Source organism: Watersipora subatra, chromosome 11 (assembly GCF_963576615.1).
Source record: "Watersipora subatra chromosome 11, tzWatSuba1.1, whole genome shotgun sequence".
In the NCBI taxonomy this organism is placed as follows: Eukaryota; Metazoa; Bryozoa; class Gymnolaemata; order Cheilostomatida; family Watersiporidae; genus Watersipora; species Watersipora subatra.
The window spans coordinates 40,635,509-40,707,597 of NC_088718.1; the positions used below are offsets into that span (position 1 = coordinate 40,635,509).

The 72,089-nt window shown below is 35.3% G+C and overlaps 2 protein-coding genes across 2 annotated transcripts; one reads left to right on the plus strand and one right to left on the minus strand.

The window, feature by feature from the left end:
* The first annotated feature begins 205 nt into the window (after positions 1-205).
* Positions 206-15,533, plus strand: LOC137408831 (putative uncharacterized protein DDB_G0282499). The gene is made up of 8 exons (XM_068095410.1): positions 206-270; positions 4,295-4,431; positions 4,864-4,959; positions 8,224-8,325; positions 9,732-9,821; positions 11,155-11,226; positions 13,356-13,496; positions 15,073-15,533. The coding sequence occupies exons 1-8, from the start codon at positions 245-247 to the stop codon at positions 15,303-15,305; spliced, it is 897 nt and encodes a 298-aa protein (XP_067951511.1). The 5' UTR covers positions 206-244; the 3' UTR covers positions 15,306-15,533.
* Positions 15,534-15,764: 231 nt separating this feature from the next.
* On the minus strand, positions 15,765-45,749 carry LOC137408830 (SWI/SNF-related matrix-associated actin-dependent regulator of chromatin subfamily A member 5-like). Its single transcript, XM_068095409.1, has 20 exons — positions 45,608-45,749; positions 43,965-44,048; positions 42,093-42,219; positions 41,902-41,975; positions 38,555-38,734; positions 36,322-36,501; positions 33,939-34,132; positions 31,916-32,111; positions 31,730-31,806; positions 28,071-28,249; positions 27,068-27,237; positions 25,713-25,847; positions 23,910-24,060; positions 22,662-22,799; positions 22,018-22,262; positions 20,794-20,907; positions 19,913-20,187; positions 18,667-18,769; positions 17,481-17,693; positions 15,765-16,114 (listed from the first exon to the last, which is right to left on the minus strand). The coding sequence occupies exons 1-20, from the start codon at positions 45,662-45,664 to the stop codon at positions 15,896-15,898; spliced, it is 3,111 nt and encodes a 1,036-aa protein (XP_067951510.1). The 5' UTR covers positions 45,665-45,749; the 3' UTR covers positions 15,765-15,895.
* Between the last annotated feature and the right edge of the window lie 26,340 nt (positions 45,750-72,089).

Here is a 72,089-nt window from a genome sequence, read left to right on the forward strand (position 1 = left end):
ACAATTTATCTACGGTTATCCGGTTGGAAGTCGACAGTATGAAATATTTTAGCTTATCAATTTGTAGATTTATTGATGAGCCAGATAGCTGCCAATCAAAACAGAATATGGGCTCCTAAGTTCTGATGATCAAACGGAAGATATGATTATTGCTTGGCTTTAGTATAAAAGAAGGGGGTATGGCGATATCAACTCACACTAGTTGAAAGAACTTCTGGGAACCTGAGGTAAATACTTGTTCAAGATGAAAGGAGCAATACTGGTTGTTTTGTAAGTCATTAATTTTAATACAAAGTTATAATAAACATCATTTCTTATATAAATGTATTATATTTGTTGATGTTTTCATACCTGTTATGTCAATGCATTGCTGTTTAACATGTACCTACAGTTATGAGCTAAAATAGTTAATAACATGTAAACTATTTCATTAACTATTGTTATACAGATAAAGATAAAAGGTGTAGTTCTAGCACTTGAAACCTTGAACCTGAGATAATTGGAGGAAAGGTTCTGAACACCCGAGTAAACTTAACTTTGTGTTTTTTTATGTACTATTGATTTATGTAAAACTACAAGATATTGGTCTCTTTGTGTGGTATACATTGTTTATATAATTTAATAATAATAATATAACTTATAATAATATAATTTCCATATATGTCTTCCGCATAATTTAAAAGTTTTAAGTAGATTGGACTATTGGTTTTTGAAATATTGGCAAAATACCGAGGGCACTTCTAACCGACCAAAAAATGAGAAATAGTTGCAGACAGAACATTAGTTTCTAAATACATACTAATTGCATTTCTTAGTAATTAGATCAAAAATAGACAAAGCTAAAAAGTTTTTCCTCAGAAACAAGAGTTTTACACTAAAACTATATGTTTTTCTATTCGTAACAAATATATATACTCCATCAGACTCAGTGTACTGCAGTCATTATGTTTCTTCAGTTGCCTCTAAATCATCACTTCTTTGAAAGAATGTGAAATAAAATTCTTTACTGTATTTGATTTCTGTTTTTTTATTGAGTTCTACAAGTTTAGAGCTTTAAAATGATATTTAGTTCAATAGGAATTGTGCTATTTTAAGTACTTTCATAGTGCTTTCAAAATTTTTAAGGGAAACCAATACTACTATTAATATTATTATGGGTGGTCTGCTATGCTAACCCATTGTTCAGGTAAACACTACTAAGGAATTTAAGGCTATAGCATGTCTAATAATATCAACTATACTATACCAATACTTCAATAGTGGGAGTGTAAACAAATCAATTTTTGTTTTAATTTTTGGTTTCCTTTATCAAACTTTTTATATATATTATATATTTATGGTTACCTAAGATATTAAACCAGCTTCTTTTTTGCAACTTCCCCATATATGTTTCTAGATGTATATAAAGCATTGCGCAGACAGCAATAGAAATACATAAATGGCAGAAGTTGAATGCATAAAACGTAGGTCAAAGGTTACCAAATTAAATTGGCTTTTGCATCAATAGAAATGTAAAAATATTTATTGTAAAAGATTGGTAAAATTGTCATGCCACCTTTTAATGAATTAGAAAGGATGACGTGCAGCTTTATCAATGGAATGTTATGTAAATGAATAACAAATTCTTTATATTGATTCTTGTAGAAGTTTTTGAAAAAGACCAGCACTAAACTCAATAGCTGCATTAAAATTATAATATGTTACATCAAGCAACGGCTTGAGCTGTGGATGTAGAGGCATTAAGTTTTTGGAGACATAAAAGTACATCGTTTGTTTTATTTGTGTGATTTAAACCATGCCAACTTTGTGTATATATATGTTATTATATACATATTGTTTATCATTTTATAGTATAATATAATCAGATTAGTTACATGTTTTCCATTAATATACAGATGTTAATAGTTGCTAGTTTTTTGTGCAATCAATATTTTTACAGAGTTGGGACAAAAATTTACTTCCTTTTAAATATTTAGATGGATGTTTTTTTAATATCTGCAGTTTGGATTTTTATCATTATATAAACAAGACATTCTTTCTGCATTTAGATTCTCTATGTCTCGTTGGACGATGTTAATGGAACTAAGAACACTACACAACATAATTTGTTTAAAGTAGTTGTTAAAAAATCCAAAATAAAATATATATATTGCTCACTGTAACTATACATGCAAGCTAATTGTTCATAGCTGTAAGATTTTGAAAGCAATACATGCAGCATGATATGGGCAAAAGATCACTGCAAGTAATTTCTGTTTTTAACGAAAATACAAAGAATCTAATAAAATTTTACAAGAAATAAGATTACGGTTGCATGATCAAAAGAAATACTTTTGAGAAGTCTCCTGTAGCACAATATTTCTATTTGCTAACCAGTTTTTTCAAAAACTAATTATAATTTCAATTTTTTCACCTGCAAAGCTTAAAACGCGGAAATCTTTAAAGATAAAACACAGAAAACGCATTAATATTTTATAGTAATTCACACTATTGAGATGCTGACCTTCTTGTTAAAAAATTTGTTAGCAACCTGAAATGAAGCTAATTTAAATTGTGAAAACAAAGCATTTAAAAAAATCTAATTTTGTCACACCAGATTGATTTTTCAGCATCTAATAAGTACAACACCCCAAATCTGTCAAATAAAAGTAGCTGACAAAGATAAGTTTATTATTCTGTAAACATATCAACACCAGCGCAAGCCACGTCGATGATAATTACATAGTCTTCTTTTACATGAATTAATCTAATAGTACAATAATTATACTATTTTCATTTAAAATACCTTGTCCTATACCTATAATAATAATAATATTTTTTGTCAAAATAACTTTTTGACAGCATTCTCTATTTTGTAAGAATAAAGTTTTTTATTTACATAAAGTTTAATCCAAAAGTTTTATTGGCTAGATAAACCATGGAATTTTAAAATTGTGACATAAATCAAAAACTAGCCCCATAAACTCAGAACACATTTCGACCATATCTTTATGTTTATGAATATCTATTATCTGCCTTTATATGACGAATATCAAAGATAAGCAGAAGCAAGTCTGATTCAAGTTAGGTGATCCTGCTATCTTGATTTGATTTTTGCGGATGTAAGAAACAATTATATTTTAAGTACTTATTTAGCCTGGACCTAGATTTGAAATAAATAATCTTAAATAGCTTCATAACTGTTATCAACCATTTTAACTGGAAAATCTAGATTTCATTAATCATCATACATCTTACCGTCTGTACACCTTTTACTGCTCTGATCTCAAACTGTCTATCATAATTATGTGTCTATGATGTCTGTGTCAAATTCTGCTACATTTTATTTGAGATAGTAGTTATTTTCCCTTGTGTTAAAAATAAAACTAATTATTCATGAATTTTAATAATTCATGAATTTGACTGTCTGCGAACTCGCGAATTATTAAATCCATCGAATATTTTCATCCATCCTGTAGGGTATATGCCTCTGGTGCAGAAGTTCTCTATTGCTAAGGACGATTGTTACTATATTATCCTCGGCCATAATCTATCGTTAGCACTAATGCCTAACATTAGTGCGTACATGTAACAGCTATCTATGGAATGCATGAGCTGTGGCTGTCCATAGTAGTTAAACATATCTACATGTATGTTGTCTGTTATTATATGTCTATGCATCTATGTACATAAGTATCTATGTATGTAGCTGCTTTGGTTGACTATGGTAAATGTCTATGATTGGTGGTATATGAGAGGTGACAGTCAGCCATGTGAATGTTAGACAAAACTACTTCCCACAGAAAACAGAGAAAAGTTGCTTTCTTCCACATCTATTTATATGTGTTTTTATAATAAACTAACTAGACTCAGGAGAAAATGCCTTGGCACCTTGGACAATGACTTAAAAGTGTTCTAATCGGTTGAATTTGTTAAATTGCTTCCATAAAGCTTGTTGGATGTGTAACTATGACAACCTTGCTGCTAATGTTCATCATCTACTGGGCTGTGATAAGATCTAATGTTTTTCGTTGGTGCTGGTTGGCCTATCAAGGCTGCCTAATAGTTGTCAGAAACTGATGTCATTCAGCATTCTTCAAAGAAATACAATTGCAATAACTAACAAGAATGTCAGTAAACCTCTGTAAGACTCCGACCTGAAGTATGCATGTGACCTTGACCTTTATTACGACTCTAGTAGGTGTATGCGCATTAATATTTCCTTTTTTTAAAAGCCAGTCGTGTGTTTTGTAATGGCTTTTGAGCATAAACTTTTAAAATTTAAGCCAGATTTTTTATAGTTTTTGTCTTGTAGGTTGATTGCCATGTTGAGGGGTGTGGAAGGAGAGGCTGTGCCTTTTAAGTACGCACAGAAAGAATATCTAAGGAACAGAGCTAAAAATCAGCCATTGTACAAACTGTTTTACTCCAATGATGTGCCACATACACTGGGTAAGGAGGCAGGAGCTAGCCATTTCAAATAGATTGTTGACAGCTCATTTTCTGGGAGTGACCTAGAGATGACCTTCAATTGAAATTAATAATATAATTGTTATAACTAATAAGCTAATTACAATTGCACTTGTATAGTATTAATATTTGTGACAGTTGGGCTTCATGACGAAACTTTGTAATTTCTATTTTTTATTTTTTCGAGTGGGTGGTAGCGATGTTTCAAAAGTTCACAACAGCAGGCAAGCGAGTACGAACCAAAAAGTGGTATGCCATTTTGGTCATGACCTTAGCATGACCTTCAGTGGTAGTATCTCATAGACTATTTAAAAGGCATCAACATTAAAATTTGTTTCACAGGTTTTATACATATCGTATATGATAATGTGTGTGCAATAAAAAATTATTTTGTGGTATATTTTTCATTGCTAGGCTTGGAAGGAAATGGCAATGGTAATGGCAACTGTAAAGGCAATTGCCATGACAACAATAACGGAAATGATAATGGCAACGATAATGCTGGAACTGGTAAGTGCAGACATTAGCATTTCATAAATTGCAACGAAAAGGCAACATTTAGGTAATTTTTTTAATGTCTCAAGATAGCTAGGTAAAATAAATTGATAGATAAGATAGATAGGTAAAATAAATAGATAAATAGATAAGATAGATAGGTAAAATAAATAGATAGATAGATAGGTAAAATAAATACACACATATCAGTGTTTAGTCATTTCCTTTCTTTTAAGCTATTCTCGATATATTTTGCAAACCTACTAGACTAGCTGTAATTCTGAAGTCATTTTTAACCACTGATGTCACGATGCACTCTGCTACTTGGTGGACCTCAACACTTTGAATTTCCTATATTGCCAATTGAGCCTGGCGTTACTTGGAGTGGGCTCGACTTCTATTAAATAAACCGCAGATGGGTGGAGCTCTGGCAATCTGCTCTTGTAACTCTTCCCTCCCCATAGAAATTTTTAGTGCCATGTAACGCCATTCTAATTATAGTAATACCTGAAGGATTAGCGCAGGTGTCGGTCTACTAAGCTGAGCGTCAGGAGTTCAAGACCTGAAAGTAGCAATATTTTATGAAGCTCATTAATTATCACAAGATTTATATCTCTGTGAGATCTGCACAGATATAAGTAATTTTTTTCTTTTTTAATGATAGCCGTCATGAATATAAAACACTGACAAAAGGTTGAAAATTAATTTTTCCTTGCAGCAGTCTCTGCTTGCTGCCATTCTGATGAATGTTTAAAACTGCTTTTACTCTAAAGTTGAATACAACATATATTTCTGGTAAATTCCATTTGGTTAAAGGTTGACTTGCAACAAAATTCACATTACAGTTATTTGGTATCAAAAAGTTCACCATGTCTTACTCTGCTGTGCTATAGGTGCATAATATGTGGAAATGTGATAACAAGCTCTTAAAAGCTCAAAAACGAACAGTTAATCGAAGCCATCACGAAAACGTTGTAGATTGGAATCCCTTTCCAAAACGGCTCAAATGGGGTGTAGTTGAACACGATGGCTTTTGTTTACACATTCATGCAACCTCATTCGTCAAAAACATTTCACAAATACATTTCATTTAAAACCATGTAAATTGTCCTTACGCGTCTATTTTATCATCATTGTAATGCTGTTACTTTGAGCACTGATATCTCAAAACCTACCGTAAAATTGGTTTAATTTTTTAACCTTAGCTTGAAGGAGTACATATCATCCTCTGGTCAACAAGAGGAGCCTGTTGGTCACCTGGGATAGTCGAAAAATGCTGCAGAAATTGTTCGCACCATTTGGTAGGAAGTATGGGTCACATGATCAGATTACGACTAGATGATTAGACCAAGCTGAAACGAAACTGTAAAGTAGTGAGCATCTATATCTGATACGGGCTTTCCGGTAGAACCCAAAGTGTTTGTCATAAACTAGTGCTATGAGATGTTTTATATTGAGCCTTTTCTTGGCTTTGAATTTCACGTGATAACATCACATGTCAAAACAATAACCACAATATTTGAGTACGTTAATGAGAGAAAGAGATTCCAAACAACGACGTTTTCGTGATGGCTGCGATTAACTGTTCGTTTTTTAGCTTTTAAGAGCTTGTTACCCCATTTCCACATATTTTGCACCTATAACACAGCAGAGTAAGACACGGTGAACTTTTTGATACCAAATAACTGTAATGTGAATTTTGTTGCAAGTCAACCTTTAATATTAAGCCTTCAGCTAAAATTTAATTGACAATGATTCAAGCAATTTTACCTTTTATTTGAAGAGATGGAACTTCCTGATGAATTAGCCTCGGAGCTACCTTCAAACTCATGCCTATCTTTGGCTGCAGATTCAATAAAGCTTTGAAAACAGTTCAATGTTTCATATTTTGGCGTGTTCGTGTTATATTGGTTTGTAAACACAGTTTTTGCTTCAACAAGAAACATCTTTATTTACTTTTAATTATCATTAACAATCATACTTTGATTTGGCGTATGTATGGCTGACGACACTTACTTCCGGTATAGTTGAGGGTACTTACCTCTCAGCAGATTTAGATTCAGTTCATGAAGGTTTCACAAACACTTGCTCTTTTCAAAAGCGTATAGCTTATAAATGCATGGCAATGGAAATGCCATGCCTTTTTCCAATACTACTACAGTGGAACTTCAGTTCTCGAACGCTTCGGTTCTCAACCAACACGGTTTTCGACCAAAGATTTTGAGATTTGTTTGTCTCGGATCAAACCGGACCATGCGCTTTGGAATTGGAACAGCTTCGGAAACAGCATCAAAACATTCGTTAACAAACGGAGAAGCAATCGATGCTTCATAAATTCTTTACAAAAAGGGAGGAACCATCTGGGACGATGTCTCCTCTACCGAAGAGATTTTCTAGGAAGATAACCCCTCCAGTCGAGTTACCCTAAATTGTTTTGGAGAAGGGTTCTCCTTCAAAGATGTGAAGAAAACGTGCCACTGCTGTTTATACATTTTTTCCTACGATTTTTGATGTAACTGATCTGTTGCATTTTTTGCTGTTTCATTATCAATTTCTGCAATTTTTGTCATTGTATCTTAACCTTTAATGTTTTTGATGTTTTAAGAGCAAAACATTCAAAATGTTTACTTTTGTTTTCTTTTTCTATCATCATAAATAGAACACCTCTTATTAAAATTAAACACGATGTATATCTACCCGTTTTGATTTATAGTATGCAATATACAGTACAGTTTATGGTGTAAAATGTTGAAAAAATATTTTACCGAAGTTGTTTTCTTACCTTGGAATGAATTAAAATTTACGTACATTAATTCTAAAGGGAAAATTTTTTTGGATTTCGAACAGCTCGGTTTTTGAACACCCTTCTGGAACGGATTATGTTCGAGAACTGAGGGTCCACTACTTTTTTTCTAAGTAGTATAAATAAAATCAACACATTTTCTGATCTTTTTACAGTGAATTTAGTCTAACTTAAATATTTCGTTATAAAAATGTTAATTGACTAGACACTATATTAAAATAATCTGGGTTCTAGGTAGTGTTTGGTGTGTCGCTTGGAAAAATTGCAACACAACATTTGTGTGATCTTTGGCACCCACATACATAACTATTTATTCAGTCTCCAAAACAATTACGGTGATTCAGTTTCCATGAAAGCGTTAGACAATATCGATTATCGACAATACTCTGAAAACGCTGAAACACAAAAACTTGAATTGTTTTTACAAAGTCATGCTTCCTCAATCCGCAGAAAGAACACTAACGCATCTGTTGTAGGGCATGGCAACAGAAATGGCAACTGTCACGGAAATTGTGTTGGAAACGAAAATGGTAATTACAATGGAAATAAGAATGGACAGACAACTCTAAAAAGCAAATGTGAGTAGACATACAAATCAAGCGACTAAAGGTATTTGTAAAAGAGACCCAAAAAGAGTATTTCAGCTAAAAAGTTTGCATATTTCGGTAATAGGTATGGGCAGACAACTTTACTTTATTTAAGAGTACATAATTTCTATGCGAAATAATTTATAATTTGGCATGAGTGATACCATGGGTTGAACAAATTCTTGATGTCTCGTTGTTATAAGTATGTAATTGGCTATCTTCTTCGTTAAATAAGAGATTTTAAAATCGAAACAAACATTTTATGTTTCTAGAGGTTTTTGAAAAACTGTTAAAGTTAGCCTAATATTTGTCACAAAAACAAACCTTTTTACTGATAATTATAACCATGGCTGCGTTGTTCTAATGCGTAATGTTAAGGCATTCAAGTTTATGTTGTGCTGTTTTTTATCAACAGGGGCAGCAGTATTTCGCCATTACAGTAGCTCAAAAATCAGTAGTCACATTTGTTTTTTGTTTGTATCAAACTTGTTTGAACATTACGCAGCAGCACAAGTAAAATATCCCGTTTCAACTAGACTATAAATATGAGAATGGGCCAATTTTTTATCATATGCAAATATGTATTAAATTTTAAATATGAATATATTATTACTGTATAAAGTAATTAAGACTAGTACAGACTGGCAGTCCCGTGCGCCTTGAAATAGCGCCATACGTAATAGCTATGTACACAATTATTTTAAGATTTGTAAAGGTGGTTGAGTGTCGTAGACGCTGGTGTGCTTGGTTGGGAATCTGAATATTTTTTTGAACGCTCAGCATAGCTTTGGACAGATGTATGAACACATCTCTTTTTGTAGTAAAGATTCTCAAGTCACACCTTCTTAAACAGATGCTATGTAAGCGTGCTCACCTTACTCGTACTAAAATCAAGACAATGCTGTTGATATACATGAAAGATTTCTGTTTTAAAACGCGGACATTTTTACTAATATGTAAGCAAAGGCTTTTAGTTATATGTTACCAGTTCTCATTCTGCTACCTCGTAATAACATCGTAACTTGACAGAACATTACTTTTTTTCTCTACCGGAAACGTCTGCCCAAATCTAATTCTGAAACTGGATTTCCTGCTGGCTACATTTTTAGAAGAATGATTCACTGTGTTTTAGCTAGAATTTACTGTATTTTAGTTAGGATACTTGAAGGACGAGACATGAAACATTTGTGACATAGTGTGAGTTTAGCATATTGTTTTAGATTAGAACAGCGATAACTGTAAAAATACTTTGGCCTTTTTGGTGTCTAAAATGCATGTCATTGTCAGATTGTCATTTAGTAATCACAGCTTCATTAATGAAAATATCATCATGCTTTTGTTCTGCTTCAATTCTGTGTAAGTTATGTTGATGTTAGAGAATCTTTCATTTGTTGTAGTTACTGGAAACAACAATGGAAACTGTTTTGGCAATTGCTATCACAACAAGATGGGCAACTATAATGGCAACATGAATAAATTCACCCATGGTATGATTTTTTAGCTTGAAGTTATCAGCCAATCATTAGCCCTTGCTTGTATTATTGGCCAATCAGCTATCTTTTAGCTTGAGGCTATTAGCCAATCACTAACCCTTGATTGTTTTATTGGCCGATCAGTTATCTTAGCTTGACCCTATCAGCCAATGGCCAGTCCTAGCTTGTGTTATTGGTCAATCGAGTATATTAGCTTGAAGCTATTAGCCAATCACTATCCCTATCTTGTGCTAGTGGCCAATTAGTTATCTTAGTGTAAAGTGATCAGCCAATCAAAAACCTTGGTTTGCCACTATCAGCCAATCAATGATTTTAGTTTGTTGCTATCAGCCAAATAACAGTCATAGTAGCTATTGACCACTAGATGAATGTTTAGTCTCTCCTACAATGTATTATCATCGGCCATTGTTCATCTAACTGCTTGCTTTTTGTGAAGAAGAATCTTTATTCTTTCATTGGTTCTATTCTTGATTGTCGGAAGGTAGCCGAGTACCTCAGTTAATTAAGGAGTCAATTTAATAAGGCGATTGTCACGTGTTCAAGTCCCATCTTAACCATTATTATTATTAATTATATTATTATTAATTTTATGATTGTGCGGAAGTTGGCACATTTTAAACACTGTTATTGTAACAAGAAAGTTTTTCAAATGCATACTGCACTTTCTATTTATGTTCATTTATTGTACCATCTATTCACATTTGTTCACCATTTGTGTTCATTCAGTAGTCACTTTTTATTACCAACCAATCTATGAGACCTATTAAACAAATCTAAAATAAAACTAACACCAAGTAGGAGGAATTACAAAAGACGTCCAATGAAGACCACCATTTCAGCAATTGAAATATACATTAATTATTTCTCATTCATCGTTTATGATAGCTTATGAATGGAAAGAGCAGGAGCTATCATTTAAAATGAAAAAAAAATAACTCGGACAATTATTTCTGTTTTACTGTTAATTACAAACAACTAGATTGATAGCCATCATTTGGCTTGTCAGTTGTTGACATCAGCATGGGTTCATATCCCACAAAAGTCTATCATAGCACAGATGATCTGATAAAATGGCTTGCCTATAACAATCCATGTTTGCTGTTAGATTGAATAGATAACTAACTCTAATATACTATTGCTATCTCTAGTATAATCATTGCCACAATTGTTATCTCCTTAAGAAGTATAGCCTAGCAGCTTATTAAAGAGATCAATGTTAAACAATCTGTCAGCCAGCCATTTTTATTTTTAAGATTTTTTGCTTTTAAGATTTGCAACTCAAAAATAGCTGACTGACACGAATATCTTTGTTGTTATATTCAAACAGGAAATGGAAACAACAATGGCAACTGCAAAGGCAACTGTTTTCACTACAAGCAGGGAAATCACTTTGGAAACAGTAAGCTTTGTATCTACATTTTCAGTTTGTTGTTTGTTGGCTCAAAACGATTATTAATTGCAACTTTTTAAACTTCTAACAAGGAATTACAACCGCAAGTAGCAGTAAAAAAGTATCGTGTATATGAGAAAGTAATTTTTGATTAACCCACATATGATTCATATTGCTGAGTTCATCGGATGTGGATTGCATAATAACTTTATCATAAGATAGACGCTATAAATAACTGCAGGTGGTCTCAGTAAAGGTGAGAGAAAGAAAAAACAACTACTAATGAAAGCCTTTTAACTTAAACTTTCTAAAGCCTTAAAAGGTGGCTAAACACATTGAAGAAGTGTGTTGTTTATCTGGAGATGGGCAAGCAAAACCTTTGAGGCCTTTACCTTGTGTTGGAAGTTGTTTTCTGTTAGAATAATCAACAATCTACAACAATACAGTTTTGTTGTATGGGGAAATTGAAACCTCGCTACTCCAAGATAAAACATACTTTGGCTCAAAACGGACATAGTGAGCTGAAATTTTGCTCACTAAAAATGTTACATTAGTTTGATGGAGAAAAGCTGGTGCCTTTTTGATTGGTTGAAAGCGTTGATTAACTATTGGCATAATCTTGATTGTGTCCTATTGGTTTTAACAGCAAACTGATTTTATTTAAATTTTACTTGAGAACAGTTATGAGAAGGTTAAAATAATCAACCATTTATACACAGACATAAATATTTCATTTATTTTGTACATGTGAAAGCTCTTTGTACCATACGGAACTCATGAAACAATTCAGGATTATGTTTCAGCTGATAAAATCTATTGAAAAACAAAGTTTTGTCTGTAGATTAATTTTTTACGAGAATAAAAACCGTTTTGTAACTAAGTGGTTTTCATCATTACTATGTAGATTTTTTATAAAAACTAACTATTCCCATCAAAAATTGCTGATAATAATAACAATAACTGAAAATCTATCAAAGACGCAGCCCCTTTCTCTCAACCAAAACCGATTCGTATTGAATAATCTATTTGTTGCTGCAACGTGTCATTTAATCGGTGTATGTAGCCACAGCAGGTATCTACGCTATGTTTTGTCTTCTGGCTACACATTTTAACAGGGTCGGTAGCCGGGTGCTAAGTTGTGCACTCATCCGCTAGAGATCGATGATGGAGATAGACATAGTTATCAATCTACACTATGTAACGAATTACAAAAATGTTGAATCTGAGAGAAAGGACTCAGAAAATCGTGTACTTTATGGTTACGTATCATCGATTGCTTGCTAATAGGATGGACGGAGTAATGAAAAAGGAAATCATAGACATACTAGAAATTGAAGACGCAATTATTATTTAGTTGAATAAATTGTTATTTTAATGAAATGTCCACAACTTAGTTTGCTCTATTGAGGTAGCTCTATGTGAACCCAGCACAAGTTGGAGGATTAAAGACAGTGTGACATGTGATTTTTACGTACTTTATACAGAAATACCTTTATCATACTTTGATTTCTGTCAAAACCAATTTTAGATTTGTTTCTTCTAGCTTGTAACGTAAATCAAGTGGATTTTGGCTACCTTTACGATATTTCATCAAAAAAATAAACCTGAGCTGGTTTTAAAGTTCTGTTGTAGCTAAAAATTGAGATTCATCTTTTTTCTAAAATTGTACAAGTTTTCACATGATCTCATTTGACCTTGCAGGTATTGATCAGCAAAAATAAAATTAATTTTTAACTGCATAAATTCAACATTGAAGTAAGATTTTAACCTTGCTGACTTTCGGACTAATGGAGATATTTGTCTCTATTTGTAATAGAGATATATTGCTTATATAGAGGCACATGATGGGCCTAAATTTTTTAACAATGGGCGTCTCCAAGATTTGGAGCGATAACAGCTCAACTAAATTACACCGATAGTAAATGCAGCTGGGCTATCTTACACAAAGCTCAACAAAATAAAATTTTGACTAAAAACATCTTTTTGATAAAATGATGCTGTAATAATATAATGCTTATAACATTAATTTTTTTCAGATATTCGAGTAGATAATCTTCTACATAATTATACTACTAGCAATTGCTATATATCATATTCATGTGCTACCCTGGAATTAATCATCTTTGCCTATGTTCCAGGAGATAAGCAAGACAAACCTTTGAGGCCTTCATCTTGTGTTGGGAATTGTTTTCCCTTAGAACAACCAAAGGCCTATGACATCACACTCCTGTCCTATGAGGAAATTGCCTCATCACCATTGACTTGTCAATCAAAAGATGGTGAGTGCAGAACTTAGCAGACATAATCATCGACGTTCTTGTGATTATTTTCTGGAAACTGAAAACTTGTTTTATTAGTCGACCAGTTTCGGTTTGAAATTTACCCAAAAATAATGTCATGAAAAATATGTCATTGGAAGTTATGCAAAAAAATGATTACCACTGCAATATTTACTGAAACTAGCAGTAAATATACTGATACAGAACTGATTCAATGCTTGTTACTGTCCCAACTAGAATGTTGATGAACTGAGTAAATATCATAAAGTTGACTTATTAAATTTTATTACTCTCCAGCTCATTTAGTAAATCAAGCGAAAAACCACTAAATGCAAAGTTCACTACTCGTGAATAAAATTGTTGGCCGACAACTCCTTTTAAATTTAAAAACTTGTTTATTATGCAAAGCTGCTAGGATAATGTGACATGCCATATATCCTTCAAAAAGCTAAAAATATTGACAATATTGTTCACAAGTGAAAAACCTTAGGAAAATAGTTGTAGTCATGTCTCTGGGGCTTGCAAGAAACAGGTCCAGCGTTTTCACATATTTGAAACTGAGAGTTTAGGCTCACAATCAAAGCTTTTTTGTATGTCAAAGCAGCCATAGGTTCATGCGAATGTTACAATGCGACTAAATTGTGTTTTGTTTTATCTGTTAAACAATCTGAAAATGTAGTGTGGCAAATATAGTAATAAATACTTCATATAACATTAAAACCAATACATTATATAATTCTATCTAAAAACTAAATGTAGAAACTTTATTATATATAAGACTAAATTGTTAAATAAAGGCTGTTATTGCCGCTTGGTTACTAGTGAACTCTGAACAGTAGACTTGAAAATACAGGAGGCAGATAGCAATATGGTGTCACCTAGCTTTAACTTATCATAGTTTGCATTTTTAGTTTAATGTATCAATACTTTTTACATTTTCATTTTGTCTTTTACTCTTTTCAAGCTTCCATTTTGTGACATAACTTTCTCTCGATAACTACTAGACAACGCATAAGCTTTTCAAATAATTGATACAAAGATGTTTGCTAACATTTTTCTGTAATTTTTAGCTGAAAATTAAAAAAATACAGTCTTTCAACTTCTTTCACCATTACCACCACTTCCACTACTCTTCATGAGACCAGTTACTCCATAACTAAATATAGATGATACTAGGTGATGTGCAATATTATTTGAACATAGAACCGGACTGCGTGAAGGAAAACAACTATTAACTTACCAAGCCACAATGTTCTGAGAAACTTCCAATGTTATGCGCTGGATACTACCTTAGCGTAGATTTGTTCCTATTTCACACCTTATGTTGAACAACTTGTTTTTGTTCAGACTACACATTTTTCCAAACTTATTGGTCTGTTCATCTTCTCTAGTAACCAAAGTGTGAACACTAATTTAACTGGGAAGTACCAAGTAAATTTGTTTTACTACAAAATATTTCTTCAGTTGTGATAAGCCTGCTTGCTTTCAGTTCAGCTGTAAGTTTGCACTCAGTTGTTGAGATCCGATGTTTTGAAACGGTATATGCATCGATATGACATGTTCTTGCTTTTTGCAGGTTATACCTACTATGTAAGACCAAGGAGTTACTGCCTCACCATCCATAGACAGAGAAAAATACATAAGTCAAGGCCTACGAGGCTGCAATGCAATGATGGTGAAGCCTTCGATCTTGATATCTGCGCATGCAACCGCTGGTGGTTCGTGGATGTTGAAGGCGACTGTACTGGCGGATCCCAAGACAAGTTTGAGAATTTCTCGAATGAAGACCCTTCATACACAGAAGATTAACAATGTATTATCCTCAGTACTATGTAAGAGATCATTTATGGCATACTCAATTACACATATGCTCAGTAGTGCAGCACATGTGGACATGATGGATGTATGTGCAGTAGATATTTAAAAAGTTAACTGTTCTCAGGAAGGTAATTATTCTTTTAGCAAAAAAGAATCTGTTTTCGCTTCTTGGTATTTTCCCAAAGTAGTCATTTGAATAAATATTTGATAATCAAAGGATTAGCTGATCTAATCTTTATAATCTATGTACCCGAGTTCGTTGTATCACTCGCAAGTACGAACAGCTTTTGTATGTCTAACTTTCTAGCTCAGCTTCACATTATTTTATGAAACTAAAAAGTATGACAAAGCTACGCAGGCACGCATCTTATGATATGACTTGAAGAGTTATCAACACTTGAAGTTCAAGAAGAAATGCCTCGCATTTGTAAGACTCTGAAACCTCGAGCATTTATACGACCATACTGCTAAGTTTATATTCAGTGATAATAAAACAACGAGCGAATACAAAAATTAAATGCACATAGGCCTAAGGCCAACTAACACCTAGGCATATCTACAACTTATTATCATCCCATCAGCTACACCGCACCCTTTCTTGCCTTCTTAGTTTTGGTCCCTGAAGCGGTGTCACTCTTACGTTTGCCAGTTCCACCGGCTGCAGCTTTACTGTTACTTGAATTGCTCGCTGACTTGGCAGCGGCTTTAGTTTTCTTTTTGTCGAGTTTCTCGCGTTCCTCCAGCTCTGTGTTTTCTCTCTCGATAAGTGTGATGAGGGTGTTGCACCGTCTCTGTAACTCCTGTTAAACATTCACTGCGTAAATTCTACAACTGTTGAGAACCTCTCAAGCTCAATAAGAAAATAATACAATGATATTCCAAATATAATAATCTCAACAGCACCCTTCTTCTCTGGATAATAAAAATAATCATGGCACTTTGATTGTTTGCATAAGCTAGTGACGCTGAGTTTAAAAGGTTCCTAAACTGGGTTTGGTTGAACCCTACGAGTTCAGTGGAAGTCACGATGCATAAGCGATGAACAATAAAAGGGAAAATACATTGTTATTGCTAAGAAACCCAAGAAATGTTTATTATTCCATTTGTTACAACGTATCGTTGGGAACAATCCTTTTCGAGGCTGCTGGACATCAAAATGAAGAAAAGGAACAGATTTTGCTTTGAAAATGACATGCGAGTCAACACACTCATTTCTAAACAGGTCTCTCAAAGGCAACAGCAGAGACCACACTAATATGTAAGGTGATCCGCCTTTGTAAAAAGATATGTAATTTTTGTGTGAGTTAATGCATTGAATTGGTCTCGATCATTGAGTGCAGTGATATTAATGCATAGTGCATTTTGTGAACCAGTAAAACATACGTAGCTGTCTTGATTGTAGAAAATCACATTCTATTTTTCAATTAGGATGGGTTTAGTGAAAGAGCATACAAAACTGATGAAATTCAGTATGTCCAACAAGGTTAAGAATCAATGTTTAAAACCTTCTCATGATACATTGCCACCTCAACGTTATCCTCTACTGCCGCCAAAAACGTTCGTTTATGTTAATCTCTTTCAATTTGGTTACCAGATAACACAGTAGGCTACATTCTTTTATCGAAAGAGCATTAATTTTTAGAAGCAGGAACAAAATGTTACTTTATTATATTATTTTTCGAAACAACGATATCTTTCTTTGGTGTTCAAGCCACATGTCTTGTGGTCATACAAACATCTATGTGCACCATAGCTCACAGAGAATAACATCTTAAACATGTTGTACATTTTTTTAAGTCAGCTGCAAAATACTGCTTTTTAAAAGAGTGTTTGATAAAAGCATAATGAAATACTTTGAAAATATACCAGAGATGAACATTTCACCCAACAATGACCCTTTTTACTGTTACGTATTGATTGCTGTGAGCTGTCACGAAACGCCATTGGAAACTTTAGAATTGTGCCATTGCACCTCGCAAAGAATTACAAGTTTCTATAACCCTCTATTTTATTCCAAAAGCCATTAGACAAATACAAACATGAAAACTTATCCATGCAAAGTCTCACAGCCCAAACCAAACCAGATACCATATTCACCTACCTCATAGAAGATAACACCGACAGCACACGCTAAACACTACTATGACAAATTTAAATGCCACCCACCATGGCCGTTCTTGATTTGATGAACCAGTCAAACCGAAACTGGGGAGCCTGCCTCACAGATGCCCTCAGCTCGTCATAAATGTTTTCCTTGTCAAACCCTAACTTGTGCAGCATACAGACGAGGTATCGGTCTTCTTCCTCTGTGTAGTTCTTACCCTTGTTCGTCCCGTATGATATTCTCAGCTGATGGAAGGGAGCCTTGTATCTTGTCATCTGCGCAAAAACAATGCGTGATCAACCTCATCTTTTTCATGTCACTAATATATACATTATATACATAGCTTCCTGCGTTGGCGATAATTTCATTTCAATAGAAATGTTTTCAAATTATGCCATACAAGAATCATAAAACAAAAACCAAAAAGGTAACAGTTATTCATTAAAATCAAGCAAATGGTTTCACCTCTAGCATTTAAAATAGCACTCTCTGTAAATAATGTGTGTATATATATATATATACATTTTTTACACGTTTCTTGACTCTTATGTACATATATGTATATATATACACTGTATATATAAAATGTATTAGGAACTGTAGACTTTAAAAACTATTACTACTAAAAGTTTCGGTAGTAAACAATTTTTAAAGTTTACAGTTCCTAATACATTTTATATAAATGCTTTATTTTAATATTGAACACTCTGCTTCTAGTGAACTGCAACCTTCTTCTTCATCAGTATATATATATTATATATACATATAATATATATATATACATATATTACATATACATATAATATATACATTATATATATGTGTGTTTAATAGCTCCGATAACTAATTATCTATAACTTCTTGATTCTTACGATAGGAGTTACCCGGGAGGCACAAGAAAAGCAGAAACAACAGGGTAATAAACAGGTGAGAAATACCTTGGCATCGAGAGCCTTCTTTATAAGCAGTAACAACAGGGTGATAAACAGGTGAGAAATACCTTGGCATCGAGAGCCTTCTTTATAAGCAGGAACAACAGGGTGATAAACAGGTGAGAAATACCTTGGCATCGAGAGCCTTCTTTATAAGCAGGAACAACAGGGTGATAAACAGGTGAGAAATACCTTGGCATCGAGAGCCTTTTATATAAGCAGGAACAACAGGGTGATAAACAGGTGAGAAATACCTTAGCATCGAGAGCCTTCTTTATAAGCAAAAACAACAGGGTGATAAACAGGTGAGAAATACCTTGGCATCGAGAGCCTTTTTTATGCTGATTCTCCTCTGGATCTTCTGCTCACCCCTCTCTATCTGAGTCATAATTTTATCAATATCCTGCAGCTCATTGCACCTGCGAGTGGGAGAATTATAATCAAATTATACATTACCGCATGTACAATTCTAACTTACAAAGGAAGGACGATTCTTAAAATTAAAACATTCCAGCAAGGCAATGCAACCCCTTTGCAATGTACTACAGCAGATTATGCAGTTACAGCGCATGAAATTATTTGAATTTGGGTGTCGTAGTTGATAAAACAAAATGAACTAGCCAAAGAAGTTTGGCAGCACGCCGGGGACGGTATGCTGTCATCAGATGCATGCGGTTTCTAACATTTTCAATCCATGAGTTAAAGAACGGCCACATGTGCCGATTTTTTCGTTGGTTAGGACCGAAATCACGAAATGAACAAAAAACACAGAATTAGTCGGCCAAAATTGTTAATTGGCTAAACAAATTATTAGCGAGTGCGATTTTAGCAGCTATCGCAATTGGTATAGTCCAAAACACGTATTAATACACAATAAAAGTACCAGTGCAATTCTACATAGTACAAACGATGCAACTGCCTAGATTGCGCAATTGTTGGTTCTTTAGCGTTCGGACAGCAAGGGTACGAATTGTTTAAAAAAATGATAACATGTTCTTTTTTAGCAGCAGAAGTTCCATTGTAGAAAGAGTTGCCATCTTTAGCGCAATCAAGTCAGTTGCATTATATTTACTATGGCAAATTGTGTTAGTATTTTTCTTGCGTGTCGCATTATGTGTCTCGGACTATGTAAATCGCGAAAGCTGCTAGAATCGTGCTTGCTAATAATTTGTTTAGCCAATTAAAAGCGTTTCGTCGACGACTTTGGTGTGCATGCACAGCACTGACAATTCTATGAATTTCGGCCAAATAATTCTGTTTTTCGTTCAATTTGTGATTTCGGTTGAAACTAATGAAAAAATGGGCGCGTTTGGCCATACCTTTGTCCCTTAGTATAAATATACTGCTCTAAATAGTTTTTCTTAAAAAGAGGAAAACTTCCAAACTAAACAAACTGTCCACCGCTAAATGATGCGCTGTGAGAATAATTTTGGATATTAAAACTACTCAATGCAACACAAAACAAAATTTTACGCTGCTAAACAAATTCATCATCATTCGAGCAAAATGGCTTATTAAATAACAAGTGGATCAGGTGGACACTATGTAAACACAAAGCGCACCTGTCCCAGAAGACGTTCGCGTACTGCATGACATCCTGAGGCGTTTTCCCTTCAACATCTTTGCTGATGCTTTCGAGATCGTCTCTACCATACTTTTCATTGGCCTTAATGAATTGGTTAAAATCCCGCTTGTTCCATGAAGTGAAGCCCTGATTCAGAAGGTCTTCCTTCTCTTGTATCTCGTCTTCCGTCAGCAGCTCTGCGTTATCTATCAACTCCTGCTGTTCCTGTTGCTGCCTTTCAGCGTCAGCACCAAGATCAGGGTTGAGAGGCACCTGTAATGTCAAAATGGACATTTTGAGATTTCGGCCCAAAGCTGAAATAAGCTGATGTCTACAGCATGGTGATAAGAATGATGAAATGTCTAGTGTGTAGATTTGGGGATATTTGATAACATTGTAACTGCTCTCCGACCCTTACCAGAAAGCCTGAGATTTAAGAAGAAGGAAGTTCTGTATATTAGCCAGTAGTAGGAGTACAAGCTCTGTACACTAGTCAGGAGTATAAGCTCTGTACACTAGTCAGTAGTTAGGAGTACAAGCTCTGTACACTAGTCAGTAGTACAAGCTTTGTACACTAGTCAGGAGTACAAGCTCTGTACACTAGTCAGGAGTACAAGCTCTGTACACTAGTTAGGAGTACAAGCTCTGTACACTAGCAAGTAATTAGAGGTACAAGCTCTGTACACTAGTCAGTAGTACAAGCTCTGTACACTAGTCAGTAGTACAAGCTCTGTACACTAATTAGGAGTACAAGCTCTGTACACTAGCAAGTAATTAGAAGTACAAACTCTGTACACTAGTCATTAGTTAGAAGTATAAACTCTGTACACTAGTCAGTAGTTAGGAGCATACGAGGCAGCAGTAAAGAGTGAGCAGTACCTTGTAGTTCAAACTCTTCCGGAAGTAGTAAATCTCTCTATCGAGGAGCTCAAAGAGCCGTGGAGGGAAAAATTGGAAGTCCTGGACGTTGGGCTGTTTGGGTGGCCTGGGAGCCTGTAACAACAATTTGACAGGTTGACAAACTAAAGCGGAGAACTTACAAAACTTGACTAGTTCTGTGATTGGTACTGAATCATCTAACCATAAAACAAATACACGCAGTGAATACGAGATGAGGAACAAGCACAGCATGGGGACACGAGATTCAAGTGCAACAGGTTGTCCTTGCAAACAAATGTACTGTCTGACTGGAATTTACGGGTACAAACAATTAATGGTTACAAATATTGGGCAACTTTAATAAGAAAACCTTTTGATTAAGATAATTTTGCCCTAGTTAACCAATCAATACTATGCATATCAGACGCGTGTAGACACCAAAAGAAGCTGTCTTAGAAATCTTTAAATAAAGTCATCACAGAGCAGTTAGCTGATGACTCACAGCAGAGCTCACGATTTACCGTTTACATGAGAGACTTGGAAGTGGACCAGTTGTGACCGACAAATGACAAATAATACTGTAGGTCTGGATGTATATGAAATATTCAGACTAGATTTTCAAACTAACACTGTAGACTTGGAATGAGAAATTTGTGAATATACATCAGGGTTTACTCAAACCAATGTGAATCAATGACCTGAGCAAACTGAAACACGTAAACGCTTGCGATATATCCATCGACATTTCATACTGAAAGTGTTTTACAATGTTTAGGTTTAAAAAAGCAATTATGAAAGTTCGACGAGCAGAGCTGAGCTATGATCTGCGCGGTAAAAAGTCATCTGTTCTATTTATATTTCATAACTGTGAAAGAGGAAACAATCCTTAATTTTGTAGATAAAGGACAATTCACGTTATATTCACAACTGGTTCACAACGCAGTTACTAAAATTGCATTTACTGAAAATCTTGTTAATTTTCTCATATATATTACTTTATTGACAATTGCAACCAAAAGCCAGCATCTGTTATCAAAAACCACAATAAAATTAAAACAACTAATGAAAGGACCCAAAATGCCAATAAAAACAGTTTTATGTAAATATAGCCTGTGAAACATAAGACGAGAACCCATCTTGCAAGACTAGTACCCCCAACAAACAAGGCTCCAAGGATAAGAAGTGAACACATTGGCTATGGGGTAGTCGTAACGCTATGCTAACCTTTGGTGCTTTTGGCTCTGAGACTCTAAGGGCTTCTCTGAAGTAAGCGTCTACGTTGAAATTGACTCTTCTCTCTCGTTTGGGTGGTTCAATCCATGCCCCGACAATAGCCTTCTGTTTTTCTCGGTAGTCTTGACCTTCAAAGTTGTAGGCACTGTAGCCTGGGTCCTCCATAGAAAATGACCTAAGACTTGACTCGCCTAGATCGGCCATCTTGTTTTTTAGTGCCTTAGTTCTTTTCTCACCTGATAAAAGCATAAGTACAGATCAAGTCCTAGTTGTTCTACAAAAAGCGACTATAGTCTAAACAAAACAAACTATAAAACATTGTGAGTTTGTATGTTTTATAAGGAAAATCACAGGGTAAGCATTTTATGAATCTGTGGTCATAGAAATATTCTATTAGTAGGAAATTAGTTTAGATGTTCATAGATGTGCTTCATTTGTTTACAAAGGTCTTCACACAATTACTATACGCACTCATAAACTGTGTATTTGATGATATAAAAAACTTTGTAGCAATATGCTAAATACTTGAAGCAAAACAGAGTTGCTTACTCCTAGCTGGCAAGGGAAGACAAATCTAAACTAGTTAAACAGCTCCAATAGGGTGTATTAGCAACTGGAAGGGAATGGATACCAACCATCGTCTAAAATCTTGTCGATATCATCGTCAGTAATGGTTGCATCCTTGCTTGCGAATATCTTTTCCGCTCCGTGTCGAATCATGGAAAGGACCTCATCTTTGGCAAGCTTAGTACCAGCATTGTCAACTAGCCGACCTATCAGAACCAGATAAAACCATATGTCTGACTACGAGAATATACTGACACTAAAACAGGACTACGATTGGGAAATTAGACCTATAACGGATACCTGCACAGCTGTACTGCCCAAACAAACAGTGCTGTTGCATGAGGATTCTTTTAGCCAGAATCTTGATCTTTGCCCTTTAGCTAAATGTGGACCGTGTTAAATTACTTCCTCCAAAATTATTTCATTGGCAAACATGCCAGTTGCAGTCACACATTGGCTAACATCCCAGTTGTAGTCAGGCATTGGCCAATCTTTTAGCCAATGAACATCATCTAGAATAAAGCAACATGCAAAAAACTCACATTATAAAAACATCACAAGTGATGTTTTTATAATGTGAGTGAAATACAGGCGGAAAAACACAGAAACTCTATTGGATGACCAAGCCAGCTATCTATTTTGTTGATGCATGTCGCCTCATGAAAAACCTTCTGCGTCTACAGTTTGGCCACCATTAGAGGACTAGAACTTGTCAAATACACCGCTAGCTATGAACAGCGTTATGTCTAGGATGAACATGACTGAGAACATTGATCGATGAAAGCTGTGATGGCTAAACAGATTTTTGAAATATCAGTAGTTCCTACATGACAACTCAAGAGGCACGTTGATGGGAGGTAGGTACTTGGCATTACACAACAAGTGCTTGCTAAACTAGTCCTATATACAATGCATGACTAAATGGTTTGTCCAGTCCAAACATTATTTAAACTGCAGTTTATGAAAGGTTTATTTTGGTACTTGAGCTGCTGTCTCTTGTACAAATACAGACAAGCTGACTTGACCATGCGTTTCAGTTGCAGACTGGGCAGTACAAAGCTACAGAGTGTAGTTTGGCTATTGCTAGCAACAAGATAAGTGATGTCTTTCCGAATATTGAGCACTATGACTCTTTAGACAAAATCAGCCAATATGAAAGAAGTACCATTGTTTTTTTAAACAATAGTAATAGTATTTTCTATCCAAATTGCTCACATGACATCAAAACAAGCAGATCTACAGTGAGATGAAGAAGAGAGTGGGTGATGGGAAGAGAAAGTGAGAGAAGGGGGGGGGGGAATGAAGGAGAAACACACCTTGCTGGATGACCAGATTGTCGAGTTTAAGTTTCATCTCAGCTCGTTCTATGATTCGCTCCTCTACCGTGCTGTCCGTCACAAACCGGTAGACCCAGACCTGTTTCTTCTGACCAATCCTATGAGCTCGATCCATAGCCTGTAGATCTACCTGCGGCCAGAGAGAGAGAAACCTAATATCCTCACCAGTAAGCAACGAAATGGGACAACATATTGGCTACAGAAAAAACTCCTTACAGCAAGAACTCATGGACGATATAGCAGCCCCCATAGTACTTTGCATTTTGCTATACCATCTAGATACTTCTTCATAGACAAACTAAATATCCATCTATTATTAATAGAGCAAGCAATATATTCCAGTTTGTTCCCGACAGCCTTATCTACTCAGAATTCCTCAATAATCAGCAACAGCTAACAGAGCTGAAAAAAAAGAAGCCCTGTCCATCAACTTGATCCAGTAAAACTCTTTAAACCACATGAAAGTTAATTCACGCTCAAGTGAGCTTCTTTCAGCCACTAATCCAGACTCCGCGTGTAATAATAGGTTTGATGAGAAATTTGCAGAAATGAAGGTTATCATGATTTGTTTTCTGCAATTGCTGATATTTATTCAAAGCCGGAACATATTTTTACATTGAGCAGATGGTGAGTATGACCTTCACACAACAGCCACATAGACATGATACATTCAATATAACCAGCTAAAAGGCTTATCAACAGAGACTCTAGGTGAGGTCATTAAGAACCTATGCGTTTGTTTATAACCTATAAATCTCAGTGTTTGTTTTTCATACACCGTATGTCCGGCTATAGCAATTAGAATCTAGTGATGATAAATCCATATCGCAGAAGATTTGATCTCGGGACCTTCCGTCCACAAGGTGACAAGCTAACCCATTAAGCTACAAAAGATGCAATGGATTCATTGGGCAGATAGTCATTATCTGGGTTAAAATACGCATAGCGACTCGGTGTTAGGTGCAATGTCACTGAAGTTTCCTCTCACGACTCTTATTAATACGTATACTAGCTTACTCAAATTAGCCAATGACAACTACATTACCTGCCACTGTTTATAAGCTGTTTTTTAATACCCATGAAACACCAGACATTCAGTAGTGACAATACGAATATCAATTTATCATATGCAGTAGTTATAGTATTCTTTCTGTTTTTAAACCGTTGATGAAATCATCCGAGTTCTGCTCCTTCAAAAACACTTGATATGAAAATATAATTATTTTAACTTCAAACACTTTTCAATCAGAAACTTTTTCAACCATTTCTGCTACTACCGTGGGTACGTCCGAGTCAGACAAGTTATCAATGTTATTACAGTTAAAATATAATAATCAATCTCAGTAGAACTATTGTTCAATAAAAAATCATCAAAAGTCGATTGGCCTACAATTAGTGAACAAAAGTTGCAAAAAATTCTTTGCAAAGTGAAACTATGCTCAAACCATGCTCGGGCTGTAAACATAATTTCTATTGGCTCAAAGCATGCAAATAATTGTTTCCTTTCATTTAAGTTGTTATAGGATGTTATAGGCTAATTAACTAACTCCTCACAAATCAGAAATGGCTTGCTTGAAGCCTACTAAAACTGTACCACATGGCTCTTGGCCATAGGCTAACGCTGTGTCGCACTACATGGCTCTTGGCCACAGGCAGACGCTGTGTCGCACTACACGGGACTCGCCATTTGTAAAGAGCTAGCCATTTGTAAAGAGCTAACCATTTGCAGTTTTTATGCCGTTACATTGAAACCTAGGAAGGTATTCATGTCTCAAAACCCACCTGAGGGTTCCAGTCAGAGTCAAAGAGAATTACTATATCAGCGGTGGCAAGGTTGATGCCGAGACCACCTGCTCTTGTTGACAGCATAAATATGAACTTGCTACTGCCCTCCGCATTGTATGCATTTATCGATTCCTGTAACATGAGTAGAAATAGAGTAAAGTACAAAAAGTTGACAATTGGACTAGCTAATGCACAGAATACCCCCATAGGAACATAGGAACACTGGTTACATTTGGTGGAAACTAACTCACAATATTTGTGGATGTCAAAAGCAGCCAATAAAAACATAGAAAAACTCTTTGAGGAACAGTTGACATTGCTGAACTGCACATTATTGGAAATTCTTATTTTATCTCCTGCTAGTACCTTGGCTCAAGAACCGTGAGAGATCGTCATGTGTGCCAATAAAGCACAGAGAATAAGTAGATGCACAATTATTCTAAACTCCTGGAATGCAAACAATCGTCGTTGGTTGTAGCATGCCAGACGGCCGAATGTCCTGAGTTGGAATCCCATATGAAGCATTCTTGTTTCCAACCTCCAACTGTGGCTTACAGCAGATGGCCGGACAGACAGACAGACAGACAGGGGCTTCGGATGGCCGGACAGACAGACATACGGACGGACAAGGCTCTTATTATTGTAAAGACTAGCTGAATGCTCAGCGTTGCCCGGATAATAAAAGTATTTGAACAGAAAATTAATTTTTATTTCACATATACAACATTTACCATCATAACTTTTAAACTTCTTATCATGAGAAAAATGTTTTGTGCAGTTCAAGTTAGCGGATCCAATGAAAAATTTTACCACATTTTAGAATATTGGTTTATCATTTTGCACAAAGAAAACGAATCAGTTAGTTTTTATTTTACTCAAAATTCACAGCATAAATTCGCAGTTTCCACAACTTTTTTAATGCTGGTTTAGGATGGATGTGAAAAAAATTGTAAACTGATCTAAATGCATTTTTGCTGGTGAAATTCTTCAACACTATGTATATTCCAAATATAGTGGTCACTCTGCCGACTATATTTTTATATTGAAAATGGATGTTTACATTGTTGGTCAAACTATAAAAATGGTTTTGTTCACTAAAAAAATATTAAGCATGGCTTTTGTTTGCCCAATGCATTTATTCTTATGCGGAATTTTCTGATTCCTAAATATTTTAGATTAAAGCTCTATGACAGAAACTCTGACTTTTACAGTAAAAATACCCAGAGTGCATCAGCAACATTTTTTGGCTTGAATTAATTCCGCCAGAGCAAGCAAAAAATCCATAGCGAAAGAGTTAAGGGGCAAGCTACTTTCAAATGGTTTCAGCACTCCCTACAAATGGTTTGACTGACCTGTCTGTCTTCGTGTGGAGTACTCCCATCCAGCCTACAGTACTCATATGCGCGTAGAAAGCAATAGTCCTCAAGGATATCCAGCATTCTGGTCATTTGACTAAAGATAAGTACCCTTGACCCTTTGGCCTTTAACTTTGGCAGCAGTTTGTCCAGCAGGACCATCTTACCTGTCAACAGCAGAGAAAAACAATATAGGAACAGAGCAGGAGAACCTCGTCAGCTAGACAACACAGGTCAAAGGCTAACTGACAGCATTAATCCAACCAATGATAGCAATACAAACATCTTTCATTTTTCAGCAATAAAATTGATATTAGTAAAGAGGTTGACCAATTTTAGGGACAAAAATTTTCTAAGACAGCCCCAAAGCTCTGATCCAACGAGAACATTTTTCGATAAATGAGAGATATAACTGCAAAAACCCTTCATGCTAGGGTTAGCCTTCTTGTTTAAGGCTTCAGTGTTTACATGCTATGTTCATGGTATGACATCGTTATTTCACAATACAGAAATGGATGAGATTGTCATTGAGATTTTTGAGGAACGCTACTTGTTTGAGCAACATTTTAACGAGATATGCTTTATTTTTGCTCACTAGATGAATGCCTGTACATGCACTAAAACAGCTTACAAACAGTGGCAGGTAATGTAGTTGCTATTGGCTAAGTTGACTAACTAGCCAATGGTAACATTAGCAAATTGGCTAATTTGAGTAACCTAAGCTAGTAAATCAATTTTGCTATAATAAGAGCTGTGAAGCCAGCTTGTAATCATTATGTGTGGCTTACGCGTTGTTTTATTGACAATGATTAGCAGAAATCGTTGTGTATCCTTGTAAGTTGGTTTACAAATTAGCCATAGACCAATCAGACAAGGTTTAGCAGATTTGGTATACTTCATCATTTGCTATATTACAGACAATATAGAAAGTTCCTCATAATGAACAATGACTACCATTCTAAAGTAAAGTTAAAGGACAACTTAGCCTAAGGTCACCTACCACAGTTGTCAACGAGATGTTCATCTGTTGTGTAGGGTGGTCCTGGTTCAGCCCCGTCAAACAGGTAAGGGTGGTTGCAGCACTTCCTCAGTTGCATCAGAATGTTCAGGAGACGCATTTTATCTGACTTGCCAGCGCCATTCACAACATCAATGTCCTTCATCAGTATCTTGGTGTACCTGCACAGTGTCAAACGTAGCGTGTCAAGGTGTCAAACGCAGAGTGTCAAAGTGTCAAACTTTTTGCTTGCATGAAAATGCCAAAATAAGTTCAACAGCAGACACCTGTTGATATTTGTTTAACTGATTGAGGTTGTATAAAAGAGTTAATTTTGTTGACCCTTGAGAGACTATGGAGAGCTATGTGCCTGTAGGTCTTTCAAACTGCGCAACGGCTACATTTTCCATCCGCTTACGATATTCAAACTATTTTACCTGTTCATAATATTTAACTACTATCACCTGCAACCAACTGTTACAACCTGTTTGTCCATATGAGGTCAACCATTTTTATTGACTGGAAGCGAGAGCGCTAACTATGGAAACGACGAAAAAAGAAAGAGTACCCAACTCTTTTAATAAAACACAAAGCATATACAGTCAAACATGAATAACTCGAACTTCACGGGACTGAGCGAAAGTGTTCGAATTATCAGAGCGTTCAAGTTATCAGAGCACTGTCACAAGTCCATGTATTTATTTATTTATTAGTAGATACATGTACATATACAAACTATAATATAAATCAAAAGCACAAATGGCTTGTTTCAAATTAAATGCTTCTAATGTAAAGTTTAAAACGTTTTTATCAAAAAGTATAGAGATTTTTCTATCACTTGAGATTGGTTCGTTGTTTGAGGTGATGTTATTGCCAGGACATTTTTTAGATTGACATTGGCAAAACTTGATCGTTGTTGAAACGCTCAAAAGATAAGACATCTTTTTCTTTTGAGCGTATTACCCACGATCAATTTTGCCGATTTTTCTTGAAGTTTATGCAAAGATTACCTCACTTTACCTCGCTTCCGAAGGGCGTTTGCTAAGCGGATGTTTGGTATAAATCAAATTTCACCAAACCTTTAGAAAAGTCGTTGACAAAAATATTTTGCCGATGGTGGTAATAATGACGCTTATGAATTACGAACAGTTGAGGTTTACCTCTATGGCTTGGAATAAAGTGATTTTCTAAAGCGATAACGACCGTTTCGGTAGCCGTTGGGCAAAAACAGTTCGAGTTAACAGTGTTGAGTTCGAGTTATGTATAGCAACTTATCATTACGGGGGAACGGACCAAAGAAACCGTTCGAATTAACCATGTGTTTGAGCTATCCGTGGGCGAGTTATCCATGTTTCACTGTATTAGGCATTTACAGCAAAACCTTTGCATACTTTTTAGTACATTAGATTTAGTTAACTTTGAAAAAATTTGTTATAAATAGATTTGGAAAATAATCGGAGGATTGAGAATGGTAAAAGGGAGCAGAAGGGTGACGTATCTTAGACATCCGGTTAGTAATGCCACAGCTTTCACATATCTAGTCAAATAAAAAAATTCAAATTTCCAGCTGAATAGTGAAAAAAAGTGATTGGAGTCTTTTATACAGGTAAATGTTACATTTGCAGCTAACATAGCATGACAGCATTGTCACATAACAGCTAACAACTGATGATAGAATCATCCATGGAGAGCGGTTACTGATGATGGTTTAAACCATAACTGCCACGAACAACTTTTATCGTATTTACTAGGTAAATCAGACATTCTGATTCCGATTTTGTAATCAAAATAAAGATTAGGCCACTAACTTTCAGAGTAATAAAGGATTTTTTATAGCGTTTTAATATCGGTATCGAAAACAACACGATCGGCATAACAAGCTCCGCCCATAAATACTTGACGTAACCTAGCTTTTTAGGAACAGAAGTTACGTAGAGATGTTTAGACCGATTTAGAATAATAGAGATGGGTGTTTTAAAATCTATTAATATCTGAATCCAGCTTTAAAAATAATATCAGTCTTTTCTGAAAGGTAGATAAGCTATTTAGCATTGCATATTTAAAAAGCGCGATAACAACGCTAGCTCGTGATAAAACCGCGCTTTTTGAGCTCATTTTTCTCGGCATCCAGCCCATTTAAACGTCATGTAACAAGCTGCGAGCAATTTTAAATAGTTTATTTCCCTTTCACTAAAAACTGAAATTATTTTACAGGCTGGATTTAGATAATAATGGGTTTTAAGACACCCATCTCTATTATTTTAAATCGGACTAAACTTTCCTAACTTCCGTCTCTGAAAAAGCTAGGTTTCGTCACATATTTATGGGCGGAGCTTGTAATGCCGATTGTGTTGTTTTCGAAACGGATATTGAAACGCTTTAAAAAAGCCTAAATGACTTTGAAGGTTAGTGGACTAATCTTTATTTTGAGTACAAAATCGGAATCAGCGTGTCTGATTTACCTAGAAAATACAATAAAAGTTGTTCGTGACAGTTATGGTTTAAACTATCCCTGGCACCCTCATCCTCCCCTAATTTACTCTGTGCTTTAATGTCAATGATTTATAGACATCTTTGTGTATATCCTTGTAGGTTGTTTAACCACTGACCAATCAGATAAGGTTTAGCAGATTTGAAAGATTTCATCGTTTGTTGTAATGCAGACAATATACGAAGTCTGTCAGAATAGCGGCTAACATTTTACCGTAAAGTTGAATGACAAGCTAGCCAAGATCTACAATCCTAGCTCAGGCGGAGCACTGGTGGAGCACAAATAATACCTTAGACTTTTAGGTGGTGCACTGATGCCTAAAATGCTTTGACATTCCAAACACAAAAACCTTATTTTAGCTATCAATTTTATTAAATTGTTTTAGGTATGCGCTAAACTTAAAAACCTGGCCACACACTCACGAAATGCAGTGTTTGCGTAGCCAATTACACTGTCGAAGCTTCGTTTCGAAATAAACGTGTTGATCTACATAAATAGAGATGAAACCGAAACATGTGATTGGCTGAAACAACTAATCATAACAACCTTGATTCAATTTTATTCTTTGTCAACACAAACTAGTTAGGCCAAAGATTGGCTTTTTAAAAACTATGACAACAAGGCTTCAGATAAACAACTATTAATATGTGGACAAAGATATTCTAACTTGCTGCATATATAAGAAAGTCTCTTATGTAAATCATGATTGTTTATGAAACAATAAAATCACTCTTTTTAGTAATGGAATATATTTAAATACTTTTTTCTTATAGTTTAATGAATGGAAATAACTTCCAGTATATTTGTATTTAACAGTTTTCATCATTGACGTTTAGTGATTTTTTCTTCAAGTGTAATCTAGAAATGTAACTAACTGTACAAACACCCTTGCTATAAGAAATCGTTGATCCATGTTACGATACAAGCAATCTGGCCACACTTCAGTAACGACACTGGAAAATCCAGCAAGGGCATAAATGAGCTTCAGATAAATGAGGTCAATTTTTATTGGTTAACCTACATGTGAACCCGACGTATCGCTCAGCTGCGGCGGGTGTAGCCACAGCGAATATCTACACTACGAGTGGACGATACATTTAGTCTGTGTGTAGCCAGGCCCTTAGCCTTTGGACAACGTGAGTTACATTGAAAGCATCGTCTTAATTCATACCATTCTCTCTGCATCTTGCTAAGGCCTATGTAGATCTTGGTCTCCTTCTTGGGTAGTAGACCTTTTTCTACCTCAGCCTAAAACCAATAAAGCAATGGAATTACTAAACACGCTACAAGGGTGACTGGTGTTGCGGCAGGTGCTACGTGCATACAGAAGACAAGACACCAGATGAGATGACGGCACCTTTATACGTCGAAGAAGAAAAGGTCTTAACACGCTGTGGAGACGCGTGACAAGGCTCTCACTTTCAGCGATATCAGGAGTGTTGAACCAGGAATCAAAATCATCAGAAGAATTGAACACATCAGGCAGGAGGAAATTGAGGAGTGCCCAGAGCTCGTGAAGGTTGTTCTGCAGAGGTGTACCAGTCAAAAGGAGTCTACAGCAGATGCATTGATGTAAACAACATCAAAACAATTACACATGTCAAATGTTGTATAGCCATGTGTATGACTACCTTGCATGAATGTATGAAATCATATTAGAAGCAGATGGGCTTGATTCTGTGCTACACAATATCCCTCGTACGCTAAACCAAATATTTTCTGTCATTTTAAAGACATATTAATTAATATCCACCTAGTTGTTTCATTTTACCATTCCTTTTTCAGTCGGGCATAAAATCCATTTATAGAGGTTATCCATTCGATGGTTTGACAAGTTAATGATCCACTTACACAAAATCTTAGTTAGGTTAATCAGACAGTATCGATATTTTTCTATCATTTGAGATTGTTTTTGATGTTATAGATGATCCGATTGCCTGGATGTTTCAAGATTAAAATTGATAAAATCTGATCGTGGTTAAAACGCTCAGAAGATAAATACATCCAAAATGACGTCACTAGCAGTTATCGTTCCGATAGTTTATGTCAGCTATTGAGTTAAAGTCGCAGCATTACGTGTTTACACTCTGTCGGTCTCTTTGCAACTATAGACCTCATAATTGCACATCACAATCGCACCGTCACCTCATCTGAGTGTTTTAATCGTGATCAAGTTTTGTTGATTTCAATCTTGAAACATTTTGGCAGTCACATGACCTCAAACATCAAAAACAATCGCAAATGATAGAAAAATATCGATACTTTCTGATAAATTTAACTAAGATTTTGCATAAGTTCATCTTTAACTAACAATAGAAATGAAATCAATCACTGCGTCTCTGTAAAGGCTGGTTCACACTGTATGTCGCCGGTTCAGTCGTATGTTGGAGTTGCCCTCTTAACGATTATTAGCTGACTATGCAAACCAAAAAGGTGGAAACCGATGAAATCGCAGAGGCAACGCGGCCATGTCAGGAAATATTGCAACTGTCAAGCTTTCCCGGTATCTCGCCGAACATCCACGGCAGTCTGTGAAATGCGCACCATTTCGGCGATGGTGATTGGCTGTCGCAGGTTGCCTGATCTGTTTTTCGTTTATGGTACTGCAGGACTAGTATTTCAGCGGTTTAGCAACTACATTGTATAATTAGAACACTATGTCACGGAATATTTGCCGACGTAAATGTGGATGGGTTTGTTATGGCTTGAACACTGCTATCCATCATTTTTTTGACGTCGTTAAGCCATTTGCACATGCGCTCGTTCACGAAAAAGCCGCCATATTTGTAGAAAACGATCGTTTTTCTTTTATTTAATAGTACTTTTTGGTGTTGTTTTGATACTATAATAAAAAAATTGTAAACAAAAGCATCGTTTTCAAAAGTTCATTGCAAAAGCTTCGTGTTTTTAACGATAAAATTGTCTATAAAGATGGCCAACAACAATAAAATGACGTCACGAAAAAACGAAGGATTACAATTTTGTAAGCTAAATTTGAATATAAAATTTTTTTCAAGTTTTAGATTAGACCTCGACAGCGTGATTTGTGTATCATCTTGGTGACTACAATTTATCACATGGGCAGATAAGTAACACAACAACAGAGAACTTTCAGTGTGACACTAGTTTATCAAAAATAGCCATGGGTAACCCGTTGTACTTGTTCCCATCTATTCATTTGGTGTGCGACTTCCTGCACACGTTTTATCGTCTCCTCACTGAAATTATAGCCAATCAAGCCATTTGACTGGGACCCAATAAATATCAACCTCAAACTACTATAAAAACCAAACGGACGTGGAGTTGTCTGCACATTTAAACTCAAAAAAAGTCAAACAACACCTGCAGTTTGAGAGGTGCTAGTAGCGCCCCGCACCCACCTGTTGTTAGATTTGAACTCTCGCACTACCATTGATAATTTTGACTTTTCATTTTTTATCCTATGAGCCTCATCCATGACCAGATATCTCCAGTTGAACTTTTTCAGCGCCGATTTCTCGATGATGCAGATTTCAAAGGAAGTGATACAGACGTCCCAATCACCAGGAATGAGTGTTTGTCTGATGAAGGTACTCTAGTGAAGATCAAGACAAGAATAAACTCAATTAAAAGAATGCGTTGTGTCTGACACAAGTTCACATGGCACTCGAGATTAACATGCAACAAGTGTTACATTTTCACAGCTAAGAGTTGTACATGGTCTAACTCAGCATTGAACCATAAGTGTCGTACCCAAGGTATTACACAAGGAAGGTCAAACACTCTTACTTTTCTTTCATGAGTGCCATTAGCGATATTTCAAATGTGACAGCATATCTTGCTCATATCAGAAGATCAACGGTTAGCAGACAAAATATTACTGCATTAACAGTGGTAGATAACATTCCAGATTGGGATTTTAATATTTTTGTGTAATTTTTACCAAATACCGGGTTTTACATTACATTTTTGTTGTCATCGGGTCAATGTTTTACATTACATTTTAAAGTTGTGAAAATAACTTTTGTCCATTTTAGTTTGAACATTCTGTTCAAAATAAAATGGACAGAATAATTTTTTTGCAAAACATTGACTGGAAACAGCTGATGCTAAATAATTATATTGAAATCGTTCGCTTTTTTACGACATTATGTAAAAATTGTCCAATAAAAATCCTTATTCATAGAAGCAGAGCATGAGTTGATAGATTTTTAACGGATGACTTTTGAGAATAGTAAATTTTCACCAACAATATTTAATTTTTTTATGTGTGAATAACTTCTTGCTAGAGCACGAGATTCGACGCACAAGTCGATTGGTGAAATTCTACAACCACCGCTGGAAAATTATTGCAGACAATATAGATACAGCAGAGAATTTTTTTGGTACTTGTGGAATCGACTTCGATCTCGTGTTATAATTCTTTGGCATGTGTAGCCAAAACATAGAGTGTGGCAACTAGATAGGGAAAATGTATTAGAATGGCGGCCAAGATAAGCACTTTTGTCTCGCTTTCATGCATTGGCTGATCGTAGCCATCGACATCATATATTCTACTTTTTCCCAAAAAATGCACCCGTGAGTGTTTTTATCTTTGAAATCTGGTTTCCGCTTTCCTAACATCAAAATCGTTGCTGAAAAATCATGAATATATTATTAGAGAAATTATGTAAGCTACCTTTGAAGTTTTTGTTCACTTGAGTGCTTTCAGACTCCATATGCATACTCTCAACGAGCATGCATGACAAAATATCTATCAAGGAAATACAATTAGCTTTTCTTTACTCAAACGCTCAACTATAATTCTGGAGTAATCCTCTCCCTGCTGCTTTCAACAACGCGAATGACATGGTAATTTATTTATTGATGACTTGTGGACGAATACAACTATACATTTTCAATATAAACCAAATGTGCCTACTATAAAGCGAGCATTCAGTTGTCACAGGGTAAAAATATCAACAAAATGATGCATTGCCACCTCACACACTTATCCACCCTCATTGGGCTCTACATGACTCGAGTAGTTATCTACTCTCATTTCTCAATCCAGGTAAAAACTACCACACTCTTCCTACACTTGAGAGGAAGACACGAGTGAAATCTGAACACTTCATACGTACCCTAATCGCGTATCTACAGTGCGTACAGAAAGTGAAAACATGCGATATTATGAGTTCAAATGATGTTATTCGAATTTTATAATAAACATACATCTTTAACAGTAACACAAGTGAAAATAAATAATTTATCAAGAATTGCTCTACAAACTGTTTTCACAAGTTTCGCATTTACCTACACTCAACAGATTATGGAACAATTGAATGGATATGCTATCAGTAAATGAGTAAAAGGTTGCAGGTGCAAATATACCTGAATAAACCTTTATGCAGGTGTAAATATACCTGAAAAAGTCTCTCTGCAGGTGTAAATGTACCTGAAAAAGCCTTTATGCAGGTGTAAATATACCTGAAAAAGCCTCTCTGCAGGTGTAAATATACCTGAAAAAGCATCTCCGCTGTTAAATATGGGAACGGTTTAAACAGAGATACGCTCTGGGAACTAACAAAATTATTAATTCCAAAAGAGTCATTAAGATGACCTTCACCTGCAAAGCTTTTATGCTGAACCTGTCAGTATAGATGATATGGATAAGTTCTAAGACTAGACAGATGTAAAAACCATTTACATGAAAGATAACTTCCCGATGGTAAAAACAGCAATATAATTTAAACAGGGTTCGAATGCTGTCCAGCAGAAACAGTGATAAAAACACAAACTCACTCTCGACTCTGCATCTCCTATCAGACAGACAGCCTTCAGTGTTGGACACCACTTCGCAAACTCATTCATCCAGTTGCTGATGGTCGACTTGGGCACAATGACGATGTACGGAGAGGATATGTTCCGATGGTGCTTCATGTAGCCAAGTAATGATATTGTTTGCAATGTCTTTCCCAGTCCCTGCAAGAATCCAGCTTGATGAGATATAATGGTGGTTTAAACGATGCAACACATTTATGAAGAACACGCAGGCACTTGCCACTGTCTGTCAGGAGATGGCTGACAGACAGCTTATAGCATTTATAGCACATTCCAAAGAACAATTTGAATTTGATAACAAGCTAGGAGTCATCTATGGCTAATAACATAGAGTTATTTGATTACGTAGACCATAAAGTTGTCCAGTCATAATAACAAATACCATGTTAACAAAATTAAACCATTTTAAATGCTGGAGTCAAGGCATAGAATTGTCTAAATCTTGCAACAAATGAGTTATTAAAATAGTCATAGAGTTAGATAAATAGTGCAAAAAGAGAGTTATTTAAATAGTCATGGAGTTATCTAAATATTGCAACAAGAGGGTTATTTAAATAGTCATAGAGTTATCTAAATATTGCAACAAGAGGGTTAATTAAATAGTCATAGAGTTATCTAAATATTGCAACAAGAGAGTTATTTAAATAGTCATAGTTATCTAAATATTGAAACAAGAGAGTTATTTAAAGGTTGACTTGCAACAAAATTCACATTACCGTTATTTGAAATGAAAAGATTCACCATGTCTTACTCTGTTGCGTTGTAGGTGCAAAATATGTGGAAATGTGATTACAAGCTCTTAAAAGCTAAAAAACGAACAGAAAATCGCAGCCACACGAGACCGCCGTAGTTTGGATTCCCTTTCCAAAACGGCTCAAATGTGATGTAATTGTGAGAGATGGTTTCTGTTTACACTTTCTTGCAACCTTATTCGTCGAAATATTTTCACAAATATACTTCACGCATTCAATAAAACTATGTCTATTGTTCTTACACGTCTATTTTTTCGTCATTGTAATGCTGTCACTTTTAGCACTGATATCTTATAACTTACCGCAAAAAATCATTAAACTTTTTAACCTTAGCTCGAAGGAGTACATATTATTGTCTGATAATCATGACGAGCCTGTTGGTCACCTGTGATAATCGAAAAGTGCTGCAAAAATTATTTGCGAAGTATTGGGTCACATGATCAGAGAACGACTTGACGATTGAATAATGATGAAACAAAACTGTAAAGTAGCGAGCATCTATATTTGATACGGGGTCTTCGGTAGAACCCGAAGTGTTTGTCATAAACTAGTACTACGATAAGTTTTATATTGAGCTTTGTATTGGCCTTTCAATTCACGTGAGAACATACGTGACAAGAAGATAACCAAATTTCGTGGCTACGTCATCGAAATAAAAAGATTCCAATCTACGGCCGCTTTTTGTTTTTGAGCTTTTAAGAGCTTGTAATCACATTTCCACATATTTTGCACTTACAACACAACAGAGTAAGACATGGTGAATCTTTTGATGCCAAATAACTGTAATGTGAATTTTGTTGCAAGTCAACCTTTAAATAGTCATAGAGTTATTTAAATATTGCAACAAGAGAGTTATTTAAATAGTCATAAAGTTATCTAAATATTGAAACAAGAGAGTTATTTAAATAGTCATTGAGTTATCTAAATATTGAAACAAGAGAGTTATTTAAATAGTCACAGTTATTTAAATATTGTAACAAGAGAGTTATTTAAATAGTCATAGAGTTATTTAAATATTGAAACAAGAGAGTTATTTAAATAGTCATTGAGTTATCTAAATATTGAAACAAGAGAGTTATTTAAATAGTCATAGAGTTATTTAAATATTGTAACAAGAGAGTTATTTAAATAGTCATAAAGTTATCGAAATATTGCAACAAGAGTTAATTAAATAGAGTAAAATTGCCCGAACAGTGATACGGACAATGGTAATACAACAGTAAGCATAGAGCTACCTAAATTACTTCATACTGCGGTATAAAGCAATTTACATTTAGCAATATGTGAAGTTGTATTTGGACATCACAACACCAACCAAAAAACTAATCTAACATTAACCATAGAGCTATCTGCATATTACGCAACGAACCCTAGAGTTATCTGAATAAGGAATTTTACATGCAAACAATTACACAAGAACACAGCCAATGGAGATGACCCACCATCTCATCAGCGAGAATGCCATTGATGCCGTGCTCGTAGAGACTGATCAACCAGTTGAGTCCGCGCACCTGGTAGTCTCGCATGGTGCCATTCTTAATGTATGCAGGCGAAGTTTCAAACCTTGTCTCTTTCACCGTCACTCCTTTTTTTTCTGTATTCAACAGTTCTTCATCCTCTTCCTGCATAATGACATCACATGCAAGAATGTTAGAAGAAAAAAGCAAGCATATGCGTTCTAGTGATATATAAAAACTAGTGTGATAAGAAGGGCTTAACCTTGAGGTTACGCGCCCTTGTTAGTAGGCTTGCGATTTGAATGTCGTGAGTTTAAATCCAGGACGAAGGGGATTTTCTGTTGCTAAAACTTTATCGCTATAACCGGACAGACGAACGACAGACAAACAAACACTGAGATTTATATATATAGACAAAAGCCAGCTGACATGGCAGAGAGTGTAGCTTGGCGAGAAGCGGCAGGAGGAAATACAAAGCTATAACAGGTGTTCAAGTTGCTGGCAGGACTCGTGTCGTAACTGAAGGTTAGGAAGTTTTCATTGCTCAAGCTCTCCTTATCACCAATCTGTGTATAATAAGTCATTGAAGATTAAAATCATACAGTCAAACTTTGACTTACGAAGTTACATATAAGTCATTCCCATAGTTGCTTTGTGTGTTAAGCAGAACTATATATAATTATATAAATCTCAATGTTTGTCTGTCTGTCTATTAAGCTATAGTGATAAATTTTTAAGAATGAGAAATCTGCTGCGATCTGGATTTGAACTCCCAGCCTTCAGTTCTGCGGACATCCCTTTATCCAATACACTACACTGTCCAACTTTCTATACCATGGAATAAATTGGGCACATACTTATTACACATGCCGATCTTTCATGACTTCACTACATCAGCACATCGCAGCTAGGAAATGCACAAAGTCACACCGGAAAAAAATGTGGACCCATAAGTGAAGAAAAAAGTTTAAAATCATCTGGCCAACAAGACTATTCCACCCAATTTAAAGCTAGTGTAGGCACTGCAGCCGGTAGAGTATGAATTACACAAACATAAACACGGTGCACAGAAATGAACTGAACACCTTCATCTAAAAGTTAAAATGGTAAATAATGTATATGTTCATTAAAAGTATAATTTCTTTGTATAATCTTTTTTATTACTCGCGCAACACTGGACATTCGGAAAGTCCGGCGTTGCACTTCTTATAAGTTGCACTTATAATTTATAACTTACAAATACACAGAAGTCCTTATAACTGCAATGTATTCTTATAAGACTACATTGCCTTTTGTTCAATTTGTGATAGAGTGCGAAAACTATGACAAATATTTTAAGCATTAATGCATAAAAACGAATTATAACAAAACTTAATTATTAAAAGAACCTAAACTAACCTGCAAAAAGAAGGTTTTTATCGTTACTTTAGCAAATAGACAGGTGAATAGGTTTCTAAGCTCAGCAATAACTAGGTTGAGTGATGTAATCGATGTGACTTACACCAATGATAGTTTAACTTGATTTATAAGTTTTATTATTCTTAAATTTTATTTTTAAATTTTCTGTTTTTCTTTTCCTTCGTTTCGTAAAGTTATACACTTCGTATGTTAGAAATTTGGCCATTCACTCAAATTTTGCCATTAAAATAAAATTTTATGTAGATATGATTGTAAACTGAAGGTTAACTGGTGATGAAAAAGTTTTCAAGGATTTACTATTGCTCTACATACTACAGCTGATGTCATATGTTAGCTGCTTCAAAACTTGCTGACTATGTCATTATTCACCATTTGAAACATGAAAGCAACAATATCATTGACAAGTTTGGAAGGTGCTTGTAACTAGGGTTGTACTTTTATGTATTGTTAAATGATATGCATTTACGTACTAAATACATACTATTTATTAGACTTTTAAGGCATGGAAACGGTTTTTAAGCAAAATAAAACCTTTTAAATTGGAAGAAACGCCAACAAACGTATAATAATAACATATTAATATAATAAACAATATAATAAACTTCTGCGCTAAGCAACCACCTGTCCAGATCAAAAACTGAAAGGATGTTAGCTGTAACCTACACAAATATCAGCACGTGTTTCGGGAAAGAAACAGCAGAGGTGCAACGGCAAATGTATCTCATTTGCCAAATCTAAGATAGACCAAAGACCTCTGGATGAAATTACTAGCCCAAATCTGATATCCAGAGAACTTGTCCTATCATTACAAAATCATACAAGAAGTTATGTTATCAAATCACGGATGCTTTGTAATAGAATAGAAATTCTCCAATTGCTGGAAAGTATTTCTAATTCTTGTCTAGAATAAAAATAGACAATCTGATTTTCCAATAATCAATTTATATATACTATAATACAACAAATATACATTATTTTGTAGGTTGCATTGAAAACAAACAGACAAGCTATTTCCAATCTTAAATTGAAGATATCACACGGGAGACAAATCTCCAGCTTGAAAAATCTTCTTTTTTACACTTGTAAGATTCTCTTGTCAAAATTTATAAAATGCGCCTATAGAGAGCGTGCTAACCTCCGTGTACTCTACTTGAGCAAGAACGAATGCTTGCATTGGATATAAGAATGTGACTACCTAGTTCTTATCAATGCTGAGACTGACTTATGTGATAGAAATATCACTGATTGTTACTTTAATTATTTTTAGTCTGTTAGACACAGTGAAGCCGGTCTCTATTTTCAATAAAATCTATTTAAGTTTGCAACATACCAGATTGCAGATATTAGCAAACACGCAATACCTCATTCTTTGGCGGTTTTTAATATTCTCACATTGAAGCTCCAATCTTGTATTGTCATTGAAAAAAAATTGGTTATAGCCGCAATTACAAAGTGTATGTAATATATACCAACTGCGCAAATGCAGTACATGTAACAGTTAGTATTTTCCCATTTATACAGTCTATCACTTTGACTTATAATAGCATCAGGGAAATAGTCTGTACAGAGAAGCCTCAACTTACAATTTTTTCAAATAAATAAACTAATAGGAAAAGCAACAATAAAAAGCCCTCTCTTATATAATACATTTGTTTTAAACTTTTAATGCTATATTTAATCATCAGCAGCATGTATCAACGAGTTGCCCTAGGTTTTAGACTGTAGAACAAATTAGACAAATTACAGCGTATTATTATTATTAAAATACATGTATATACTATCCAACATGTATGTGATGACTTCGTTTATGGCCCAGGTTCTAAAACAAATGAAATTCGTACGCATATGCCCACTTGTTATCAAGGAATAGACATGGACATGAAGTTACGGCACAATGTTGAGCGTTTCTGTACCTGTTCAGTCCTGCGATGTCTATGATCATGAGGTAGTGGTGCTGCAGATGATTTGCCCTTTGACCTTTCTTTGCCTGAATCACAATAGAAACGAATTAATTCATCTACGTACCACCATAATAAAAACCCAAACGGACAGCGGAATTAAAATGGAAGACTTTAGGGAGAGGATGATGATGCAATAAACATACTTGGTTTACCCATCTTGAGTGGACTTGTGGGTGACTTCATGCCAGCCTTCACACCTGTACTCATAAAGTGGGAGAACAACTCCGTCTGTTGAAGCAAATACTCAAACCTGTTTTTCTGATCCCGATCCTACAAAAGTTGATGTTTTAGTATTTATTTATTATATTTTAGTATTTATATTATTCCATAGGCTGATATGCATTCTATCAGACTCTAGAAAAAATCTGCTGATAAATCCTTGAAAGACTCCATAAAAACCACTCTTACAAAGACTATTAATTTTTCTATGAACCTACTAATTGTCAAAAAGTCTTACTGACAATATAGTTGTGGTCAACCCTCTTGCGACAAGAGAGTTGCCTTACCTTTTGTTACACTACCAACTGCCACCAAAGTTTCAATTTTGATGGTTTATTGAAGCAAAGCAGGGTAAGGTGAGTCGATAAGGCAAATTAAATAGCAAACAAATCACCTTTTCAAATTACTTGGAAATCATGTTGAACAACCCAAGATATTTACAAATTCTAGAAAACATTAACTTATTATCACGGAAGCCAAATAACCTACAAAGAATCTGGTGGAGAAGTATATTTCCCAATCAGGAGTATTTTATAAAACGGTTTTAAGAAAACTGTTTTATTGAATAATCATCAAAAATCACATTAAATCCATTCTAAATCCTCCAAAAAACCTACTTAAACACAGCTATTATAGGCAAGCTTTAGATCCAGAAAGAAAAAGCCTGTCAATATTCAAATCAGAGTTAGCTCTTAATTATTTAGGACTGATAGAGAGATTGTGAAGAACAACAATCATATTTGAAATGCCTCAAATTTCATGAAACTCGCTGAATGAGGCCCTCGAATAGCTTCAAAAAAATACTAGCCTTTTAAACCTCATGGCGACCATGTTTCAAAGAACTTTTCTAGAAAGTTGTCATTTCATTTGATATTACCTAATAAAATTAGAATGACGTTTGAGGTAGGCCTATATATGTTCCGACGTAGAATTTGCGATGCGCATGAACATCCACAGATATGCTGTAACTTTTAAAGAATCAATGATAAAAAATGGGAAAGCTGATGTGATTGCTTCAAATTGGCTGATGGAATAATCATTATGGTTCCATTGTGCGGATTTGGAATTGTGCGCTCGTTGAATTACCGTTTGATAATTATTTCAACGGAGATTTGCATGTTGCAGATTATTGCGGGCACTTTGTTAAAAAAGATAAGGAATTTTACACCAAAGCGTAGATTTCTATATATGTCATAGCGACAGATTCCTGTCTCCCTTAGCTGCACGCTTTTGAAATAGGAATGACTGAAGTGTAGAAAATGTTTAAAATGGAATAGCTTGTGTGATATTTTCGTACGCATAATTTACAAGTGCCATTTATAACTTTCACAAGCGTGAAATATTCGATAAAAATTTGAAAGTAACAAAACTTGCTTGATTTCTGGGGTTTTGCCTTCCGTATCTGGCGGATGACACAAGCGAGCATATGGATTTAACGCGCTATGTTTCGGCGCCATGGAAACATGAATATCTAGCCAGAAGAGCCAGCCACAATTACACGGACTAGTGTTTAATCAGTTTAATTGATCAGAGAAATGTTATTCATTCTGTGGCCATTATTTGACACAAGGAACATGTCACGAGTCTTCAGCTGTAACAAAGGTCTTACTCTAGCCAAGACTACTTTATGGCAAAATTCTTCCCATTCAACTATCAAGCATAAATTTGTAATGAGTTATAGTAATACAAATACATAGCAAAATATTTGTCTGATAATTTTAAACGTACTTATATAAGAATAATACAACATCGATGCCTCAAAATGATGATGAGATCTTGCCTATTAGAAGACATACCACATTATCCTGATACTGTCGATTATCCGCTGCCTTTTCTTGAGCATTTTTTCCTCGAGGAGGAGCTTTCAGTTGTAGCGCAGGCTGGAAAAGTAGCACATTACATTGCACTCTGAGTTCTATTAATGGACTGTTGCGAATTTTAGCCATCCATATCGAGATTCGTTCAAATGCGTGAGGTTATACAGCACACTTAACCAGATGGCTTTTCACATGAAATCATTTAATAACAATGAAAACAACAGAAAAATTGGTAAACCGGCTGATTTTACAGCACATGGGTCCATGACAAGCCCTATCAATGCTTGTGGCTCAGTTAACACAACCTAAATAAGTCAACTCACATTATTAAACACAACTAAGATAACCTGCCTGAAATAAACACGATCCATGAGCAAACACAGATTACAACTCTCAACATGGACTCATACAGGAAAAATGAAAGGAAGTCCACGCAACTAAATCTAACCATAATATAATTGAAGAACATTGAATTGAAGAACAAATTGGGTACCACGGCGCAAACATGGCAATTGGCTGTGATGATTTAGTGTCATGTGTTGTACATCCAACTCACTGTTTGTTTAACCCAATGATTATGTTCCAAATTTCGAGAGATTTGATTTGTAAAATAATAATTTCGAAAACATTACCGATCTCTAGATTGCATTGTTTGTGGCAAATCAATGGCAAAAGTTCTACACACTTTGTTGCATAAGATAAAACCTCTCAAGCTTTTAGTAGAGAGTATAAACGTAATTAGGAGCATTGACAGTTTTGTTACAACTGAGTTCAGATATATCGACGATTAACTGGCAACATACCAAACAGGAAATATTTAGTCAAAGTCTGCACCAATACATAGGAATGTTATCAGTGACTGAAACTGATTGATCACTACTTCTGCATTGTTAACTCTTCGCAATGCCATCTTTATTTAAACAGTGGAAGAAAATACGCCAAAGAAGAGACCATCAGAAAGTCGTTTATTATAATAATATTACACATTTAAACAACAAAGCTGATTAAAGCGAGTCGGCTTAGTTGGATTGAGTTGTATTGGCCTAGTTGTTTAATTGATGTTGATAACTTAGAATAATTATCCCAACTTCTTTTTGAGATTCATTTTCATATACAGTTAAAATACTATTTTAAAACTATAAAACGGTCAGATACCGCTGAACATGCAGTATCATACACAAGGTTACTTACTTACTTACTTTCCAATTGATCCTAAGCACCAGTTCAAGGCATATAGGGTATATTAACCTGTATCATCGTGTATTAACTGAGCTCTGAGTAAAGTGAATCATAGTATAGTTGTTTGTATAAAACGAGGGTAATCAAGTGGTAAAAACTATATATATATGAGTATTTATGTATCATCAGTCCGATTGTCTAAGGCCAAAGGTGATATAAATGATATATAAATGATATATATAAGTATTTGTGCATATCAGTGAGTATTATCAGTCTGATTGTCTGTGGGCGGAAAATATACTTTAACTTGGTTTTTAATGCGATTGTAAAAGCTAAATCGCCACACATTTGTTCGGTGTTGGTGGCTTAATATCTCACTTAAAGGTTGTGTGAACGATCATATAAATATTGGTTTATAATATTATATTGACTGAATAAAATACCGAATCGTCTCGAGTAGAAGGTGCTTCTGAAGTTTCTGAAGCTGAATCTTCACTCATTATTGCCAACGTGTAGATATACCCAGAATATATAGAAAAATTATAATCGCGCCCACTTCTTTCTTCTTTTTAACGCGGGTTATTGATCTCCTACGTCAAAGTACTTGTTGTAACGAAAAATACAGAGGAGAGCCCAAAGCCTAGTTATGAAGAATGAACTCCATATATAAAATCGTGTAGAATTATTTATGACGGGATGCGTCTAGTGGCGCATAAACTGTGGCGCCTATGCACCGCGAGCGATGGGAATTGGCACCCCAAATGAGAGCGCGCGCGGGAGGTAGGAATAATGGGCTGTTGGGTTTACCCGCCAATTACGCTCGTTATCGCGTCCTAAACTACGCTCTAAACTTCGCGTTCTAAAATCGTACACTAAACTCGGTAGATACGAAAAGCCGAACGCGCTGAATGACTGAACAGACCGAACATCTTTTTGGGAGTTGCCCTCCCTCAACTATTATCTATAAATCAATTATTATCTATTATAAATAATATTGATTGCATGTTTTATATAATTATAATAAATATTACTATATATAGAAAAAAATATATTTATTTCCAATTGAATAAGGAAACAATTTTGGCTAGTTATTTAGCTAATGGTTCACCAATGGTTAACGATACTACTGAACAAATAAAACCTTTTGCTTCTACTAGGCATTTCCCTTTTATCTGTCAAAGGTAAGGCAAGTACGGATTGGACAATAGTGACAGCAAAAATACTTCAATTGAATATGTCATATTTTTATTCACAGCGTGCTTCACTGGCGCGAAAATAAACAACAGCCTCTAAAATGTTTCTACGGAATTCATTGAGCTCTTTATTTATAGAAGTTTGAGTTACGCACCCTTATCCTTAAATAGTCACACGAGAGGGCAACTCCCAAAATATTCGGTCTGTTCGGTCATTCAGTGCGTTCGGCTTTTCGTATCTACCGCACTAAACTTGCATCTTCCCCATCTTAGAGAAAAGATTCTTTCAGCAAGCTTGAATCAGACACCTATCATACCATGAGCACTGACCACACATATCATTGTGAAAAACCAGCAGCCAGTCACCAAGAAGTGGGTGTATCAGAATGGGACAGCATTTGTAAAGTAAGGCATGACATGAACTGAAAACAAGACTCAAGAGACTGTCCTGTGCGGTCTGTCTGTCAGTTCTTTGGTCTTTAATTAAGCCAGGGGAAGAGTAGAGCAGAGCTATAATCATTTGATTTTTAATTTTGTATATAACTACATTGTAACAAAATCAATCACAAACTACTTACTCTACTTGCACTTTGTGTTATCTGACTGAATACTGAACTCGATTTTTCTTGCTCATACCAAAGACAAGCCAAGGAAAACCTTTTCTCATACAATTGCTTCACAGAATAAATATCATATGCCTGCCAAGCATATTACATTATGAATCGGTCTTTTAAGTCAAGCCTACTCTGTCCAAATTACATGCAGCGCTTCATAAATGAGCCCACCTTTTAGAACGTACTTCGCTTTAATATGACACTTTGTTTGTCAAAATCCCCAAAAATACATGCATTTCCTTTGCCCCATTACATTATTTTGGGGGAGATTGGTGGGCATTTGCCGCCAGCTACTCACTACATTGGTCAAACTATAATGATGAAGCAACTATATAATGTATCTTTGCTATCAATCATGGTCTGAGTATGATTGTGATGTGTTCACCAATGAAGGTATTTGATGATACTTTTTGTTCTTAGAATATCCTACCTGAAGGTTTTGCCTACCACCTTCTAAAGCACGAGATGGTCCGAATAACCTCCAAGATGACCTTTGTCTTCTCTGTGAAGGAACTAAAATCAAAATCCGATATCTTGGCTTGGAGGGCCTCATTTCAGGCAAACAACAGGTGGCGCACAAAGGAAATCAGGAAGCCTACAGAAAGACTCCTGTTTCGTGTAAGTTAGCACAAGTATAATAGGAATGGAAATACTCTAGTGTTGTTAAACCAGGTTTATCACCAGCCTACTAAGTATAACCAGAAGCGCTGGTTGTGACTCAAGAACAGATTCAATCGTTTTCTAACCTCACCACACTCGAAAGACACAAGATGGGCACAAGACCCGAGTCCGACACACTATACAGTTGTGAAAGAAGAACCTCAAGGGCATTGGATTGGTGCAAGCATGGTATACACTGTCATGTTTGTACTCTGTGGATCTAATATATTACTTACCTTTTTCAGCTTAGAGCTGTTTGTCAGCATCAAACACAGTATCAAAACAAGCATAGCTGCAAAAATAAGCAGAAGAGGAAGCGAACATATTCCAACATAAAAAACACTGGATGTCCAGCCACGCTCACAATAAATTTAAAGCCAAAGGGAAACATGTAAGTTGGAATATAGCGAGTCTCTCTTATCAATTGCTTTAGGATTTATACATTTTGAGGTAATGCCTGTATTTCAAGCCAAAATTGGTTATCAAAATCAATCGGTAACATAACAATTAAATAAAACGTTGTTACCCCTGATTCTATGCCTCTAAAAGAATATTGTAACTTGTTAAGCGACTTTCGGACTCAATTCATCAGATTAGTTAATAGAAATAAATGTTTTCTGTTTCAAGGGGATTTAGTGAAGCAGTGGTTAAGCTCAATTTGGCCCACAATCACCAAACAGCTTCTGCTGCTTCATATGGAAAGAATCGTGTCTCTGAAGAAACCACTAGAGCACTAGAACAGCTTTTTGTTGATGGACATTCTCCGATCTCAGCTTTAAGCCATTTGAAAATGACTGTTGAAGGGGATGTTGTCAAACTTGCGGACAGGTCAATCATTCCATCATCCAAGTTCTGCTCAAGGTATATAATTTGTGTGAAGGAAAGTCCAGTTGAACATTGTTTATACACTCTGCGAACATTGTCTGACCCACAAATTATTTGGTAACCATTCAAATTGCTAGCAATTCTCATGTTTTGCTTTTTAGACTTTATAACAAACTGAAAAAAAATCAAATATGGTGAATTCCAAAAGACAACCGAAGAGATGAGAGAGGCTCTACAAACAAAATTGGAGAATAAGGATGTCAAGTTTTTGACAGGTCATGGTTTTTTCCCAGTTTGACTGGGAATAATACTCCTCGCGCCGCGTGTAAATACATGCACGATTAAAATAACGTTGGTAAAATCTGGTTGGGTGCAGAATTGCCCACGGGTACGTAACTCCTTAGTGCCATTACTCTTGAATCCGATCAAAGCCGATACGATCATTACCGGTATGCATTAGTATTGTCAGTTGTACGAGCAAATATTTTTGTTAAACTCTGAGCTCAAATGTGAATGACGTACATTAAACTGTAAAAGAAAAGAAATATGAAAAAGAACAAAGTTAACAAAAGATGGCAAGTTGAAATAGACCAGTTTATGAAAAGAATAACCTGGCAAAGAGAGGCGTGAGAAAAGTTATATTAAAAGGAAAATGCATAGACCTTTGTCCAGCAGTAGAAAAACTAGATTGAACATAAACAGAAGACGGATTTACAAAGATGTTGAATGGTACCATGATGATGTTTTGGTAATACAACAATAAAGCGTTTCTAACAAATATGAATTTCTTTTAGAGTTTTTATGGATTTGCTAAACTCAGCTATTTTTAATAGCCACATGCATCAAGCTATCTTGGGATTAGCGTAGTAATATGCAAGCCAGCTTTCATGAGAAGCCAATGGAACACTGTATATAAGAATATGTAAGCCAGTGTAGAACAGGGTGGGTAAGAATAAGTAACGAAAGAAGATACCCTAGGGAGACAGAAAAACAAAGAGCACAAGATACTGTCTACAAGCGACGAAACTATATATGGACATTTGCGGAATATTTGAATACTAACTCATCTCTGTGCAGCTTTGGCTTGCGTAATAAAGAGCCATACTCATTCACCAGTCATCTTGCTTGCAACAATTATAGTTGTGCATGAGAGCTAATACTCATTCGGTGTAAGAAAACTTGTATGCAGAACCCACTTGCTAGTAGATAGTCAGCGCTGACTTCCACAACAGAGTGGCAGTGGTTGCTATGAATTCATTATTTCTTAAGTAATTAAATCTTCCCTGCATAAGTGAGAATAATTATACGATTTAAACGCTTTAAACTATAAATATTTATTCTTGTGTTTATGACTCTGCATACTAATAACATCCTCTTTATATTTCTTGTGACACCACGTGTAAAACATTTTTTTATAAAATGATTGTGAACTGTCCACTGATGGTATATAGGTAGGCTATATGAATCTTGAATATATCTATATGTATTAATCTCAAAGCTTGTGTAATTCAGTTTGTCCAGCTATAGCTAATAAAATTTAGAAATAAAATATCTATTCCATGTTAGCTTTGATCTCGGAACCTACCGTCCACCATGCAAATATCTTGCCAATTGAACTTCGTGAGATTGATGGTTACATTGGGATGTGAGTAAAAATAAGCATACCTCTCTGCGCGACGCAATGGGATCTTATGCTTGCTATCATGGCTTTTATTACTAAGTACTCAAAGTTTAAGCTTACTCAAATTAGCCATTGGCAATGTGCCTGGCTAATAGCCAGTGGCAGACAACTACATTTTCTGTCACTGTTTATAAGCAGATTTTTCATACCCATGCAACGCTGGATATTCTGCTAGTATCTGTATAAGTTTTTAATTTTAGCAAATTGTTAGCGGTTCGTAGATTTTTGTGGTTATGCATATTAAAACCATGAAAAAGTGACTAATTCTGTTGCCACAAAATTTCTATAAAAGTAATCAAAAAAGTATTTTGATGTGCCAAAATTAAATTAAATGTTAATATGTGATTTGTGTTCACATTCGTTGTGTGTTTACTTAAACAAAAACGCTGGTTAATAATGCTTCTAGTTGTAATCAAAAAATGTGCTGAACAAAAACTGAAATTGTCTAAAAACAGGCTGACCCAGATTTTAGTTGAATCTGTCTTTCTATTATTAGTTAGTTTAAAGATGGGTGACTCCTACAATTCTTTAGGGCATTAATGTTTGACAAAGGAGGTTACTCTGATGATTCAAAGGCTAAAAAGGTTGAGCACGCTTGACAATGATTCCATTACAACATTTTACACCACTTTTCAATAGTTCTCTCATTGGTTACATATTAACGAATGGCATTAGATATTATAAGCTATTTCAAATAACATCTATTTTTGTTAGCCATCTAATGAGTTTATGTAATAGTATCATATCAATTTCAGCCACTTTGCCACATGCGAAAAAGATCATGTGGTAATGTATGCATTACAACATTGCTACTTATTGTTAATTTGGTCGATAGCCATAAATTATATATTTAATTAATCTACAATTTGTCCTGATTTCCAAAGTACACCAAACGACCATGAAATATTATTATGCTTTGAATGATTAGGTTGACTAAACTCTAGACATTTCATGTTTTTAATGGTTAAAGATGACAATCTGTACAGATATAATCCCACCAGATAGATTTTTATCAGTTTATTTCTAGTCATATACATTTAGAAAATAACTTTAGTTTATGAAATTGCTCTGCGCTGAATGATTGCCTACTGCATACTAATTTTCAACAGAAGACATTTTGTAAGTATGTTATTATGATTTCCTTTCTGAGGCATACATTGTAGGCATACATTTTAAATCAAAAAGCGCCTTCATTCAACCCATTCAGGTGATTGTATTAAAACTTAAACCCAATGTTGATAATGGCGATAGGCTGCTACGACATACATGTAAAGCGAGTCTTCTGCCAAAGTTTTCCATTGTCTAATAAGACAACTGAAGTAGCATCAACCATAGTAACTCGTAATAGAATGTGTCCCTTAGCATTCTCTTAGAGTTAATTCAATACTCTACTGTTCGATGGCTAACGAATACAAAGACTGCTACCTAGATGAAGCCACTAGTATTCTACTAGCTCAAGTGAACGCATTCATTTGCATTATTTGAAGTTACAGTCACTAGGTTCATAATAGACTGACTAGATGCGAGAAGATGAAAGAGACGCTTTACCGTCTGGATATTTGAGAAGGAGCTTCCACTCTCTACATCCAAGGCACTCAGAGGCAAAGGTAACTACATACGCTCTACCATTTGCTAGCAAACAATAGATATAATCGAAGTGATTGTATGTAAATATGTATGTAAATATGTATGTAAGTATGTATGTATGGGTGTATGGGTGTACAGTATATCGGTACAGTACTGTACATACATACCGTACTTGTATGTAGGTATATATGTGTGTATGCATGTTGGTATGCTTGTGTGTAGTTATATATTTATGCTTGTTTGTAGGTATGACTGTATAGATGTATGTACATGTAGGTATGCTTGTGTATAGTCATATATTTATGCTTGTTTGTAGGTATGAATGTATAGGTGTATGTACATGTATGTATGAAAACTTTAGCTCAACTGTGTCACAAGTTGCATTCCAAGGACTGTTAACACTTCCGCTGAAGAACTCAGAATGTAAATTTTAATTTAAAAAATTTAAAAATATGTAATTGAAGCCGATGCTTAAAAGTTGATTTTCTTTATTAGTTTGTTTCAACATTTTGTATAGTTGTAAATTTGCTGTTATAGGTCCATGTATTAACATGAACAACAGAAATTGAGATTTTAGGTGAAGTCAGAAATCATTGTGCCACAACATACTTACAGCAAATATGGCTACAAGAGAACTATAAGAAATTTATAAGAGATCTACAGGATGCCTATAAGAGGTCTATAAAGGCGTGGTCACACGAGCACCGAACCGACGTAGGATCGGTTCGGTTCGGAGGCTGGTTCGGTTCGTGGCACATGTCACACGGCCACCGAAGTAACTTCGCTTCCTAGATACCATACGTATAGAGACAGGACACGGTTTCATTAGTAGTTATGTATTTGAGTTAATATTTCTATTGTAAACAAAAAAACTTTGAGGAACAATTATAAATTATAATTACACAGCAGATTTATCAGAAGATCGTTCGGCTGCTCAAAATAAATCACTCGATACAAATATTTTGCTAACCCTTCCCATCAACATAATTATATTTTTTTTTATTAACATATGAATGTTTTTCTATGCTGAGTACATAACAAACAAAAACAGTCTTTATCATAGTACTGTGGTTTTACATAAATAAATCAGTCAACGATAGTTTGTAATAAAAAAAGTGGACGACAATTACGACACCGAGTTTCCACCATTGTCGTCGCAGAACAAAACCCTTAAAACGGAAATGATAGCCCTAAAAAGGGCTGAGGTGGTTGGTGAGACTACTGGCACTCAAAAATCGATTTTGACTGGTAGCCCGAGAGGGTCACTGTCGTCCCCGATAGGATCTACCGATGGGCGAATGGTCTTGGACCCCACTTCATGCTTGTAAAAGCGAATGAGCTGTCAATCAGTGTGTACCCGTAATTGTAGACGTCAGAATGCGCAAGAGTTGATGACGTCTTTTCTAAGCCTATAATCCGGCAGCTTTAAATTGCTAACTCAACGGATCTATATTACGTTCATCGCAATTCAGACAAATTTGAATAGTCATTTATAAGGCGCACGCTTAACACTTGTTCAATGTAGAGTGTATGTATGTGTGATACTAGCAATTTTTTTTTATGATAACCATTTATTACCATATTGTTCTAAGATTTGCATGTTACTATACAAACACAAAAACAATTATTAATACTCGTATTGCGTGATTAGTTAGTGACAAATGTTATCGTTTTTGTATTCGAAATATGTTATTGTGGAATTGGTTGACCTGATTACTGTGCAGCCAATCAATTTGTGGATTTTTCTTGGGATTGCTATATAACCTGCCAGTTTGATCATTGTTGGTGTGTTACTGCTTGGTACTGAGAGGTATAACACCAATAAAGATACTGTGTTCTTTACAAACAAGCTCTGCTTGAGTTGAAAAGCAAATAGGTATAACATCCTTGTCACTGTTTCTGACTTTAGCATTGTGATATTAGCCAGCGTATCATAGCTGCATTCACTATAAGTGCTACTGACCGAACATCAAGAATTATTGCGCTTGGCTTGCTAGGGTGTAATAGTTGAGAAAATTCACCATCGAGTCTGTTTATCGGCTCACCATCGAGTCTGTTTATCGGCTCACCATCGAGTCTGTTTATCGGCTCACCATCGAGTCTGTTTATCGGCTCACCATCGAGTCTGTTTATCGGCTCACCATCGAGTCTGTTTATCGGCTCACCATCGAGTCTGTTTATCGGCTCACCATCGAGTCTGTTTATCGGCTCACCATCGAGTCTGTTTATCGGCTCACCTTCGAGTCTGTTTATCGGCTCACCATCGAGTCTGTTTATCGGCTCACCATCGAGTCTGTTTATCGGCTCACCATCGAGTCTGTTTATCGGCTCACCCGCGAGTCTGTTTATCGGCTCACCCGCGAGTCTGTTTATCGGCTCACCCGCGAGTCTGTTTATCGGCTCACCCGCGAGTCTGTTTATCGGCTCACTCTCGAGTCTGTTTATCGACTCACTCTCGAGTCTGTTTATCGGCTCACTCTCGAGTCTGTTTATCGGCTCACCCACAAGTCTGTTTATTGACTCATCAAGTTGTGTGAACTCGCTCTTGAGTTGGGAGTTGTCTATCCTTGTCGAGTAGAATTTACTTCAAGTTCATCAGGATGAATATGACACATTACTTATATTCTACACGAAAGAAAATCACAACCATTCCCTTACATTTATGCAAAACTTAGGTGCAACATCTTACATTTATGCAACCCAATCACAAGTCCGGGTGAACCTTGTCGTAAATTGCTTCATGTTGTTTATTTAACGAAATAAAAGTATCGTCCCATTTCTTTTTTAACTTTACTCACACGCACGTAAGAAGAAATGTGACGCGTGCTCGCTAGAATTCTAGAATTTTAACCAGCCAATAAGAGCAAGGGTTCGGCACGAAATTTCGAGCAGTACCGAAATAGTTCGTTTCGGCCAGAAATGTCCTCAGCCGAACTTTTTAGAGCTGAAAACGACGTCGTTTTGCGTCATTTAGTTCGGTTCGGTGCCCGTGTGACCACGGCTTAAGAGGTACATAAGAGGTCAATAAGAGGTCTATAAGAGATCTTTAAGAGGTCTATAATAGGTCTATAAGAGGTCAATAAGAGGTCAATAAGAGGTCTATAAGAGGTCTATAATAGGTCTATAAGAGGTCTATAAGAGGTTTATAAGAGATCTATAAGAGATCTATAAGAGGTCTATAATAGGTCTATAAGAGGTCTATAATAGGTCTATAAGAGGTCTAAAGAGGTTTATAAGAGATCTATAAGAGATCTATAAGAGGTCTATAATAGGTCTATAAGAGGTCTATAATAGGTATATAAGAGGTCTATAAGAGATCTATAAGAGATCTATAAGAGGTCTATAAGAGATCTATAAGAGATCTATAAGAAGTCTATAAGAGATCTATAAGAGGTCTATAAGAGGTTTATAAGAGGTCAATAAGAGGTCTATAAGAGATCTATAAGAGGTTTATAAGAGGTCTATAAGAGGTCTATAAGAGGTCTATAAGAGGTTTATAAGAGGTCTATAAGAGATCTATAAGAGGTCTATAAAAGGTCTATAATAGGTCTATAAGAGATCTATAAGAGGTCTATAAGAGGTTTATAAGAGGTCTATAAGAGACCTATAAAAGGTCTATAATAGGTATATAAGAGGTCTATAATAGGTCTATAAGAGGTCTATAAGAGGTTTATAAGAGGTCTATAAGAGGTCTATAATAGGTCTATAAAAAAAGAATGTCGTTGCAGATTGCTTTAGCTATTTATTCAAAAAGTTGATTTTCTCACTTATTGTGCGGGATCAATTTGCAATTATTCATAATTGCAAGAGTTTTTTTGTCAGAAAAAAAATGATGTTTTTTACATTAGCATGATATTCTAGATTTTGTCACGTCACTGGTCGATTTTGTTCAGGATTAATGTTGATTTTCTCAATTTAATTATGCAGTTTCACTAAAAGAGATGATGTTACACCCTCCAAAAACATTGATAATGTTTGCAGCAAGCTTTCTTCAAGCATGCTTCTTTTGAGACAAAGCGGATATATCATAAACAGAAAAACACGGTTATTTGACTTTTACTTTGTTCATTGTCGTCCAATCAATGGCATTGATATATATTTCCTTGACAGTAGAAAAGGATATGCCTCTTACAGAAATCTACTCAAAGACTTGTGTACTACCGTTCAGGTATTTCAACCTACGACCCTTCTACCAATCATATCCCAAAGTCTTTGAACACATGGCTTATTCCAAAATAGGCCATACATGTACACACATACGTACATTCATACGTAAATACATATGTATCTATATATATATATATTTTTTCAAAGTTTGTCTGTGTATCTGTCATTGGGTATTTCCAGCTATAACTACTAACATTTTGGAATAAAGAATCCGTATCACAGAAGATTTGATCTCGGACCCTCCGGTTCATCAGTCCGTTGGCTCACCAGTTCAGCCACACGAGAGCTTAATAGATTCACTAGGCGATATATGTCGCTATATGGGAGCAAATACGCTACCGCTTTCCATCTTGATGCAATGCGATGGCTTAACATTATGAGAAGCGGTAGCTCTTATTAGTAAGCTTACTCAAATTATTCATTGGCAATATGCCACGCTAATAGCAAGTGGCAGGCAACTCTCATTACCTCTCATTGTTTATAAGCAGATTTTTATTACCCGGGCAATGCCATGTAGCACAGCTAGTCTATATATATTTCTCAAAGGCTGTGTATGTTTCTGCTGCTGTGTATGTCCAGCTATAGCTATTAAAATCTTGGAATTTGAAGTTCTGCATTGTGATGGATTTGAACTCACTGAAATACATTGCAACTGCAACATTTAAATCCAAGTGCTCTACCACAGATAGTAGAGCAGGAACATAAACTTATCTTTCAGCATTTTCCTTCGGAGGGTGGACTACTCAGACAAAAATGTTTTATAGTCAGATTTTTATGCTGAATTCATTTATAACGTTTCTACACCTGTGTGTTTGCACATTTCTGAGCTGGAAAGCACTTTTGAAACGGGAAGGGACAACTCCAAGTTTGCTTGGAAAACCTTACATATCAGACAAAGAAAACTATTTTATAATCTTGAAAATTAATAAATGCTTTTATTTGAGATTAGGTAAGTCAACTGTCAGCATTTCCTAATCCATGCCAAGGATGCAGCAAGACTGCTTGTTTCACTGTCTTGATCAGTCTGTGAATGAAACCCTAGTCAGAGTGACTAAACTTCAATATGAGACGGCCAAACAAAATTCAAACAGATGGTTGATATTGGAAGAAGAGAGCATTCAATGTGAAATTGCTCTAAAAGTGCTAAGCATTGAGAACTTTGATGAAAGTTCAGACTTGTTATGTCATTATGCTTGTTATAAAAAGTACTGTAACAAACTCGTTATGGAAAGAGCTGAGAAAAGACATGAAAAGAGACAGAAAGAATGTGATACAGCAGAAGAGGTGAGATTAGATATTTATAACTTTACAAATTCATGATGATTACTTCATGATGATGGTACTTTGCTGGGAGAAAAAGAAAACATTTTCATTTTTGTCTGCACATTTTGTGAGCAGCAAAACTAACTCTTTGCAATTTACATGACGTGTTATAGCCTACAACTTGGACATAAATTTATAGATAAATTACATGTATGCTCCTTCCTTGGTTTTTTGCATATGACCCACTGAACGCACTGCCAAGTCGGACAAACTACGCTAGATATGGCACTCTGTACTATGCAGAGATGAGTAATCTGAAAGTATCGCAGAGCAAGGTGTATGAGGCTCTTATGAAGAAGGGGTATGTTATTTATCAATCATGACATCACTGCCCATTCAGCTCTATCACTTGTAATCAATCTATTGAGCAAACAGTTAAATGAGACTCAGTCTCACGATGGAATCATAGGGTTTACCAGGAATCATCGGTCTCTCAACGCTGAACTCTATCTCTCCCGGAACGAACAGCTGTACATACAGACATGAAGAAAATGCTAGTTCCTGGTGATTCGGAAGCAGCAAGTTATGAGATGTGTGAAAAGGCATGGAAGGCTGATGAGGAAATGAGGGAAGTCATGAAAGACTCATAACAGCAATAATAAATCCATTTGCGTTTCAAATCACCAAGCTAGTACATATTACCAGTGGTACAAAAGCCTCCATAGAAGAGAAGCAGGATCTTGACATGTCAAATGTGATAGGAGAGAAACAGCTTTCAGAGTTGGTCCAGAAGAGATTAAGCAACCAAGAGATTGATTTCAATGCATCCATCAAATCAAACAAGCTCAAAACCTTCACCGTATTACCATCAGCTAAGAAAAAATCAAAAGAAAAAGTCCTAGAGTCTTTGCACAAACTGTTTGAGAATTTGTTAGTGATCAGTCAACAGCGTAACTTGGATTTGAGAAAAGTGTTATTATTCTCTTGGCAACATCAGCTGGTCCCTGGCTAACTATGATGGCTCTATATTGAAGACTGCCAAGTCGGCTCTGATGGCTGCTGTTGAGGAAGATGTTGATGATCAACCATCAATCTATGTTAACCAGGATCAGCTACCAGTCCTAGACGCTGTTGTGGTTGATGCTATGAAAGTCAGACCCTGAAAGCTCCTCCAACTTTTGGCATGTTTGCAAGTCAGCTTTTGCAACGGATAGTTAGTATTGCAAATACTACACACAAAAAATGCACATGACTAACTGCAAATACAGTTAGTCGTGTGCATTTTGTTTGTGACACATATCCTGATATCAGCATTAATTGAGGTGAGAGAAGCCGTAGAAATGTGAAAGGAAGACAGAAGGTTGCTGTGTTTAGTCCGAACTAATCAGTGCCAAAAAGGTCTGAATTTTTAGCAGATGGCTCAAACAAGACTATCCTAGGGAAATTTTTAAAGGATACATGGAGGAAGTCAACTGTGAAGCAGAAACTAGATATTGTAACAGCTTTTTCTCAAGAATGCCACATACTCAGCTATGACCTTGATGGATCAATCGCTGTAAGCCAAATAGATAGTTTGACACCAGACCACGACGAAGCAGATACGCGCACGTTATCACATATCGCAAAGATAATGGAGGACAAATCCAGCTCAAAAGTTTTAGTCAAGTGTCAGGACACAGATGTTTTCGTAAGCTGTCTATCTCTAGTGAATGAGCTGCCATCACAAAAACTCATTTACAGCTGTGGTAAGAAGCAGTTGAGATATGTAAACAGGCTGTCTGTCTACCGTCCTTACACCTGAACGATTCAAAGCACTGCTCGGGCTCCATGCTCTAAGTGGATGAGACAGTGTAAGCGCGTTCTATTCCAAAGGAAAGATAACTTTCTTCAAGTTGCTAAAGAACAATCTTGAATTCTGTAACCCACTGAAATCATTGGGAACAGGTTTTGAAGTTGATGATGCAATAAGAGAGTCTATTGAGACATTCATATACAGATTATATGGTGAAAAGACAACTTCCATCAATGAAGCACGGTATAAGATCTTCTGCTCACCGTCTCACACATCACAATCGCACCCACCACCCACACTAGTTGGGTTAAATCTCTATATATCTAGGGCTGCCCATCAGGCCGCAATATGGAGAAGAGCCAAGCAAATCATCATCAAGGCCCCATCCCCCAGCAACATGGATGGTTTATGGAAGATGGAGAGCTTAAAGCTAGATGGATGACACAACAACCAGCACCTCCTGATGTGCTCGTGGACATGTTTTGTCGATGCAAAACTAAGTGCCAGTCTCGTTGCTGTCAGTGCAACAATACAGATTTCAAGTGTACGGACATGTGCAGAAGCAGCTGCTCTAGCAATAGAAATAAAGAGGATGAAGATGAAAGTAGTGATGTGGAAGATTCAGATGACTATGAATTAGAAGGTTAGTATTCGAGTGGTATTGTAACCAAAGGTGCGTTTCATGTTTGATTAGAATGCAAATGTGCCAAACCATATGAAAAACTGACTAATTGCAATTTCACTTGCATAATAAAGTAAACGGTTCAACAGAATAAGCATTAATGATGAATATATGTATACTAAAATGTTATATATAAATGGTCTGAGTCTTTAAAAATACTTTTTATTTTGTTTTGCAGATCTGTAATAATATAGGAGTGGCGGTATAACAAGAAAAAACTGTAAAGCTGCCCCAATATCAACCAAAATGGGAATACATAATATTATATAATACATTTCTAATATTATGATATTTGAAGAATAAATATTTTAGTGTTACCAGAATTGATTCCAACTTAGGTTATTGCTAATTATTTAGTATTTATATGTCATTTTCATTATCACATTGTTGGTAGAGGCACATAAAACATTACAGACATTTTATTTAATTAAAATAATATATTAATTATATCGCTCGAAAATGAACAATCTGAGAGGTTTAAAAACCAGATATTTGAAATCAGCTCAAAATTCTGATCTAGATGCCACTCCTATCATATAGCCCATCTTTAAAAGGAATAAATCATTTTTTTGACAGCTTTTTGATGCCCCCCCGCTCTATTAAGAGCTCTACAAGGCAAATTGATCAAAGGCACTATCATATACCGTATAGCGTATGTATATGTTAAATGATGCATTATTCAAAAATCTATAAACTCTATTAGCTCTATGAAACACGATACTTTTTCATGTTTCATGAAATTCTATTTTCGGTTTTTCATAAGGTTCAATTGCTACATACATCTGCAGTCAAAGCCAATTCTTTTATATGGACAATTGTATTATTTCCGTACGAAGAGCCTCGACATTCTCTCTCCGTTTGGTCAGACAAAGACAGTACGATATCTCATTTTTACATTTGTACCATTATCAAGAGGTACCAGTATTGTCATATTTAAAATTTGGATTGATAGCTTCTGGTGGAACAGTAACCTTTTTTATACCCACACACTTCTATGCAAGAATTATTACCATTAATTCAGCTTATTCAAGATTTTTATTTTTTTCTGTTTGTCTTAATTGTATTATTACCAAATCACCTTTTATTGTAATTGTAGCAAAACAGACCTAATTTAGCTATTATATTTGCTAATTATTTCACATTTACATTGAAACCCTTTTACAGTTGTCTTATTTCTAAAACTTTATCTGACCTGCTCAAAACATTTTCCTCATGATATGAAGTTTGAAAGTTACAGTTGTTTGACAAAGTTTGACAACGTTTACAGTTGTTTTTATTTTCTCTCTTAATGTATTTCAGCTACACAAAACACTTTTCTCATGATATGTAGTTTTAAAGATAAAATGGCAAATTTTGTTATATATTAAATACAAATAAATTTTCTGTACAAAGACTTTTTTATTAGATGGGCAATGCTGGATAGTACAGTTAGTGTATATATAGGCATGTACATATGTATGTACATATTTACATACATGCATACATATGTACAGGCATACATACACTGTACATACATATATCTGTACATACCTGCATACATACATATGTATGTACATATATATATAAATGTATGTAAATATGTATGTACAAAAATTCGTATGCATATACGTATGTATGCATGTACATTTATATGTACATACATACGTACATATAAACATATGTACATACATGCAAGAGATTTTTGTTTGTTCTAATACCAGCTTACATACCCAAGTAGAGATTTTCCAGCAGACTTAGGTTGATGGCTTTGTCATACAATTGTCAATTTAATCGGTTATAGAAATGGCAGGTTTTACAATTTTCTGGCTTTAGGATTACTAGAGAACGATGATCGTTAGGAGCCAACAGCAACTTACAAAGCTTGTTGCTCTAATCACTGTGGCTGCCGTACTACTCCTATCGGTTTATGCATAGCTTCTCCCAACCCGAGTTCTGCCAAGTCTGACAAGATTCAATCCAAGTAAATAGTTCAGTACTTCATTCTTTTAAAAACATCATCTTAAAAAACATTTTTTCATCACGCTGCTAAAACATTGCTAGGGAAGCGACCAAACAGGTATGAGCTTACATAGGTATTTACAATATATGAGCACATTCGTATTCTCTACTCGTACCCTAAATGGTTCTGTGTGACATAATGAATATCTACCGTAGGTTAGTCATAGAGGTATCCATAAACTTGGACTTATTTTATGGATTTTGTTTTTTGGATAATTACTCTATCAAAGACCCACACACGAATGCAATAAAATATTTTTGGCATACACTGATAATATTTGCTATAAAGAAAGCGTTCAATAATATTGTAGCTGTGAAAACATCAAAGCATTTATAAAGATCTTAGGCTACAGCTTTCGCTGATCCTTTGCTATGTACGTGCTTATCAATTGTCAATTAAATTTACTTGACTTGTTTGTTGTGTAATCTGTTGTTGTGTAATATGTATGTGTATCAGAATGGCGGTGCAAACAACAGTGCACTGCGATTATGATGAAACACGGTATACTGTGTTGGTCTCACAAGTTTTGGAGACCACACATAGCCCCAATATGTCAAAAACTCAAGAGTCATTGAAGACAGGGAGTGACTTTGAAGGATTGAAAAGGTTGGGTGGCTGTCCATTTGATCTTTTGGGAACTGAATCAAATTTTTTGACATCGAAAGCTGTAGTTGCTAAAAGTAGGCAATGTACACAAGTTTTATCAATTCAGTTAAGCCAAGCTCATGTATAAGCAAACTAAACTATGTAGGGGAATGGAGGAGGGGAGATAATGGAGGACGCAGGAGTTATCGTTCCCCTGACATCTCAGCTACTATTTCGTCATAGGAAAGTGTAATTGGTAGAACGCATCAATTTCAGAACAGGGTATTGTGATTTGTGCTCAAACGCAACAAAACGCCAAAAAATATTTGACGGAAGGGCAAATCGCTCTAGTAAATTTTTGATAAAGCTCTTTTCAGGAATTTGCTTAGCATGTCATACGCATGCAAAAGATGTCGATTACAATATTAATCATTCTCGTTATAAGATGGTAAACCTTTTTGAAAGCGTGCACAAGTCATTGTTCTCAAAACCTAATAAATTAAATTAAAATTAATTTAATATATTTTAATAGTAAATTTATACAAATATAGTTACAACTGAATTTATTTTAATAGTAAGTTTATATAAATATAACTACAACTCAATATATTTTAGCAGTAAATTTATACAGATATAACTACAATTGAATATATTTTAATAGTAAATTTATATAAATATAATTACAACTAATATATTTTAATAGTAAATTTATATAAACATAATTACAACTCAATATATTTTAACGGTAAACTTAAACAATATTTCGTTATCGGTTTAGTAACTGTTTTATGTATCTACTGAGCTTCATTAACTGCGTAGATGAGATTAGCTACAAGACAGGTGAACAGCTCCCTTCGCATCCAGCTTGTCGCAATACAAAAGTTACCAATAATGAATGTACGAACATCAGTGAAAAAGCACAAGCTGATGGTCTAAGATTTCCTCCGCAAGTGGTTGCAGGTGCTCCGGGAAGTGGTAATGACTGGCTACTATGGATAGCTTCAATCAACAGTAAGTGACATAGAATAAAATAAATAATAAGTTAAATAAATGAGATAATACAATTTGAATAAAATGATATATAATATATTATAATAAGATATAATATAATGCAATTAATATTATATAATATGATGAAATATAGAACAAGCTGAATGATAGCTTTCTTGACCATTTGTGGAGAACTGAGATATAGCACACTCATTGTTTGCCGCATATATATGTATCAATTTATAGACTCTCATAGAATAGCAGGATAGCCTGCCCAAACTTGCCAGCATTATGTAATCTTTATATATCCTTTTATCAAATATGCAGCATACACTTATGGAATCAGTGTACCCTTATGTAATATGGTGCATTCCTTTTATGGACATAAGTGGAATAGTGGGCGGAGCAATGACGCTATATAAGCCAGTGCACGAGTTGCACTGGCGCACTTGATGTGATTCTATGTTGTTGCACGCATATATTCAAGACTATAAGTAATAAACAGAATAAACTCTACTCACAAGGACTGATTGTGTTGACACCTATTGTGTTGGCTCAGCTACCGGAGCCAGGCCTTTACACATTTAGCTTGTTTATAATTAAAATTCAAACAAAGAATTATCCTCAGAATTCCTTTCTTTTCTTACTGTTGATCATTTAAATGATATCTACCATGTACTGCTTTTATAAGCCTTCGTCATTAAAGAAAAAAAAGGAATTTATGTACATTTGTTGAATGAAATCACTGGTTCACAGATTACAATTTCTATTGTAGCTACTTTTATCTGAAGTCAGCTTCATTTCAGATTAGTTAAAAAGAACTCGCAGATTAAGATTCGCTGATAATAAAAAGCAACTTTTAAATTGGTATTAAATTGTCTGAATTATTCCAAAAAGTTTCTTTATCACCATTGGTTATTTTAATTGGTAGTGCAGTATGAATGTCAAAGCCTCATTATTAAATGAATTAAACTTGTAGTCTGAGGATCAACTGTGCTGACAGACTTCCATATGTTATTTTAGGTTTTAAAAAATTGTTTTGGTAAAAATTGCGTTACAGATTACGCAACAGGAAACAAGTTTTGCCGAACTTATTTTACTAGGACAAATAAGTCTGACTTTCTATTGACAAAAAGTCCATGCCTCTTCAAAAAAGTTCATGAGGCATGGTTTGAGCCAGCTCTTAACCCTAAAGATTACTCCGTGAAGGCCGTGCTTTTACTGAGGCACCCTTATGATTCCTGCTACTCTAACTATAAAAGGTATAGCAACATATTTTATTTTAAACATTTGAAGATCTTTCATGATTTTTGTGTCTTTGTTCGTAACATGAAAACTTACAGGTTTTCAACTCATTTCAACTCATATGATGTGAAAGAATTGCATACAAACTCTAACAATTATTTTTAAAAATACTATTGTTAGCTGCTTTAACAACCTTCCACCTAATATTTGTTCTCTTAGCAAAGAAAGGTTTGTTAAACACTATTTGTCAAACCATTTATTTAATTTTAGTGGCTAACTGTTGCCTTTTTGTTTTATGAATCCTGTATAGCATAATTTGACAAAGATTTCTGTTCAAATCAAAATTATTGCTGATAAATTTATCTATACTTCTATATATAAACCTCAAAACCTGTCATTTGGGGTATCCAGCTATAGCTATTAAAATCTATAAATGAAAGATTTGTTTCCTGCTGGAATTGATCTCGGAACTACTCTTTCACCAGGCGATAACCTGACCTATTAAGCTATGCTAGATGCAATGAATTCATTAGGCAATATGAGTCGTTATGACGGTTAAAATACGCATAGCACTCTGCATTACGCAATGTCACTAAAGTTTGCCCTCACGGCTCTTATTAGTAAGTTTAGCAATACGGATAGTAGTTCACTCAAATTAGTCATTAGCAATGTGCGAGGCTAATGGCAAGTGGCAACTACATTACCTGCCACTGTTTATAAGCTGTTTTTAACACCCGTGCAACGCCGGACATCCGGTTAGTATATATATAAATTGAAGTGTTAGTCGTATGTTCAGTTAATAGCGATTGGTTAAAACACGCACCCTTGCACGTTTGCACACTTGCATTCCAGTGATCATGATGTGTAATGATTGTCTCTGCAATTATTCACAAGTGTGAAAAGGTGGATGCACGATTTAGTGGTAGTGAGCCTAGCATCACATTCGTGCATCCTTATGTTCATCCGTCGTATTTGACTTCGACCAGACATGGCTTTTAATGTAGTAAAGGTTACAAGCTATTATCTTAATAGCTATACTCAATCTATACTTAATAGGCTATTAGCTTATAAAGTTACTAGCTTAAGTTACTCAAATGGATCGGGTAAAGAAACTTAGCCAATGGCAACTCAATTACCTGCCACTGTTTATAAAGTGTTTTAAATCTTGAATGAATGTGTGGCATAAAAAGTGAGGAATGTTTTATGATAATTTGTTTTAGTTATGCCTCAAGCTTTTGAATATTCAAATTATACTCGTACATCGACTGGACACACACAATAATTAACAAATACTTTCATTTAACGTTAGAATGGTAACAGTTGTATATATTGATTGAAAATAATTTTTTTATGCAGAAAATTTTTTATTACTCATGCATGCGACACTGAGCATTCATCTAATACATGCAGTACATGTATGTGCATATGTATTATATATATATTCGTATATACATAAAATATATCTATATACATACATATACAAAAATATATATATATACAGAAATATATATGTATATTTATATGTGCTTTCGCACTCTGGTTTACCCAAGTGGGCGGTAATGTCTACTCAAGTTCGGGTTTCCTGCTAGAGACCTGGAAGTTCGTGCACTTGCCCAAAGATCTTAGCTGTTCCCAATAGCGCACTTTTCTGCAACTCACTTGTGCCAACTGTTGCCGGTATTTCGCCAAGCAATATTTGATGTGCAGGTTTTATTGCACTCAATTTCTAGTGTGATAGATCTGTGTTCAGATTCGCCTAGTAGGAGCACTTACTTCTGCGCTGCCATGATTACCGACTCCACTGTATTGGTCATTAGGCCCCCTTTGTTCAGCCATATATATTTTTGGTGGAGGTTTTCAACCTCAGGTACTTGTCAATGGTTGGCACCATAGAAGTATTTGGTGGCCAGTCAGGTTCCAGTGTCAAAGCAACAGAGTGAAATTCAGTTAGTAATTTGTCTATGATGGCCATTGAGGCTGCATAGGCTTTCATGCCCTGTTCTTCTTTTACTGTCTGCTGAGTAGATTTGAGCCATAAGCCTTTATCTTTTCTACTAAGCTACATGTAGGTTATAATCTGACAGTTTCAGACTTGAGTGGAACGCTCCATGCATGGTCACCAGCTTGCGAGTTGTTATGTCTGTTTTTGATAGTTTCTCTAGTCCACCTTATTATGCCTGCTGGGTACCTTATTACTGGCAGTGCATAGGTGTTTATTGTCATGACTTGGTTCTTGGCATTGAACTGACGTCAAAGGACCAGATGAATGCGTTTCTTATATTTGGTGATATCCTCGTGACGCACTTGAATTTCATGATTGATGTTGCTCTGCATCATCCCGCATCATCCCCAACTGCTTGTATTTTTTCTATATTCTTTTAATTGTCATTTCCAGATTATTTGTGTGCACAGTACAGCCTTTTTTGAGGATTAGCCTTCCACATTTTTCAACAGCAAAGGTCATTTTGATGTCCTTGTAGTAAGCTGGCTTAGCGATTCAATGTCCCTTCAATTTTTGCATATAACTTGTTGTCACCCATGTAGAAGATTTGTGTTATCTTGGTTTATATATATATATACTAGATGTAGGCTCTGCATTGAGCAGGTGATAGAAAAGTTATTACATAAAAAATTTGCGTTTGATCAACATATACAACATGTGCTAGTCTAACTATTAAATGAAGATATTGGTTCATTTCTGAGTGTGTCCTGCCAATGTATAATTCAAATATTCGAAAGATCAAAGTATGTCTACAATAGATTGTTGAAAAGCATTTCTTACTTCATATGCTGTACATTTGCTCAAGATTTAAAATAGTTTATAAACAGCGAAGTGGAAGTGTAATGTAATTGCCACTGACTAAGTCTTTTTACCCAATGAGTTTGAGTACCTTTGGCTAGTATCTTGGCTAGTAGTAAAAATTAACATTTTCATTTTTACTATAATAAAAGCCTTGTCTGTTTGAAACCAGCTAAGAGCGTTATAAAACTAGACTGCAGCAGTAAGAAACAAAAGAACACAATGAAAAAAGCAGGTAAAGCATGTGAAGAAAAGCACCACTGAACTTTGCAGCTTCTTTGCAAAATGTCAGAATAATTGTGCATATAATAACTAGAAATTCCACTGTCATACAGCCCACGACCAAAGTGATATTAGAAAAAAGAAAGGGTACTGATGGTTGAGAAATGCAATATTAGCAGTCAAATGGCACTGCAGTGCAATAGGATAACTGCAATGGTAGCTGTAATGTACTAGATGTTATATTATGTGCAACAAACAACAATAATGAAAGGAAAAGATTATATGTTTATATCTCTCCCCTGCAATAGGAGAAACGCAATATTTGCCAATATTAGAAGTAAAATGCACTGATATTATTAGAATAACCAATATTATTAATATAGTAATAATATAAAACCAATGCAAAATTTTGTTTACATTTCAAAACGCCATAGCTAACAATATCAAGAAGTTGTGACATTTATATAGATTTTTAGGAAATCTATTTAAAAAAGTGTTTGGTCATGACAAACAGCAAAAATTAAATAAAAAGATTATATGTTTATATCTTTCCCCCTGCAATAGGAAAAATGCAATATTAGGAGTAAAATGCACTGATATTATTAGAATAATCAATATTATTAATACAGTAATAATAGGAAACCAATGCACAATTTTGTTTACATTTCAAAACGTCATAGCTAACAATATCAAGAAGTATTAAGAAGAATATCCAAACTTATAAATTAAATATTGTAATCTCATTAGAATTGTTAGAAAAAAATATCATCGTCATTTCCTTTACTTTCACTGCTTTGGACATCAGTTAAAATACCAAAGTACTCAAAAGTTTCCAAAATGTCAGCTACCTTGAAATCGGCAAAAAAGAAACCATTTCTGTACTTATACTACTGGATAATAAGAATTTTTTACCGTGGCGACATGTAGAAATGAGTTCTTGTCTCTTATTTAGACTGGCCTTATCTAGATGCATAATTATATAATATTTTTCTAACAAACATAGTCTGCATATGTTTGTTTATTATTATTATTGTGCATATTATTTTACTTCAACTTTATTTGATTTAATAATATTGAACAGCCACAAACTTGAAAGCAAATAAAAAATTGTTTTTGGTTTGTAGGAATTTGGTGAAGCGTGCTGGAGATGAAGAAGGTCAGAAAAGATCAACAGTAGGTATCGAGAGTAGAGAGTTCATTGACCCTACAACTAACACTACAGGCGCGAGTAACTAACTTTTGTTAACAACAAAATAAAAAAAGAAAAAAAAATTTAGTCATTCAAGTAGGATTGATTTCTTCATACTACTATACCTTTTGAAAACCCATACATGTCCTGACACAAAGATTCACTGTAGGCTCAGTTTAGCTATTTAATTTATGGAGTGGAAATAAGGGACAAAAGTCGGCGTTATAGAATCTAGGCACTTTAAATGTGATTAGATTTTTTTTATTCTGTGCTTACTACTTGATATGCATATATAAGCGATTAGGTACTTTTTCAATATTCAACATAGCTTTACAGGCACGTGACAGATGTATAAGCCAATTATTATTGTGGTAACCAATCCTTTGTTTTTTTCGTGATGTCATTCTATCGTTGTCCGCCATCTTTATGGACACATTTTATTGTTAAAACGCCATTAATTATTGCAAACAATGCTTTTGTTCGCAATCTTTTTTATTTTAGTGTCAAAACAACACAGAAAATTACTATTAATCAAGAGAATGACAACAGTTTTCTACAAAGATGACAGCTTTTTCATGGACGAGCGCATGTGCCAACAGGGTGTTGAGCTTAAAAAAACAATGGATAGATAACCAGATTTTTGTGAAAAACTTGTCATTATCGCAGCTGTTAGGTTTTTAAGTGGTTTATAGTGTAAAGATTTATTTGAAAAAAAACTTTGGGTACTGGTGTACAAAGGATGACTGATGCACGATTACCTTGCATGACGGCGTAACGCAATAGCAAGTTGACTGGTACGCGATTGCCTTCCGGGCGATATGTTATTATAATAGTACAGAAACTACTACGCAACCCATTGTTTAATTACAGAACTGAGAACTTATCTGTTTTGGGAAACCACCAAATGGCTACTCCACGCCATGTATTGGCTGACAGAGTACCCAAAACCACTCGAGGTGGTCATATACAATTCTTTGAAAGTCAACACTACCGCTGAGGTTGAGAAAATTCAACAGTTTTTTGGGTATCGATTCAACGGTGTGAATTTCAGGTAACAATCAGGTTTTTATTGGTATTCAGATTCTAGATGAGAGCCTATCTTCTGAAATCATGATCTCTTAAAGGTTGACTTGCAAAAATCCGCCGTAGATTGGAATCTCTTTATTTATTTGACGTATTCATTACAGTTTGGTTATCGTCTTGCCACGTATGTTCTCGCGTGAATTGAAAGGCCAATAAAAAGCTCAATATAAACTTACAGTAGCACTAGTTTATGACAAACACTTCGGGTTTTACCGAAGACCCCGTATCAAATATTACTTTACAGTTTTGTTTCGGCTTGGACTAACCGTCAAGTCGTAATCTGATCATGTCACCCAATACTTCGAAAATAATTTTTGCAGCAGTTTTCGATTATCACAGGTAACCAACAGGCTCGTCATGATTATCAGACAATGATATGTACTCTTTCGAGCTAATGTTAAAAAGCTTAACGGTTTTTTACGGTAAGTTAAAAGATATCAGTGCTAAAAGTGACAGCATTACACTGACGATAAAACAGATGCGTAAGAACAATAGACATGGTTTTATTGAATGCGTGAAGTATATTGGTGAAAATATTTCGACGAATGAGATTGCATGAAAGTGTAAACAGAAACCATCATGTAACAATTACACATCCCATTTGAGCCATTTTGGAAAGCGAATCCAAACTACGGCGGTCTCGTGTGGCTGCGATTAACTGTTCGTTTTTTAGCTTTTAAGAGCTTGTAATCACATTCCCACATATTTGGCACCTACAACACAACAAAGTAAGACATGGTGAATCTTATGATACCAAATAACTGTAATGTGAATTTTGTTGCAAGTCAACCTTTAAGGCTATACGGCAGGTGCGGCGAGTGTTCCATTATCAGTATCCCTTCAGCTTATTATTTAAGCCAAACTAGAGTTTTCCAGCATGTTACAATATAAATCTTAAGATCATTCTTAATGTTTGTATGACAGCGTAGTACTGTTTTTGATTGTTTCGTTTTGGTTGGTGAACATCTCATATAAGAAATGGCCTGGAGCTAAAAACTTTGGTAATGCGCTTTTCGCTTTCAGCTGAGGAGACCAATTCTCCTATATGTTCAAGTTAAAACAGAGTTTCTAGAGCACCTCTGGGTAGAAGTGGAAACCATCAGTTATGTAAAATGTGCATATCAAGAGTAGTTTGCGGTTAAACTGCTAACATAAGCGTTATGTGGAAGCGACCATCGATTGACCCAGGAGTTTGGACACTCATTTTTAAAACAGCATTCGATAAAATCGTTTAATTCAATAAAAGAACTGCTCCTTTGACTGTAAGATAAAGTGAGAAGTTTCAACTCGGTGCAATTGTTTTTGATGTTACAGTAATGTGACTGCTCTTAGCTCTTGAAGCCACGTGTTACCAGTCTTGCTCATACGTTTTGTAGAGAACATGAGTCTATATATGTTTTGGGAATTTTTATAGTTAAGGAAAAGTAGTTGTGTTATATTTTTTAGCTTCGCGGTTTCTCTGGTTATAGTAAGGCTTTCCTCACAGCCTTTAAGATCCGTAATGAAACACAGCATTATTCTATGTCATCGACAATCCGAGATTGGTCGGCATATACTTGTCCAAAAGCAGCTCGATCGCTTTCTCTATTACAAATGTGCCTTATGCCCCACAGTATTCTCCTAAGCTTGGCACGTTCCTTGCGAATCTGCTTATTTTGTCAAACTTTAAGTTTGTGCGATTACATCACAATCGTTGGCGTTGTTTGTCTAATAAAAGCTGAAGAACCATAGGTGTAAGTTTTTTGCAGTCATATTTCCAAAGCATACTGCTTGGCACTTATTTTCATTGAAAAAGATTTTTTAGTCTTTCAACCATTTATGGATAGTGTTTATGTTATTGCAAATTCTTTGCGAATACTCAAGGTTGTCAGAAGTCTAATAGGGAGCTCTATTATTAGTTTCTTCAAAATTTCAGTTGATTTTGTCAGAAATTATCGGTATTTTTCTATCCATTGAAATTTTTTTGACGTTGGAGGTGATCTGATTTCAAGATCAAAATCAACAAAACTTGATTGCGATTAAAACGGTGCGATCAAGCGAAAGTGTGATTGTGATGTCTGTATTTGCAAAAATACAGACAGAATAGAGAAGTGTAACGCTCTTACTTGAAGGCAATAGCCAATATCCATTGAAGCGATGATAACAACTAGTGACCTCATATTACACGTCTTTTTCTTTTGAGCGTTTTAGCCACGATCGAGTTTTGTTGATTTTCATCTTGAAACATGCTGGCAGTCAGATCACCTCAAATATTAAAAACAGTCGCAAATAATAAAATCAATTGATACTTTGTGTAAGTTCATGCCAAAACCAAATCGCTTAAATCTAAGCAACGTCAATCAAGTCAA

Bases quoted from the DNA above. Each gene is read 5' to 3' on its own strand.
- LOC137408830 (XM_068095409.1), bottom strand. From the start codon at position 45,664: ATGAGTGAAGATTCAGCTTCAGAAACTTCAGAAGCACCTTCTACTCGA. The intron at 38,735-41,901 runs GTACAGAAACGC...GTCATTATGCAG, and splicing joins GACATCGCAGGACTGAACAG to GAAGAGGATGAAGAACTGTT. The intron at 31,807-31,915 runs GTGCCGTCATCT...TATTGGTTTTAG, and splicing joins TTCTTCTTCGACGTATAAAG to GCTGAGGTAGAAAAAGGTCT.
- LOC137408831 (XM_068095410.1), top strand. From the start codon at position 245: ATGAAAGGAGCAATACTGGTTGTTTT. The intron at 4,432-4,863 runs GTAAGGAGGCAG...TTTCATTGCTAG, and splicing joins TGATGTGCCACATACACTGG to GCTTGGAAGGAAATGGCAAT. The intron at 13,497-15,072 runs GTGAGTGCAGAA...TGCTTTTTGCAG, and splicing joins GACTTGTCAATCAAAAGATG to GTTATACCTACTATGTAAGA.